Source organism: Schistocerca gregaria, chromosome 8 (assembly GCF_023897955.1).
Source record: "Schistocerca gregaria isolate iqSchGreg1 chromosome 8, iqSchGreg1.2, whole genome shotgun sequence".
NCBI lineage: Eukaryota > Metazoa > Arthropoda > Insecta > Orthoptera > Acrididae > Schistocerca > Schistocerca gregaria.
Genome location: NC_064927.1, coordinates 86,254,499 through 86,326,587, shown reverse-complemented (window position 1 = coordinate 86,326,587; position 72,089 = coordinate 86,254,499).

The following is a 72,089-nucleotide window of genomic DNA, read 5'->3' as shown; positions in this document are numbered from 1 at the left end:
ACCCCTTAATGACGATCATGTTTCCCGACTGACTGGCGTTTTTCAACGAGATAATGCCATCGTGTCACTAGGTCAGCAGTGTTATGCTGTGGTGGTTGTTCTCGGTCGCCTTATCTCTTGTTGTTGACACCTATTACTTACGTGTGTTGGGTAACCGAGACTGCGCTTCGTGAACTACGTTCCTACACTGACCAGACAGAACGTTATTGCCACCGATGTAATCCCGTTCACGCGACAGCAACGCAGCCTGGTGACAAATGACTGCTGGTCAGACACACGCACGGTGCATGTGCTATCAGTGAGGGTGCTGTGCGTCTGTAGAATGAGAAAGGCGCGCGGACCATCTGACTTTGGTCGAGGTGATTATCTGCAGGCTCCATTTGAGAATTTTCGGAATCTGCATGACTTGTAGAGTCTTCGAGGAGTGCTGTGATGAGTGCAACACATGGTGAAATCGAGGTGAAACCACGTCCAGAAGTGACGGGGTTGGCCGGTCAACCGTCATTACAAGTATCAGACATTGCAGGCTGGGAACACAGGTAAGACTGGGAGCAAACTTTGACGAATCTAACATCAAACTTTGATGCTGGGTAGACAACACAGTGAGGTGTTCGCATTGATGTGCTGCCTCGACAACTGGTCAGATATGAACCCGATCGCACACATCTGGGATGTGATTTCTTCCAGGAAATTATGGGAACTATGTTACTTGTGTGTGCAGATGTGGTGCCAACTGCCCCCAGCCGTCTACCGAGGCCTCATTGCTTCCGTGCCAGGACACGTCGCCGTTATAATCGGGGACAAAATTGGACGTAACTGCTATTAGGCAGGAGGTAATAATTTTCTGCCTGATGACCCTACATAGTTGGTAGAGGTCTAAACTTTGAAATTAGGAAACGTAATTCCATTTATCCTTGTAAGTCTGACTGCAGTTTCCTTTATTGCTCAGTCTTTGAGAAAAACACTGCAGTTTTACTGTGATGGCTGATCAGGACTGTCTTTATGGACTGTGAGAAAATTCTAGCTTTTGAGCAACATTGTATCAATAAGTGTGTGCATTTGATTTCTTTGTTATTGTAATTATAATTATGATTTTTTTTTCAAATCTGTATTGGCTAGTGCCTAAAACGATTTGTAAATTTTTTTGTGGGGAGCATGGGGGCTATGTAAATAGGCTGTTTAGGTTTTCTTATTGGGAACGCCACATAGCGTTCTGTATGAAAAATCACTGGCTGTGCTGTGTGCAGTCAGTGGCTGGTTGGCATTGTTGTCATACTCGCCATTGTAGTGTTGGGCAGCTGGATGTGAACAGCGCGTAGCGTTGCGCAGTTGGAGGTGAGCTGACAGCAGTGGTGGATGTGAGGAGAGAGATGGCGGAGTTTTGAAATTTGTAAGACTGGATATCATGAACTGCTATATATGTTATGACTTTTGATGATATTAAGGTAAATACATTGTTTGTTCTCTATCAAAATCTTTCATTTGCTAACTATGCCTGTCAGTAGTTAGTGCCTTCAGTAGTTTGAATCCTTTATTTAGCTGGTAGTAGTGGCGCTCGCTGTATTGCAGTAGTTCGAGTAACCAAGATTTTTGTGAGGTAAGTGATTTGTGAAACGTATAGGTTAACGTTAGTCAGGGCCATTCTTTTGTGGGGATTTTTGAAAGTCAGACTGCGTTGCGCTAAAAATATTGTGTGTCAGTTTAAGCACAGACAGGTATAATTTTTCTAAGGGGACGTTTCAACCTAACTAACTAAATGGATCGTTTTCTGCATTAATTCTTTGTAATAAATTGTATAAAACGTTTTTAATTTGTCTTATTATACCGTTACGATGCAGACAAATAAATGGAACATACTAATGCTGAAAAACAACTTTAGATTTAATAATTTGAAGCATTTAACATTATTTTTGTCTAATGGGGAAAACGCAAAGAAAGCAATTCCACATGGGACAGCCTTGTTAGCAGCTCTATCCAACGAGCACTAATCTCTAATCCTGTTGGTTGACTGACGGCAGGGAAGTACCTCCGAATTAACGTCCGGTCAACGCCGTAAGTCTGTCCAGCAAGCTGTTCTTTTCTATTTTCTGCTCAGCGGTCTTGTAACGTAATCTCAGTCTTTGTACAATTCTGTGCGTGTGGTTAGTATTATTACTTTTATATACGATATAGCTATCATCTCCTATTACTTCGATACCATAGCTATTACATATGAAACGTGCCTCCTTAGAGCATATCCTTGCAGGGTTACAGCTATCCATAGTCTTCTGGTGTTACGTCTTTCTGTCTCCTGATCTGGGAGCAGTTAACCGTCACATCGTCAGTTTTTAATGTGATGTGTGCCCAAATTTGCGTCTCATTCGTCACTCATTAATTGTGATTTGTCAGGGTCTGCATTTTCGCTCTGTTCCGTGTCGGATAGTTCCCGTGGGTCAGGTTCATCTCGAGTGACTGCCTGTGTGGTTCGGCTGTGCGCTCGTCTCTCTGTGTTTGGTGTGTACTCTACCTGATGTAGTGTCTGCTGCTCGCTTCTTATCTTTCCACTTGTCTGAGTCTCTTATTGATTTTTGGATACCGTCATGCGTGGAATCTGTTTGTCAGGTACGCACTGTAGGGAGCAATGTAGAAGTATAGGCTCATGGGTTGCAGGTTGCTTGTTCCCCACAGGATCACACTGTTCCGTAAACGAGACCCACCACACCACCTGGTCTGTAAGCTTACGCTCACCCTGGTGACGCCACACCGAGTCTGTATGAGGACTGTGCATGCCACAGGTATAGGAACTTGAAGAGATCCTGATCTGAAACTGTTTCGATTTTTCCGGGTTTTCTATTTCCTACATAGCCTTTCAATAAAACTACAGAAATTTTTACCGTCACGTAATGTAGCTCAACACAACTCCTCTACGATTTTTGAGCATGTATTTCTTCCTACACTGCAGGGACCGATCGATCTCTCAGCTTTTCACATTCCAGATATCGGAAAATATGCACCTTTTTTTCCTCTTTTGGGTTTATAATTTCGCCCGCAATAGGAAATACACCACATGTATTCCATACTATAAGCAAGAATTACAGGCGTATACTGTAAGAGGTGTACCGCTTTGGAGTGGGACAAACACTCAATGAAACACAACCTCGAAGTGAAGCTGCATATAACAAACTGTCACCGCGGGTGAAGCCGCGTGGTCTGTGGCGCCTTGCCATGGTTCGCACGGCTCTTATTCGTGGAAAGAAAAGACAGGCGCATTGCACTTGTGTACAAGAAAATATAAGTGCTTCTTCTCTTGCTGCTGGAATTCTACAAATTTGTCATCGTTTCTTGAACAAGTTAGTTATTATTATTATTGTTTTCGATTATTACCATTTAAGAGAGCGTTTGAACTTGAATTCCTTTATGATGATTGTTTATGTTTTTTCTGAACCAAAATTTTCTTCATGTGTTCACTGTGTTGTTTCTTTCGCTCCGCTGTCCATTTGCATCCTGGTCTCTTCTGTGTTGTGGTGTCAAATTCATGTTTTTTGATGATGTTCCTGAATTCAGTTCTATTTTCTGCAACGTTTACTATTACGTGTGCTTGTCTGAGGTCATCTTCAACTTCTTTTATCCATTTTGTTTTACCCCTGCCTGAGTTGATGACTTTAAGAATTGGCTTTGAAGTTCTGTTCTCATTCATCCTGTGGATATGTCCGTAGAACTGCATTCTTCTTTTCCTTATTGTATCCGTAATCTTGTCTGTGTATTTATATAATTCTGATGTTGGTTTCTTCTTCCAGATTCCTTGGTCTTGCATTGGGCCAAAAATTTTCCTGAGAATTTTCCTTTCTTGTTTCTCTATTCATTTGATTTTAGTTTAGTAGTTTAGTAGTAGTTTCAGATGCATACAGTGTCTCCGGAAGTACGACAGTGTTGCAGTGCCTCAATTTTGCGTTAATGGATATGTTTTTTTTTTGTTATAATAGCTCCACGTGAGTTTATATTCTTTCTGTAGTTTTTTTATTCTTTCCTCATTGGCCTATAGGTTGATCCCTGATGGCTGGTTGATTTCTCCCAGGTACTTAAAATGTGGTACTTGTACGATTTTCCCATAGGTTGTCAAGTTAGTTATTATTATTATTGTTAGTATTTGGCTGTGGTAGAAGTGGTAGTAGCTGTTGTTTTATTTGAGGCATTTTGCGTCATTTGTTTAAATTATTGTTTATTGTACTATGTTGTCTCCCTATAATTAACTGCAGAGTCTCCCCAACTTCGAACGTATCTCGTCATTCCTTAGAACTTCCGTATCCCACTTCTTAGCGTATTGATTCTTCCTGACTAATGTCTTGAACTTCAGCCTACTCTTCATCACTACTATATTGTGATCTGAGTCTATATCTGCTCCTGGGTAGCCTTACAATCCAGTATCTGATTTCGGAATTTCTGTCTGATCATGATGTAATGTAACTGAAATCTTCCCGTATCTCCCGGCCTTTTCCAGGTATACCTCCTCCTCTTGTGATTCCTGAACAGGGTATTCGCTATTACTAGCTGAAACTTGTTACAGAACTCAATTAGTCTTTCTCCTCTTTCATTCCTTGTCCCAAGCCCTTATTCTCCTGTAACCTTTTCTTCTACTCCTTCCCCTACAACTGCATTCCAGTCGCCCATGGCTATTAGATTTTCGTCCCCCTTTACATAATGCATTACCCTTTCAATATCCTCATACACTTTCTCTATCTGTTCATCTTCAGCTTGCGACGTTGGCATGTATACCTGAACTATCGTTGTCGGTGTTGGTCTGTTGTCGATTCTGATTAGAACTGTTCACAGTAACACATCCTCTGCCCTACCTTCCTATTCATAACGAATCCTACACATGTTATACCATTTTCTGCTGCTGTTGATATTACCCGATACTCATCTGACCAGAAATCCTTGTCTTCCTTCCACTTCACTTAACTGACTCCTACTATATCTAGATTTAGCCTTTGCATTTCCCTTTTCAGATTTTCTAGTTTCCCTACCACGTTCAAGCTTCTGACACTCCACGCCCCGACTCGTAGAACATTATCCTTTCGTTGATTATTCAATCTTTTTCTCATGGAACCTCCCCCTTGGCAGTCCCCTCCCGGAGATCCGAATGGGGGACTATTCCGGAATCTTTTGCCAATGGAGAGATCATCAGGGCACCCCTTAGTTTTAATAATTCCAGTCCAATTCACGTATCATATCTGTGGCCTTATCTCCACTATTTCGCTTTAATACAAAACGAGCTGCTCTTGTTTGTATTTTTTCGATGTCATCCGTCAGTTCCACCTGATGCAGATACCGCACCGCACAGCAATACTGCAGAATAGGGCGGACAAGAATGATGTAAACAGTGTCTTTAGTAGACCTGCTGCACGTTCTAAGGGTTCTGCCAATGAATCGCAGTCTTTGGTCTGCTCTATCTGTTGTAAACTATTGTAACCGCAGCTGGACCAAACGGAGAGCAGCCCGTGCACAAACAACTAACGGAAGTGACGGACACGAAACAACGACGGACGATCGACAGAGACCTTACGACAACACGCAAGAAGCAACAGGGTGACAGAGAGGAGAGGAGCAACCAGGGGGTGAGGAGGATCAAGGCGGCGGGAGGTGTAGAGTATGCGGATATGTTCGAGGAATAGGAGCAGATGGGGGAAAGGAATGAGATTGAGGTCATAGAGGATCCGCATGGGGGAGCTAGCTGAGCTTTTTTTCTTTTTCTTTATTGATTTTCAATTACCCCCGAAGGGGATGGGCTGGCAGCAGCTTCGTACGCTGCCCTACAGCCTACAGACTTTTTTAAAAAACGGAGGAAGAAAAGAAACAAGAAAAACAGGCCATAAAACGCTGACTTAAAGTGTAAAATGGCGGAAAAATGCGGAAAGTTAAAACAGAAAGCAAAAGGGGTTGGCAATGTTAGTAAAATACGCAGGAATCAGACAAGTAACATAGTAGACACACAATTAAAAAGCATGGTGACAATCTGGTTTCTGTTCGCAAGAGATAAAAAATCTCACCCACCAACAGTATGATGGCCGTTCGCAACACTTTCCAAAAGACACAACATGGAACACTCACTGTAAACACACTCACTGCAAAACACTGCACGAAAACGGCGGCACAAAGATGACACTCTCGACCCAAAGGCAGATTTGTGGAAGGGGGGGAGGGGGATGCTAGCTCAGCGAGAGGCAGGCGCTTAATTACTTTGTCGTGGGCCCCGCTAGTGGCCATTGGAGCCACGTGTTCCACTGTTGTTGCGCCCTCAGACTAAATGCGAGGCAGGATGTGTGCGCCGCCACAGCTTGCGGTACCATGGTGCAGAGACGTCTAGGGGTCTTGTACGTTCATGACGTCTGGCGGGGATTCAAATTCCGCGGCCCGCGATACCAGACTACTCACATTTTCCATCTGACCGTTCCAATTTAGGTTATTTGTAATTGTAATCCCTAAGTATTTAATTCAATTTACAACTTTCAGATTTGTGTGACTTATCGCGTAATCGAAATTTAGCTGATTTCGTTTAGTACTCATGTGAATAATTTCACACTTTTCTTTATTGAGGGTCAACTGCCACTTTTCACACCATACAGATATCTTACCTAAATAATTTTGCAATTCTTTTTCGTCGTCTAATGACTTTACAAGACGGTAAATGACAGCATCATCTGCAAATAATATAAGACGACTACTAAGATGGTCTTTTGTATCGTTAATATAGATCAGGAATAACAGAGAGCCTATAACACTTCCCTGGGGAACGCCAGATATTAGTTCCGTTTTACTCGATGACTTTCCGTCTATTACTACGAACTGTGACGTTTCTGACGGGAAATCACGAATCCAGTAGCACAACTCTGGCGATATTCCATAGCCACGCAGTTTGCTTAAAAGACGCTTTTGAGGAACGGTGTCGAATGCCTTCTGGAAATCTAAAAATATGGAATTAATTTGACATCCCCTGTCGATAGCACTCATTGCTCCATGAATATAAAGAGCTAGTTGTGTTCCGCAAGAACGATATTTTTTGAATCCGTGTTGACTATGTGTCATAAATCATTTTCTGCGAGGTACTTGTTCGAATAGAGTATATGTTCCAAAACCCTACTGCAATTCGAAGTTAATGATATGCGCCTGTAATTCAACGGATTACTCCTACTTCCCTTTTTGGGTATTGGTGTGACATGAGCAATTTTCCAGTCTTTAGGTACTGATGTTTCTGTGAGCGAGCGGTTGTATATAACTGCTAAATATGCAACCATTGTCCTTGCCTCCATTAAGTGATTTAAGCTGATTTGCGACACCGAGAATATCTACTTCTGTGTTTCTCATATTTGCGGTTGTTCTTGATTGAAATTTAGGAATATTTACTACGTCTCCTTTGATGAAGGAGTTTCGGAAAACCGTGTTTAATAACTCTGCTTTAGTGGCATGGTCACCAGTGACTGCCCCGTTGTTATTGCGCAGTGAAGGTATTGATTTCGTCTTGCCATTGGTGTGCTTTACTTATGACCAGAATCTCATTGGGTTTTCTGTCAGATTTTCAGACAGAGTTTCGTTATGGAAATTATTAAAAGCAACTCGCTATATTTCGAACTTCTGTAAAACTTTTCCAATGTTGGGAATTTTGCGTTCTTTTTAATTTGGATTGCTTTTATCGCTCCATTACAACAGAGATCTGCTCCGTTTTGCCACGGGGTATACGAACCATCGCTTATTAATTTATGTGGTATATATCTCTCAACTACTGTTGATACTATCATTCCACAACTCTTCTACGCTTACATGACCAGATCGGAAGGAGTGAAGACTGTCTCTTAAAACGGCGTTAAAAGCATTTTTATGAGCAGTTTTCCATGGATGTACTTTGCGTTTCTCTTTGACGTTTGCACGGGTTATACATTCAGCATAGCAGCCATTGCCTTGTGGTCGCTAATTCCTGTATTGTCATGATACTATTTGTCCAGGATTATTTGTTCCTTAGATATAGAGAATGCATGCGCAATCATTTAGCTTCGAGTGGGCTCCTGAACTAATTGTACAAAGTAATTTTCTTAGAAAGCATTCAGTATAATTTCGGATGATGTCTTATGCTTGCCGCCGATTGTAAACGTATAATTTTTTCAGCATATAGAGGATAAATTGAAGTCGCCACCGACTATAACTGTATGAGTGGTGTAACTATTCGAAATGAGACCTAGCCTTTCTTTGAACTGCAGTTGGCTGCACACGTACTCTTCATGGCATCCGGAAGGACACTTTCCACACCCAGAATGACTGCCTGCGGCATGCACATGGTGTGTACACTGTCTTCCTTCCCCTCCTTGGCAGCCATGTTCCTAAGGATCCCCATTACGCGCCTAGCGGGGGAGCTCCCAACTACCAGTTTTCTTTGACATTCTTAGTCAGGGCGTCGGTAAAACTAACCAATTCATAGGTTAGTCCGATTGTCAGGTATAACCTCAACCCATAGTATTTCGCAGTAACTATCTTCTTCAACTTCACAACAAGGCAAACTACTTCTGACAGCTAAAAATACTCCACCACCAACTACATTTAAACTATATTTTCTGAACTCAGTTAGATCGTTAAAAAAAAAAAAATCCACTGAATTCAATCCCGGCTTTAGTCAGCTTTCTGTACCCATAACTATTTTAGCTTCAGTGTTTTCTCTTACGGCTTGGAGCTCTGGTTCTTTTCCAGTTCAGCTACGACAATTTACAACTACAATACCGATCGTTTCTACAACTAACTTACTGTGTTTTACCTATCCCCTTTTAGACCGACGCCCTTTGTGTGGTTCCCTGAGACCCTCTAACCTAAAAAAACCGCCCAGTCCTTTCCACACAGCGCTTGCTACCCATGTAGCCACTTCCTGTGTGTAGTGGACTCTTGATCTACGAGGGTGAGTCAAATGAAAACATTAAATTTGTAATAACAAATAGAAATTTCGCGCCGTTATCCCGTAAGTTGGTAAGCGTGCTATGAATAGCGTGCAGATTGACCTGTAGGTGGCAGCATAGTGCAGATCCACACTTACGGTCGCAGCATCGGTATAAAGATGGCCGCCCCACTTGCGACTTGCACCAGGAAAGAACAGCGTTCTGTTATTAGGTTTTTACGTAGTGAAGATGTAAAACCTATTGAAATTCATCTACGAATGAAGGCACAATACGATCATGCATGTTTGTCAGGGCAGCAAGTCTACGAATGGAGTAGGACGTTCATAAATGGACTTCACTGGAAGATGCTCCTCGTCCAGGTCAGGCACAACGAGTTGTGACTCCACAGAACATTGCAGCAGTTGAAGCCATAGTGACGGAAAACCGTCGAGTGACACTGAATGACAATGCAGCATGTTTACAGATTATTCATGGGTCAGCACATCTCATTGTACATGATGTGCTCCAGTTTCACAAACTGTCTGCAAGATGGGTGCTACGGCAGCTGACTACTGAAATGACAGAACGACGTGTTGATGCTTGTGAAGAACTTCTTCGGCGCTTTGAACGAGAAGGTGATGGCTTCCTTGCAAGAAACGTTACTGGGGACGAAACGTCTGTTCACTTCCACCAACCGGAAACGAAGAGACCGAGCAAGGAATGGCGCCATTCCTTATCACCAAAAGAAAAGAAGCTTCGAACGGAACCATCAGCAGGGAAGGTTATTCTGACTCCCCTTTGGGACGAAAAAGGCGTCGTTTTGAAGCATTACGTGCCTAGAGGGACCACTGTCACCAGTGCATCATACACAGATCTCCTAAAAAAATTATATGCGGCCTGCAGTCAAATCAAAGTGATGTGGATTGCTGTCAGCAGGTGTTCTTTGCAACATGACAATACAAAGCACCACACTGCCCGTACCATACTTGCAACAATCACAGACCTGCATTTTCAGTGTCTTCCCCATCCACCACACTCACCAGATCTTGCTCCAAGTGATTTCCATATGTATGGACCACTCAAAGAGGCAATGGGAGGAAAGAAGTTCCGTTCTGATGAAGAGGTAGGCCACGCGGTACATGAGTGGTTGCGCGGACTTCTAAAATAATTTTTTTCTAATGGAATTTTTGCACTTTGTAAGCGCAGGAGGACTTGCATTGAGCGTGGGGGAGATTATGTTGAAAAGAGATACAGCTTTGTACCACGTCTGCACAATTAATAATATTTAAAGTTTTCATTTGTCTCACCCTCGTATTAAGCGGAACCCTGAAACCCACCACCGGACAGCTCAAGGAATCTGCAGCTCGCACGGTCACAGAACCGTCTGAATCTCTGATTCAGGCCCTTCACTCGGCTCTGCACCAAAGGACAAAGGACCACAGTCGGTTCTATCGACGATCCTGCAGGTGGCGAGCTCCGCCTTAATCTCGCAGGCAAGAATGGAGGTCTTTACCATTACCCACAGTGATGCCCTTTGGCAGCAACCGAAATTGTGTGACAGTAGCCGACACAGCCTGGAGCTGTGAGCGAAGTGTCGCCAACTCAGCTCTCATCTCTACACAGCAATCACAGTTCCTATCCATTACTGCAGTCGCTCCTATTTGAAGCTCTTAAAAATATGTAACAAACGAACGGTGTACTCGGCTTAATAGCAGCAGGAATTCGAAGTGCTCTCTCACTAACGGTCTAAACGACACTGAGCTACAGTAACCAAAACAATAGAGTCATTACACTACGAGAGTCGATAACAACAGCGGTACTGTATGCTATCCTGTCATTAAAATAAAAGCTTCTGCCTAATAAGCACTCGAACACGTAAGAAATTACAAAAATAATCCAGTAACTACAGTAAATGAGTAGCTCCTGTTGGAATCTCGTAAAATATATGACAAACGAACGTTGTACTCGGCTTATTAGCAGCAGGAACACGAGGTGCTCTGTCTCTGACGGTCTATCCAATACGGGTTTCCGTGGAAAACACGTGGAAACTGTGGTAGCTATAGTAGAGTGCCAGACGATGCTACAAGTAAAGGAACTCAAATGGACTCGGCAGACAGAATAAAACAAACAAGGGAAACACACAATCGATGCTGCAGCAAGTGATATAAACAGGAACCTTCCCTCTCTGCACTAGAAGCGGATTGAGCTATCCCTACATGACTCACGATCTGCCCTTACATACTGTGGCTCTGTCTAAGCCGTGTGTGTGGAATATCCTTCCTTCGAGGAGTGCTAATCCTTCTGTGACGGTAGGAGTCCGCCTGTTTATCTGAGAGGTAACAAGCTCGCCTCCCATGCAGCGGGCCCAGGTTCGATTCCCGGCCGGTTGGAGAGTTTCTCCACTCATGGATGGTGTTGTGATGTCCTCATCATAATTTCATCCACATCACCGGCCCACTGTGGCGTCGACTGAAATAAGACTTCCACTTGGTGGCCGGATGGGCCTTCCCTGGCAGCAATGCCACACGCTCAGTTCATTTTTTTAGGAAGGTAGAAGATACTGGTGGAAGTAAAGCTATGGGGATGGATGCTGTGCCGTGTTTACAAAGCTCCGTTGATAGAGAGAATGACAAAGGTCGCGAATGTCGGTGCGGCACATAGTTTTAATCTGCCACTAAGTTTCATACTTTGTGTTAGTTCTAGCTTAAATTTTCCAACCGCCTCTTCTTTCGCGAACATTTCTTTGCCAACTTTCATTTCCCATGTACGTTTAAATCTGCATCAGGTGTTACGATCACCATGTTGAGAGAGAAGCCGGATCGATACTTCTGTCGACTGACCTTGTGCAACATTTCCTTAGTCAAGTGCGACGTCCAAGTTTCCCACTGAATAACATTTGAGGAATTGATTTAGACGTAGTTCCCTATTATGAAACACACAATAGTAAGGATAAACCCAATTGAGCCGTAGTAAAGATTGCTTTTAAAAGCGCGCCGCAGCGCGTAGCGTCAAGCAGTCGCACTCCGTTTTCTGGCGGTGGCGCCGTTGTCGCAATTGAAGGCCTCGGTGTCTCCCTCTAGCGGGAAAGGGGCAAAGTGGGCGGTTCGCGTAAGAAGTGGCTTTAAGGGACTCTGGTGACTCTTCAAGGTCTAAACCTTCGCCCTTCCCATTAACTACGTCCATCTGATCGGCTCCTTCCTCTCCCACCGTCCTTCCTACATCACCATGCCTAACACGGATTCCTACACCTTTTTTCCCTCCGCCGGTGTGCCCCAAGGCTCCATCCTCTCACCCCTTCTGTACCTTTCGTATACGGCGGACATACCGCCGCCGTCACCCCCTCCAACCCCCCCCCCCCCCCCCGTCCACCTTCTGCAGTTTGCCGATGACACCGCCTTCCTTGCCCTTGCGCCCACCCTGCAGCGCTCCCAACACCTTCTCCAATCCCATCTTGACCGGTTCACCAGTGGTTGCTCAAGGTCAATCCCTCCAAAACCCAGGCGATCATTGGATCATTGTAGGCAAAACCACCCCTTCCTTCCGCCTCCTTGATTTCTATCTCACTATCTATGGCCGTCCTATCGCCCTCACCCCCTCCCTTAAGTACCTTGGCGTCACCCTCGACCGTCTCCTCTCCTGGATCCCCCCATCTCCAGACAATCCAAGCCAAGGCACACTCTTCAAGACCCTTTCCGGCTGTACGTAGGGTATGGACCCCTCTACCATACTCCACACCTATAAATCCCTCATTTGCCCTATCCTTTTTACACCCATCCTCTCCCACCCGCTGCCACGCCTGTATTCCCATGTCCCACCTGGTCTCCATCTGTCCACCCACCTTACCCTCTCCCAAGGTGGATTCCGCCAGCTCTCCCTCCGTGATGATGTCCTCCTCCCCTCCATCTACCTCTCCTATCAACTCTGATCCTCCCCCCTCACTTGCTGTGCCTTTTCCTTTCGGCACACTCCCTCCCTTCTCTCTCCTTTTCTCTCCATCCCCCTTCCCTCTTCCCCCGGGCTTCTCCTCCCCCTTCCTCACTTCCCCCTATCTCCCACGCCCGTAGCATCTCTGCTCTCCCCTCTACCACCCCGCCCCCTCCTCCACCTTTGGCAGGTCCCCAGACTCGTACACACTCAGTGAACACTCGCGCGCCCGAGATCAACGCCTCGTGTTTCTGTGTCTACCGTCGTTTGTGCTTAAGTGGTTCAGTGTTATTCGTTTTGTGCACCTACTTTCGCAAGTGACAATTTTCGTCTATGTATGTGTCCAAGTATGTGAACAAATTTTATCTTGGACTGTACGCCCGTGAACGGCTCAATGTATTTTAAAAAGTGTTTGTCTCCGTTTATATGTCCACCATGTTTTTCTCTAATTGTCTTCATTTGTCTCTTTTGTGTTTCTCTATGGCCAAAGAGCGGCGCAGTATGCTGCTGTTGGCCTCCCTGTAAACAGGTTTAAAAATAACAATAAAGGAAAAAAAAGACTCTGGTGAGAGTTGGCAGCCGGGGTATCAAGAAGTGACTTCTCCGGTGCTAGAAGGACAGCACGCAGACTGCGGCATCAGCGTAAGCGACGCGAGCAGCGGCTCCGTGGTATGTGGCGTTAACTGCTCGTCGCGAAAGGAATCTTCCTGAGCGTTGCATGCTGTCGACTGGCGAGGAGGTTCTGAAAATCGGCGCGCCTTCCTGCGTCCGTTGAAACGGCTGGCAGCGGGCGGCTCGGCTGAGCATTTGGAGGTGCTGCGTTGGTTCAGTCCTGGGAGTCGTAACGCACCAGAAGTTGAGTAATGATTGTTACCAGATTTTATGAAGTTTAATTGAGTTCAATTTACTCATTCTTGTTAATTATACTAGCCGTATTTTTAGAGGGGTTTCCCGCCATTCATTCTCGTCTGCTCACCAGCGGGAAGGTGGTAATATTAGAAAGGGTGGTCTGTTTGTCCCCTTTTGAGGACGAAAGGGGGGCGGGGGGAGGCAGAGTAAATCTGTGGTTCGGATTGCTTCTTTCCCCTCCCAGCTTACCTACGTGTTTATTCGACTATTAACCTCTACCATGTCTGTGAAAGTCTAAGGCACCATTGGCTGTACTGTTTAAAATGCAAGACACTAAGACCTGATCCATTCTCTCGCCTGCCATAACTATTATTACTAGACTCACGAGTAAAAGGTACTCCAAGGAAGAAGAAAAAATCATTTTGCCTCAGTGGTAAGAACTAGTCAACTGCATAACGAATTCCTGCTCATCTGCAAGCTGTAACGAACGTCAACTTGGGTTTATGTACATTTGGCTATAATCAAGCAAGGTTGTTAATGTGGGCTGTAGTGGACATTTTTTTATATTTTTTCTAGTTAGCAAAAACTGTTGTCTGTCTTTCCAATTCAATACCTTTTAATGCTTTTACTCAAAGTGCTTATGTGTTTTATACAGGTAGTTTTTATTAGTGTGTTTTATTGCCATGCAAAAGTTTGCCATTTCATTACGGGTAGAAATTGTTGCCTTGAAAGGACAGTGTTGAAAAGCTTCGCAAGTCCTACCTTGCAAGCGTGTGTGTTTGCAGTTAGTTAACTGGCAGAAATTTGTAAATTTTTTTATATATTTTGGAAATGTTAATGTTATGTTTGTTTGTGTGTGTGTGTGTGTGTGTGTGTGTGTGTGTCGCTACCGTGTGCATGATTCATCCATTTTGGTTTTTCTATTTTGAGAACTTTTGTAAACAGGATTGGCTTTATATGTTGTAGACAAGTTTTTTTAATTTTTTTTTTTTTTTTTTTTTTTTTTTTTTGTCATCAGTCTACTGACTGGTTTCATGCGGCCCGCCACGAATTCCTTTCAAGTGCTAACCTCTTCATCTCAGAGTAGCAACCTACGTCCTCAATTGTCTTCCTCTAGAGTTTTTTCCCTCTACAGCTCCCTCTAGTACCATGGAAGTCATTCCCTCATGTCTTAGCAGATGTCCTATCATCCTGTCCCTTCTCCTTATCAGTGTTTTCCACATATTCATTTCCTCTCCGATTCTGCGTAGAACCTCCTCATTCCTTACCTTATCAGTCTACCTAATTTTCAACATTCTTCTATAGCACCACATCTCATATGCTTCGATTCTCTTCTGTTCCCGATGTCCCACAGTCCATGTTTCACTACCATGCAATGCTGTACTCCAGACGTACATCCTCAGAAATTTCTTCCTCAAATTAAGGCCGGTATTTGATATTAGTAGACTTCCCTTGGCCACAAATGCCTTTTTTGCCATAGCGAGTCTGCTTTTGATGTCCTCCTTGCTCCGTCATTGGTTATTTTACTGCCTAGGTAGCAGAATTCCTTAACTTCATTGACTTCGTGACCATCAATCCTGATGTTTAGTTTCTCGCTGTTCTCATTTCTACTACTTCCCATTACCTTCGCCTTCTCCGATTTACTCTCAAACTATACTGTGTACTCATTAGACTGTTCATTCCGTTCAGCAGATCATTTAATTCTTCTTCACTTTCACTCAGGATAGCAATGTCATCAGCGAATCGTATCATTGATATCCTTTCACCTTGTATTTTAATTCCACTCCTGAACCTTTCTTTTATTTCCATCATTGATTTCTCGATGTACAGATTGAAGAGTAGGGGCGAAAGGCTACAGCCTTGTCTTACATCCTTCTTAATACGAGCACTTCGTTCTTGATCGTCCACTCTTATTATTCCCTCTTGGCTGTTGTACATATTGTATATGACCCGTCTCTCCCTATAGCTTACCCTACTTTTTTCAGAATCTCGAACAGCTTGCACCATTTTATATTGTCGAGCGCTTTTTCCACGTCGACAAATCCTATGAACGTGTCTTGATTTTTCTTTAGCCTTGCTTCCATTATTAGCCGTAACGTCAGAATTGCCTCTCTCGTGCCTTTACTTTTCCTAAAGCCAAACTGGTCGTCACCTAGCGCATTCTCTATTTTCTTTTCGATTCTTCTGTATATTATTCTTGTAAGCAGCTTCGATGCATGAGCTGTTAAGCTGATTGTGCGATAATTCTCGCACTTGTCAGCTCTTGCCGTCTTCGGAATTGTGTGGATGATGCTTTTCCGAAAGTTAGATGGTATGTCGCCAGACCCATATATTCTACACACCAACGTGAATAGTTGTTTTGTTGCCACTTCCCCTAATGATTTTAGATATTCTGATGGAATGTTATCTGCCCCTTCTGCCTTATTTGACTGTAAGTCCTTCAAAGCTCTTGTAAATTCCGATTCTAATATTGGATCCCCTATCTCTTCTAAATCGACTCCTGTTTCTTCTTCTATCACATCACACAAATCTTCACCATCATAGAGGTTTTCAATGTAATCTTTCCACCTATCTGCTCTCTCCTCTGCATTTAACAGTGGAATTCCCGTTGCACTCTTAACGTTACCACAGTTGCTTTTAATGTCGCCAAAGGTTGTTTTGACTTTCCTATATGCTGAGTCTGTCCTTCCGACAGTCATATCTTTTTCGATGTCTTCACATTTTTCCTGCAGCCATTTCGTCTTAGCTTCCCTGTACTTCCTATTTATTTCATTCCTTAGCGACTTGTGTTTCTGTATTCCTGATTTTCCCGGAACATGTTTGTACTTCCTCCTTTCATCAATCAACTGAAGTATTTCTTCTGCTACCTATGGTTTCTTCGGAGCTACCTTCTTTGTACCTATGTTTTCCTTCCCAACTTCTGTGATGGCCCTTTTTAGAGACGTCCATTCCTCTTCAACTGTGTTGCCTACTGCGCTATTTCTTATTGATGTATCTATAGCGTTAGAGAACTTCAAACGTATCTCGTCATTCCTTAAAACTTCCGTATCCCACTTCTTAGCGTATTGATTCTTCCTGACTAATGTCTTGAACTTCAGCCTACTCTTCATCACTACTATATTGTGATCTGAGTCTATATCTGCTCCTGGGTAGCCTTTCAATCCAGTATCTGATTTCGAAATCTCTGTCTGACCATGATGTAATCTAATTGAAATCTTCCCGTATCTCCCGGCCTTTTCCAAGTATACCTCCTCCTCTTGTGATTCTTGAACAGGGTATTCGCTAGTACTAGCTGAAACTTGTTACAGAACTCAATTAGTCTTTCTCCTCTTTCATTCCTTGTCCCAAGCCCATATTCTCCTGTAACATTTTCTTCTACTCCTTGCCCTACAACTGCATTCCAGTCGCCCATGACTATTAGATTTTCGTGCCCCTTTTCATACTGCATTACCCTTTCATATCCTCCTACACTTTCTCTATCTGTTGATCTTCAGCTTGCGACGTCGGCATGTATACTTGAACTATCGTTGTCGGTGTTGGTCTGCTGTCGATTCTGATTAGAACAACCCAGCCACTGAACTGTTCACAGTAACAGACCCTCTGCCCTACCTTCCTGTTCATAACGAATCCTACACCTTTTATACCATTTTCTGCTGCTGTTGATATTACCCGATACTCATATGACCAGAAATCCTTGTCTTCCTTCCACTTCACTTCACTGACCCCTACTATATCTAGATTGAGCCTTTGCATTTCCCTTTTCAGATTTTCTAGTTTCCCTACCACGTTCAAGCTTCTGACATTCCACGCCGAGACTCGTAGAACATTATCCTTTCGTTGATTATTCAATCTTTTTACATGGTAACCGCCCGCTTGGCAGTCCCCTCCCGGAGATCCGAATGGGGGACTATTCCGGAATCTTTTGTCAATGGAGAGATCATCATGACACTTCTTCAACTACAGGCCACATGTCCTGTGGATACACGTGGTTTCCATTAATTAAAACTCATGGTGTTCACATTTGCCACTTGAAGTAAAAATCTGAAACGCGATAATTTTTCTATTTTTAGTTATTGAGAAGCCACATCAGCCACTGTAATTTACGACAAGTTAAATAAGTAATTAAAGATAATTGAGGGTCACTGTAGACCATTTTGATAGTTTTCTCTTTTGTGAAACTTAAATTTAACCTAGATTATAGATGTGATATGGCATAGGTCATCCTTCGATCGATTGCAGAACTTGGAAACCCATTCAGGGAATATTCGTTCAAATTTTTGTTGAACGCAGTTGGTTTTTACCATCCTGTATTAAAACATTTCCTTTTATCAATAGTGCAATTTATAAACGATGTTTTGTAAGTAGAATAAAATTTCCAATGGTAAACTTAACTGCTTTTTCGACGTTATTTTACCAGCTAACTAAAAATAGGAAAGCCTTGAACCCTTCCCACTAAATTTAGTTGGTATTGAGATTCTCTTACAGAGAGTGCAGTGGAGGTGACGCTGAGATCATTAAGTATTTGGTTATATCACTGCTAGTCTCACTGAACTCTTCTGAATTCTACATGTCATGTGTGGTCTGGTGTCTCCTTACCAGCAACAGGTCCCAGGTTCAAACTAGTTAATTCCCTAAAAACACGCTCAGAGCGTCGTTGCGCGAAAGTGGTAGGGAGACACGATATAGAACACTCAGACACCACCATGAATGTTTAGAACTTTTAGTGAACCAGTAGTAATTTTACGGTTCACCAATATTTAAAAAAATGTTCAAATGTCTGTGAATACCTAAAGAACAAAACTGTGGTGGTCGTCGGTCCCTGGATTTACACAACACCTAAACTGACTTATGCTGAGAACAACACAAACAATGCCCGAGGGAGAACTCGAATCTCCTGTGGGAGCGGCCGCGCAATCCGTAACATGTCGCCTCGAACCGCGTGACGAAATATTAATTCTCTCTTTCGTAAGAAACGTAAAAAAAATAAAAATCATACCATACGATCACACAGGACAGCAGGCTTCATGCGACTAAAGCATAGCACATTGCAAGTTGGAAATGTTGTGCCTCTAGCTTCGTAGCCGTCAGTTGTAAAGTATAGGTGGCTTTGAGCACCTCGAAAATAGATGTACCGACGCACTGGAAAAGGACGACATACGTGACTGCTGTGGGGAAGTGGGGAACGCACGTCACTTAGGGTATAAGGTCTGGAGGTGTGTGGAAATGCCTTTGCGATTATTGCTATGCTTTAATAGAACACAGTAGCTCCAAGTACAGACTTAGTCAACGAAAGTAAACGTCCGTTGGCATCTCTTGCTGACATTTTACTGGCAAGTTTTTCTAATACAGTGAACGCTAAGCGCTCGCTAAGCAAAATCTTTACGTAACTATATGTTCTTAGCGAAACGATATCACATAGCCGGGAGATGTGATAAAAGTGAACACGAGGTACTGACTTCTCCAATGACACGTAAATACAATATAATGGAGCTGAAAAAGAGACAGGAAATCTATACTGGAGTTAGCTACCTGAACTCCGTCAAAGTGGTCTTACAACTGATTAGGAAGTAGTTAATCACCAGCCATAGCTCTGTATTTTTGAAAGGGAAAGGAGACGAATGCAAACTTCTTGCTGTTGGCACATCACGACAGTGTGACAGCTTAAGTGATAAATTTTTTTAAAAATGTGAAACATCTTACTTCTTCGTATTTATTTACATTTTCAACAATTACGAACTGCTACGTATCAATAAAAATGCTATTTAGGTCTGTCTTAGGCTTCAGTTGCGATCTGTTTAGTTTTAAAAAGTATTTATTGAATGGAACTTAGTAAAATCTTAAAGCATTTTTCGACTGGTAACTGATTTAACGAACTTCATACTGTACCTAATATTCGTGAAATAAAATATTTCCGAAACTATTATGGAGGGAAGAACACAGCATATTTATGACAAAGCAGTCAGTACTAGGTCGTGATTTGGGTTTATATTAGACACGTCAAAATCGTAAATGATATAATCATTATTGTTAATAGAAATGAGATATTGGGTTTCAACAATTTTACGAAAGTCCACGTGTTAGTACAAGACGGCTCGAACGCGAGGGTGGAATCGCTCGGCAAAGATTTCTCCGAACACTGAATACCAACAAATGTCACACATCTCACTTCATCAGAAACTCCAGGGCGGCGACTTCCGACGAAGGGTAAAATTCTCCGAATGGGAGTTACAGAAACTGCGAACAGACGACATGCTGTTGACCAAGATGTTATTTACAGTTGAAGCAACATTTACAAACCGAGGGCACGTTAACACTCGCGATATGCTCTATCGGTTCTCTGAAAACACACACTGCAGAGAGAAGTGGACAAATAAAGACCTTGGTCAGTCAACATGTAGTGCTGTTTTCTAAATAACAGAAATATTTTTCGATATTTTTTTGACAGGAACTCAAATAGAGCGAGGTATTTCGATTTCTTAATAGAGGTACTGCCCTTACAACTGGAAGACATCCCACTGGACAAAGGACAAGTCATGTGTCACCGACAAAATGGGTGTTCTGCACGTCCTGCTAGGAGAATTACAGAGGCTGTCAGCTAAGATCATGGGATTGGTCAGTCCGGCAACGTAAAATGTCCTGCACGTTCGTCGGACCTAACGAATCTGGACTTTCATTTGTGTGGTAAATTGAAACAAGTTTACAATAAAATTCCAACCACTCGCGAAGTCGTGAAATATCGTATTACTTGAGCTTGATGTACCGGCTCGGAAGAAATTCGATGTGCAGTACTGTCCAAAACACAATCGCTTTACATAATGTATGACTGCAAATGGTCGCAATATTGTAAAGTCGTTATGTGATGCCAGTAAATTACGTAACAAATTTTTCTTCCTCGTCTCGTTATATACGTTTGCAAAAGCACTTGTGAAAGATCAACGCCATGGTTTAATGTACGATATTAATGTACAGTATAATGCACTGTACATGTGTTCAATCGTGTTAATACAGAGTAAATAATTAAACTTTCAATTCTTTTAAAATAAAGAAGTTGAGTATCATATACCCTCTACTCCTCCACCTCCGAAGAAATGATGAACATCAAACTATGTTCTCCATCAAGCTAACCAGCTTTTGTTTGAAAGATTTTCCGTAAAAATGGTTGAGTTATTCAGGTTGCCTGTCTAAAGTGCCTCACGCTGTATAGACTATGCAAAGGAACCTGTAAGTACTTTTACCCTACCATTTCCCGTAGAACCGTACCAAATATAAATTTGTTAGTACGGTTCTGCGAAAATCAACATAGATCCAGACCACAGTCCTATTGTCACCTGCACACACTTAATGCACAGGCCGCAAAAATGTAGCTTTCGAGGAGGCAGCGTCCGCTTGTTCCTTACGAAATTTGTGTCCAGGATTGCATTTCCAGAACTTAAAACAGACATCATTTTGAAGGCTAGTGGGAAATTTTTCCAAGTCCCCATAGAGTAGGTGAGGTTCAAGAAGTAAAATTTTCAGCTTTTGTAATATTGTGGACAATCAGTGGTTATTTTTCCACGATTAAAAATTGCAGTTATCCGATGACATTTTATCAATCATTAATATAAATTTCAGCTCTGTCTGATCATTAATTACAGAGAAATTTATAAATTGGCTAAAACGCAATTGCTGTGTTTTCTCTCACAAATAGTGGTAAAGCACCGCAGTGTGAACCTTTGCCTCATTTAAGATAAACATAGACAAAAATGGATGGCTATATATTACAACAATTGAAATACTCCTTTGTAACATTATTGTACTGTAGCCACTTTACCTAACAATCTACTGAACTGAAATGTCTCGTAAATCTGAAAGTAATATGGAACACTGAAGATCCGCTCGACGAGTCGTTGTTCCATACAGTTTACTGAACTGAACAGACGATTATAGTATCTATGGTCAGTGAGTGTATTAGAGAGGGTCGACAGTGGCTGTCATGCTGAATATAATGGTAGATACATGAAGTCATTATCGGTGGAAGAGCCGAGAGTTTTGAGGGTCGTTATATCAGAATGTTGAAAGGCGTATGCTTGTTCGATGCCTCAAGAAGTGTTAACATTGGAGGAACATTTTTTTCCTGTCTTATGAAGAGAATCAGTAAGGTACAGTACGATACAATTGGCACAGTAGTGCTTTAACAGCTTTAAATTGGTGGTTGTAACTTTTTGGTGCACATTCCACTTGGCGCTTGTGGAGGATTTGGATGTAATCTGTGGAAGCCAAGCAGCTCGACTATGGACCACAGAGGAGAGTCTTGGAGAAGGGATTTGGTTTTGTTCTCGGAGCGTGGGTAAAAAGGCGGAGCAGGAGGTGGCAGTCCGCCATTCAACCCAACACTGACACACACTGGGCACGCCTTCCGGAGATTTCTGCCTGCACGTTATGACCATTTGCAGAACCGGAACTAGGAATCTTCGGAGCGGTTTTCTCTTACTTCCTCGCGCTCTCACAGCGGCAGCAGTAGCAGCAGTCACTGCCAGGATTATGTGCACAGTGGCAGTTTGTTTCAGGATACAGTCCACAATCACTATATTAATTACAACGAGACTGCGTTATCCATGTTTAAAATCAGAAGTTGTCAAGTCATCACTCTTTGTTCAAATTTTGTTAATTGCCTATCAGAACACTTCACTTCATGAACATGATGAAAAATGTGGTGGGTACGTTATGTTGTCATATGTTGCATTTAATTAATTTGTTTTAGAAATAAATCTGTCGTGATACCGAATTCTGTTTGTTATTCAAGTAGACAAATTACCATGACCACCCCTAATACACTAGGAGTAGTCTCGGAATAAAAATATGATTTCCCATCCTCAGTTCAACTACACACGATCGCATTTTTGTCATTCGTGTTCAAAATCGATTGTGTATAATTTTGACTGTAGTGTCACTGAAAAGGTGGTTCTGTGTCTTAGAGATATTGAGAAACGTAACTTCGTTAGTGGTGATTACGTACCTGCTTACAGGAGATACATTTTGTAAGTGTGTGTAACACTTGTACAAAAATAATATTTTTCTCTCCAAGAAAAGAGAATTAGTAGGGTTACATAAAAGAGATCAGTTATTGAGACTAAGGTATTTAGGTACCTAGTAAATACTATATTTTCTTAGGTCGTCTGATTCTTCCTTGAAGTCCCAGGCTCATGAGTTTTTTTCTTCTTTAGATACTTCATCGCCAAGTACTAAGTCGATATCTACTTCTGAGTTACTGTCACGTTGTGAGAAGTCTGCATTTCAATCTGAGGAATAATCATCTGTTGGTTCGATCGGTTTTCTTCCTCTTTTGAATGAAATCTAGCTTACGTCCCTTTGTTTCTGTAGCACACTCTTTTTTTCCTTGTCACGTCTTTCCTTCTCAGTAGAAATCTTTTATTTTTTTCTCATGCATTCTTCTTCTAGTCGATCTTTATTAGGTTGTCGACTTCAGAAGCTCACATTTCAATGCTTTGCCAGAAATTTTCTGAAAAATCTTTATTTTAGATAGGGGGATTACATCTTCAGGTGAGTTTTATCACGCAGTGTTTGTTGATCGTCGTATTTTGCGGGGGTTATCATTGAAGAATTGTCATCACATTGTTGGAGCTGCAGCGATCTACCTCAAAACATCTGCCGGGATTTGTCCTTTTCGCCATTTTCTGACAAACGTGACAACTGTTGAATTTGGGGATCAACTGAAACAATTATTTCCACGTCAATGGAAGCTTAAACGCAATAGTATCAACGATTAATTTGTCGATTTTCGTTCTAAGACACTGAATTATACAATGCTTACGTACAACATCGGGAAAGCTACATATAAGTAGAAAAAGCACTTTCCTCGTGTTCTCACCTCTCCAGTGACCTGCCGGCACGACCATTCATGGAACAATAAATTACAATAAGATAAACCTGCCACCTGGTGGGAAACACATGAATCGATGGCCTTCAATGCATTAACTCGGTGCAGGTTTCTCTCCACGTGGGGATTCAGCCCCTCTTATTCTACTCAGATTCATGTTTGTTGTTGAGGATGGACGTTATGGCAGAAGAAGACTCTACGCTACTGTAATATTCTACGATAGTCCTGCAGATCACTTCTTAATTGAAATCATACTTTTGTGTAAGTATATTTTGCAATTGACATACCTGTCGTCCCGAACTGAAGAAAGCCCCGTACATACAGCCTCTAAAAAATTTAAAATATTGCTAACTCGTTATACTGGTCTTTCTGAGACCTCCCATGCTTTTCCCGTCAATTTTAATGCTTGGGAAAAGTTCGGGTTCCGTCTTAATTCTTTACTGTGAGTAAGTTTACTTTGCCGGAAATTAGATTATATGTAGGGAAAGTTCCGCTAAAATGACATCTTGTTTTTAAGTTGTTGTTGCATCTTAAATCATGATGTTAAATAAAACTCGTAACAGAACCGTACCTCACTCACGTGTAGGTTCCGCTATCTTGGTATCGTGTTTTAAAATTAATATAAACTATATGTTTTTGGCATTCTTGTAAAAAGGGAAAAATATGTTACTGTAAACCGATGTCAGGGTAAAACGACTTAGGAGTAAGGAAACGTAAGAAATTCAGACAAAGAATAGGTATTTGACATATTTAATATATTTGTTAATAAAAGACTATAACTGAAACAATTATTCAACAATATCAATCAAGTTTCCTCTGTTCAGTCGTACGAAAAATGAGGATTAAAAGTCGAATGATGAATGGTAATCCATGAAACAACAAAATTAATTCGGTTTTTGAGAAACAATTGTCACAAATGCTATCTTGTTGCAGACATCACAAATAAGGTTTTTTGTTCCGTGTGTTACTCCAGAACATTCCGGACGTTCCCATAAATTACACTGTTGAGATCTTAACCAGTGTTCTCCGGGTTTTCAATGTGAGTATTGTTCCAAGCAGTACGAACAGTGAAAATATTCGAAGCATTACTGTTGTCACCAAAAATGTTTTTTTGTACGATATTTCTTTTCCTAGACTAAGCTTCCTCTTTACTTACCTCGGATATTTGAAGCACAAGTTGTATCACCTCATTCATAGTAACACGAAACATGCGCAACTCCAAGAATTTCAGATGTTGTACAAGTTCACACCCCAATGCACTGTCGAAAGTTGGATAGATTCTACCCATTCCTTTCTGCACACAATTAAAGATTTAGTCCGTATTCCTAGTTCGTGTTCTAAGCGTAGCGTATGCCTTCGACGCCTGCAGCCATCCTATCTCGTCTCTGGTAACAGCATATACGGCCTGCCACATCTCCACCCCCATCCCAAGACTTATCTATTCCCTTACTTTTATTTCTCCCATCTGAAAGGGGAAACACACGTACTTATAACTGGACCACGTAAAGTCATTGTATTGCTGACCTACTGCTATACAGATTAACAGATACGTAAAATAAATAGGTTAATTAAAATCACACAGAATAGAACTAAATTCCACAGCGGGGAGCCTGACACATGGTATGTCATTGCAGCCTGAAACGCCTTCTTTGATTCAATGGAGAAACGTTCAACTACTGCGTGGTCTATCAGAACTTTCTGCCTCTCAAAACGTAGCTCAAAACATGCTTTACAAAATAACGCATACTTTTCTGAAACGTCAAAATTACCTACAGTACTAATGGACGAATATATGTGTACAAAATTGAAAAGTTGTAAGCGTACCCATTAGTTTTTCGTTCACAGTACCGAGACGTAAGCTGGCAGTTTGTCGCCACATACTTAGGGACAGAGCAGCCGATCGACCTTTCTGTACAGCTTACTGCAGGTGGCGCCCCTCTTCTGGTTTCGTCCGTACCGTGACTTCCCGTATTTACAATGTGGGATTGTGGATCCGACTTGGTGCAAACACCTCGTGTCTATTCACATCTCAAAACTAGTTTCAGAGAAATACGGCAATCATCAGTGGTTTCTTTATTCTTTTTAGCTTAAAGTAACTGCAAAAGTTCTATTTGTTTCTATTTTTTCGGCCTACAGTATGTCATGTTCGCTGGTAGGCTTTTAGTTTGCTCTCAAATCACTGAAAAATCATAACTTTTTACCTAGGCAGTAATTCAAATATTACGCTCTTTTTACGAACACGTAAAAACGGAACAGTTATACGACCAATTTTTTGTCCGGCTGCTAAGAATCTTATTCCTTCAGGAAGGGATAGGTGTATCAAGGTGAAATTCACGTCAAATACTGAGATTAGTGAGATGAGAAATTTAAGGATCAAGTCAGTGTAATGGAGAGATACAAAAAGCTGTTCATGTCACATCTTTTGGTATTCGTAAACTCACTCATCAAAACCTACAGATGACCTGTCTTATATACATAATTAAGTTTGTACGGAAGCCTCAGTGTGCGAATTCTACTAGCAGTCATCCGTTTTTTTTCTCTTTTCTTTTTTCATATTTATAGTACGCGAAGATCAGAAATCAAATATCAATTAGCGAAGGCAGTTCAATGCAACTCTCAAAAATTCGCGATAAAGTAGTCTTTGATTTTTTTCTTAGCGACTTAAATATAATGAAGTAAGGTCGGCATTTCAACAGGCTGTGCGGCTCTGTGGCAGAACGATCGCTTGGCCTGCAAGGGGCCTGCGTTTGATTTCTAACCGTGGTAAGTTCTTAAAAAAACGGTGCACCTTCTACGAGCACTTCTGTGACGCGTTAAATACGTTAAGACTGAAAAAGTATAATTTTTAATGTTTTCTTTAATTTATACAGTGTATATTAATAATTATTTATGAAAAACAGGTAATTAGTATTTTACATTTACAATTAACTATCGTTTTCTTTGTGCAATGTGTGGCTAGAAATAGGGAGCAGTGGAATTTTATTCTCGAACGCTACCGATTTTTTCCCTTTTTATGTACAGAGTGGTTATAAGTAAACCCTCGCATCTTTAGGCAGTGAGACGTAAAACTACGCGGTATGAGTACCCAAATATGATTATTATTATGATTATGGCACTGTGCAATGCAGGATTTGCGTTGTGCCGTGACCTCCGTACAGCTGGGCGCCGGTGCTCGTACGGCGAGGTACGGCGAGAAAACTAGCGCCAGTGCGTATTACAGCTGCAGACAGTCAACACGGTCTGGCCAAGGTGAGCGGGGCTTTCCTCGTGAAGGTGTTTTATCAAAACAACGGCAGTAGCGCAACGTCGCATTAAAGGAATACAGAGAGGTTGAAGAACGTGATTCTGAAGTTCGAATTAACTGGAGATATGCGAAGTGCTCCTGAGAGAGGATGACGTCCAATTGCGAAACGAATTGGTGGAGAAATTACTGTTGCCGTAGCTGTGAATGGTAGACGCAGTGTGCAATCCTCCAGCTGTGCCACAACAGCTGGACATTCCATGATCCACCGTTTCTTCGGACAGCAGTAGAGAAATCTCTAGTGCGATTCTAAGCTGTCTTGCATGCAGATGGCCGATACGATGAGCAACGATTGTCGACTGGAACATAACATGCACGTAATTAGCAAATGATACTCATATGGAAACTGAAATGTGTCTCTTACAGCAGTTTATCTTACTTCTCTTCTGCATGTGCTTATGCATATTTCCACAAAGTTTTATTTCGAATCGGGAATTACCAGCATCAGGAAATTACATAATTTATCCTTGGACAACAATATTTACCGTTTATATATTTTATGAGTAACAAAGTTTCCCCTTGAAAAACAGGTAGAAAAATTGCAGTTTATTTACCATTACAGACACGAAGGCGTAGAAAATGGTGAAAGAGGAAGCCGCTGAATTGCAATAATAATAGCCTCAAACAAATTCAAGAAATGAGACCTTAACAAAATTACTCTTTTGAAAATTTTAAATGAAAAATTTTTAAATTAACCAGCCAATTACAGTAATGTAAACAGTTCTTGAAACTAATTCTACTCCAAGACATTAGGCAGACCCCTGAGACATAAATGCTAATACAGATAACCATTAGCCTTTAGGGATTACCCAGAAGCTTTACACAAAAAAATTACTGTATAACTCAGAACAAGGGTACAATGTGAAGAAAAATTCGTGCACTCAGACTTCTCAGCGCGATTCCTCACGTAGTAGCACTATAAATATGTCTCTCACAGAATTTCATCCTGCACATATTTCAGGCAGTCAACGGACGTTAGTGATTAGCGACCTGGCAACACTGTAATCGCATATACGGTAACTACTGCTGCCAGCGTATAGCGATAGTTTCGTGCCATGGACAGCGGTTTGGGTTAACATGCAGGAATTCTAGGGTTCGATTCTGAGTCGAGCGACATTTGTTTCTACTTGTCAATTTCATTCTGCCGTATAATGCTGCAATATAAACCGTTTCATAACCCACAAGTATTTGACATTTGCACTGTTTCCATAACGGTACCGGCCACAATGTTTCACATTTCCATCGACTATAATAATAATAATGTTGAACGACATATTCCAGTGTTGCCAGATTACCAACCTTTAACGTCCGTTTAATCCTGGATATACGGGCAGCACGAAATTTTGTCGCATAGTGCTCAGAGCCATTTGAACCAGCCAACCCAGAAAATTTCATGCACGGAGCCAGTTAATCAAAGGCCTTGTGGCCGACTGCAAAATTTCGTTTACAGTGCAAGTCACATAACGTAAGATACACAGCTTGAGCACAGACAGCCCGGACGCAAGACACACGACTGCAAACAAACAGAAACCGCGCTAGGAAATGCCCGAGAGCCTTGCACACGGCCGCAAGTAAGCCAGGCCCAGGCAACAAGAAACCGCCGACCCGGTACACTCTCCCAGCGGCATAGTAGGTGCTGTTAACAAACAAGAAAGTTAAGTGACTGTATTATACTACAAGTATAAGTTGCGGTTAAACCACGGTTGCTCTTATAGAACCTCTGGCCTCTGAGCACTATGGGACTTAGCATCTGAGGACATCAGTCCCCTAGAACTTAGAACTACTTAAACCTAACCAACCTAAGCACATCACACACATGCATGACCGAGGCAGGATTTAGAACCTGCGACCGTAGCAGTCGCGCGGTTCCGGACTGAAGCTCCTAGAACCGCTCCGCCACCGCGGCCGGCCTATAGAACCTTTCCAATAAGTTAATCCGCCCTGGGAAATAAGCTTGCAAACAGAGAACTTCTGGAAGGGGATTGTAATTTCTTTCTAGGAAGGAATGTAAATAACAATTCGCTAGGGTCTTGCAGTTAGCTGGAGCTCACAACATGATAATAGTGATACCAGGAAGCCCTCCAGCTTCTAAGGCATAAGACCCTTTCATAGGTATCCCTGACAGATGGGCAAATTACATAACTATAACACCATTAACCATGGTAAATTCTTTGAGAGACAACGATGGCCAGACTATTAACACAAGTTACTTAAAAATCACGTAGAGCAGTCGTAGTCTAGTAACGGAGTACTTTTTGCTTGCAAAAAACTATGTAGAAGATGTTATATTTTTATGTTGTGTATATGCTTGTATGTTGAATCCCAGTTTTCGCCCTTTAAAAGCCACGAGACAACTTTCTGTGGCCAACAAACCAAGAAATTCGATTTTTCTGTTTTTCGTTTAAGTCAAAGTTATTCATGAGTTGAAATTGCCCCTGGGAATACTGCTCTCCAATGAGCACATGTGTGTCCTCTATTTATTATTTGTTTAGTTTCCTTAACTCGTGTGTATTTTTATTCGTCTCTATTAGCAATAGCGGTCTGCTAAAACGAAAACCAAGTGCATATTAATGGGTAACACTTATTTTCGTTTGAGTAAAATACAAATGTTTAGAAGTAAACAAATAAAATTAAATGTCGTGTGGCTAGGGCCTCCCGTCGGGTAGGCCGCTCGCCAAGTGCAGGTCTTTTTAGGTGGCACCACTTCGCCGACTTGTTCATCGATGACGATGAAATTATGATGATAAAGACGATACAAACACCCAGTCCCAGAAAATCTCCAACTCAGCGGGAAATCGAACCCGGGCCCCCAGGCATGACCAGTCGGTGCGCTGTCGACTCAGCAACGGGAGTGGATTAGTGACAAATAAAAAGGCACGACAACATTAAAAAACGATTTAAATATCACAGATATGCGCATTATCAAATTCAGTTTCATCTAGGTCGTTACACTGCGGCACGTCCCGGTCCAACATCCGAACTTGAGGATCCCTTGCGACAACTTCACCAACTTCCTCATCCTGGAACATATTTTCTATCCATACCTAATCCCTGTCGAGCACAATTTCTTGGGCGTTCTCCCAAGATAAGTCACAACAGCGTTTGCCCGTCGAGGGGCATTTCAGTCAAGATTTTCGACGTCCACACACTGTTATGCATCATGTTTTGCACAAACAGGTAACCATATTCAATAGCGCGTGTGGTGCCGTCTCTTCCATCATCGACACAAGAAACAAGTCTAGTAAGTTTTCCTTCCAGACTCACTGACATGGATCAGTTTTCTTCCCCAGCCAAGAATGCATCTGATGGTAGGATAGCAATGAGTGCCACTTATCTGCGTCCGATGTTGGCGGTAGCATTTCACGATTGAAAGATTTCCTCGGAGGAGTGTTCACATAAAGCTCGTACCCGAGTCACGCAGTTGGAATTCCAACACAGTACTGATGTCAGCTGTTCTCCTGTCTATCCTGTTACGTCTTGGGAGACTCAGAGTTTAACGAATTCAGCAGCCTGCACTTTCAGATGTGGTTATTGATCCGTTAGTAATTTCCCTTTTCCTTGCCAAAAAAAGAGGATGCGGTGTAACGTCCGGTAAAAGCATCGCTGAGAAGGGCAAATGCAGGATCGAAATTGAAAGAATTTCTGCGATGTCACAGCAGCGCGGTGTAGCGGCGAGATCTAAAGGTGCCTTGCCACAGTTCGCACGGCCGGCTGGAAATTATCAGACAGTATCCTATAGCCCGTACTTTTGAAACACAACATTGCGCTGCTTTTATGTTTGTCAACAATCATTACTTCTGCAACGTACTTTCGGAAGAGTCGGGTTTTTGTGGTCAGTACATCTCTCCTCCAGCCATTCCTGATTTGGTCCTTTAACTCCTGCAAAGTAAACTGTCAATCTTCTGATTCCTCGATGAAGGAAGAAATCACGTACATTGTTTCATCTACCTGTGTGGGTCCAGGACTTCATTGTCTACCTCCACCCCTGATTGGCCAGCACAAAACCATTTATGAAATCCTATGGTTTTGAGTATTTTTAACACAAGGTCTTCATTGCAGAAAAGTTCCATCACTTCTAGAACCCAGCATATCCTCGCCTTTCAGCAACACCAATAACAATATCTGTTAATTAGAGTTTAATCAATTTACGAACAACATTTTGCTTTACGTAACAAAGTCTGCTAAGTTCCTCTCAATTGCTACCAATTTTTCGCCACAGGAAAAGCAGTGTATATTAAAATAAAATACCTTACTGAATGATCGAAAATTAGTCGTTTACGGTGCAGAGTTTTTTGGCAAAGAGGATTTCACTTTTACATCATCAGCCATCGTGCCGTCTCATGTAAAACACACTTCAATACGATCTCGAGCACTCATTTTAAATACGCTGATCGCACAACGAAACTAAACTCTAACGAGGAACAAGAATTCAGCAAGACACAAAAAGCTTTGGACGCCTCTCTCGCAAAACAGAGGAAGCCTAACAATGGAATCAACGACAGAAGAACGGAACCGGTGACTGCTGTTTACAACATGTCAATCGAGAGGGACTCCTCTGTACCGGAAGTTCGGGTGGTTTTACGACTTCCTATTGGAAACTTAATTTTATTAAATAATTTTGACTTACAAAAAAACTGTAAACAACAGAGTGAAATTGAAACTCCCTTGCAGATTGAAATGGTGTGCCAGACCACGACTCGATCTCGGAGCCTTTGCCACGATGTCTCCGTCGCCGGCCGGTATGGCCGTGCGGTTCTAGGTGCGTCAGTCTGGAACCGCGAGACCGCTGCGGTCGCAGGTTCGAATCCTGCCTCGGGCATGGATGAGTGTGACGTCCTTAGGTTAGTTAGGTTTAAGTAGTTCTAAGTTCTAGGCGACTGATGACCTCAGCTGTTAAGTCCCATAGTGCTCAGAGCCATTTGAACCATTTTTGATGTCTCCGTCGCCAAATATGAACATATGGAATTGCCGTAGGAGGTTATTTGTGGTGTCACCGCCAGACACCACACTTGCTAGGTGGTAGCCTTTAAATCGGCTGCGGACCCGCGTGTCGCCACTATCAGTGATTTCAGACCGAGCGCCGCCACACGGCAGGTCTAGAGAGACTTCCTAGCACTCGCCCCAGTTGTACAGCCGACTTTGCTAGCGATGGTACACTGAGTGAATACGCTCTCCTTTGCCGAGGCGATAGTTAGCATAGCCTTCAACTACGTTATTTTCTACGACCTAGCAAGGCGCCATTATCAGTTACTATTGATATTGTGAAACATGTACCGTCCAGAGCGACGTTCATCATTAATGGATTAAAGTTAAGTATTCCACCAGTTACGTCCGTGTTTCTCAATTCTAATTCCCTTGTCATGTTCCAGACCTCACGCCAGCCTGTGTGAGCTAAAACGCGTGCATTTCGGCCTCCTCTAGTAACACGGTGTTGGCTCTCCTGCCAACCACAACATTGGCGACGAGACTAAAAGTGTTCTTATCTAAATTGCCCAGATTTACTTGTGTAATGGCTTCGCCATAATCTCCAGATGTACTGTCCGAATTTTATCGCTTACAGAATCAGCAGACGCAGGCCTTACTGGATGCCCTTGGACGGCTCATCCAGGGTCAACGTGCGATGCAAAACGATGCGGCAGCAGCCGCTCCACCGCTACTGCAACCACAACACGCTGTTGCACCAACTTTTCGTCCTTTTGATGCTGCACTGGAAAGCTGGACGGAGTAGTGACGCCAATTTGGATTCCATCTCGCCGCCTACAGAACTCAAAATAGCGAGCGGCAGCCTTTTTTGTTGTCTTCGGTCGGCGTGAATACGTACGTGTGATTATTTCCCCGACGCGACGAAGAAATTTTGTCTGCATTAGATGCATATTTGAAAGAATCAGTCAATGTAGTTGCCAAAAGGTATACCTTCTTTCGTACAAAACGTGCGGCAGGTCAGACTAATCGGCAGTGGGTTGCAACCTTGCAAGGCCTCACTAGGGATTGTGCTTTTGAGTGTCAATGTGGACTCCCTTATTCAGATACTATGGTACGTGCTGCAATTGCACAGAACGTTTCTGATGTTCGTATAAGGGAAGAGATTTTGAAACTTGTAAATCCCTCCCTTCAACAAGTGATGGACATATTGGATCGGCAGAACACACTTGACTTTGCTCAGGAATCATTTGAAACTTCTACAGCAGTGTGTCAGGTTAAGGGGCTCGCCGGGCGAGCTGCACGGAGCACTAAACAGCCCTCGCGCCCGGCCCCGCCGCTGCCGCCAGGCTCTCAGCCACGTGTGCCGCGCCGGCAAACAAATGCAGTGGTCCAATCATGCCCGCGGTGTGCTACTAAACATTCACGTGAGAATTGCCCGTAACGCCAAGCTATTTGCTCTTATTGTAATAAAAAAGGACATGTTCAGAGTGTTTGCCAGAAAAATCTCAGATCGGAAGCTCACAACCGTCCCAGGCCCTTTGCTTCGCGCCGGAATCGGAATCGAACTAAGGATACTCCGGCTCGCGAAACTTCGCCCATGGAAATTCATGTAGCTCATTCCACTCCGCGCAGTGCCACTCTCTCTAACAGTGACTGTGTTCGTCCCAAAAATAGTGTGCCGGCCATGGTGGTCTAGCGGTTCCAGGCGATCAGTCCGGAACCGCGCGACTGCTACGGTCGCAGGTTCGAATCTTTCCTCGGGCATTGATGTGTGTGATGTCGTTAGGTTAGTTAGGTTTAAGTAGTTCTAAGTTCCACAGATGATGACCACAGATGTTAAGTCCCATAGTGCTCAGAGCCATTTGAAAAATAGTGTGCGTCGACATCGCCGGAACTCCCGTAAAGTCGCAAGTGATTCTGTACCAGTGTCAGTTCACGTTGCACGAGGCAGTCGCTCTTGTCGTCAGCAGGACAATAAACGTTTTGTAGATTTGGACATTAACGGCAAAGTGATACCATTCCAGCTCGATACCGGAGCTGCAGCGTCACTGATCAATCAAGACACAAACTGCTGGGCACACCTCCGTTGCGTGCCGCAAATGTTAACTAGCTGGCGGTGACGGGGGCATAATGGAACAGTCCGTGAGTATGGCGTAGTACAACTGTATAGTACTGCGCCTCCATGCTGCAGCTTCCCTACTAAAAGTCTTCAAGGTACGTCGAAGGCTCAGCTTGGCACAGTCCAGCCACCACTATAAAGCAGATGTATACGCTCCTCGTCGCCGTCCCACTGCCGCTTGACATTCCGGTGAAGCCAGGTGAGAGGTGTTAAATTTCCCCGGGCTGCGGCTTCGTCACACTTGTTGGCGCCGAAGCGTTATGATACAGACATACGCAGTGTGGGCAGCAGAAAGGAAAAGGGGGGGGGAGGAAGGTTAGTACTTGAGTTTTGAACATCACGTACCATAAAATAATACAAGAAACTAAAAAATTCTATTTCCGTGCCGTCCCTTTGCGAGTTCACTGTGCCACGCTTTTCGTAGAGGCTTCCTGTGTATACTGGGTGTAGCTGTGGTCGAGAACGACACTCGCTTTTCCGTCTCTGCCCGCCCTAGTTCCACGACGGACTCTGACGCAACGCGCTGTTTAATCCCGCATTCCGTCCCCGCTGTCAGTATCGGGCGCCCCAGAGCTCCGCTGCAACTTTGTGCCGTCGTGCGCCGGCCGAACAATTAACAGCGGCCGAGCTGCCGTCGCGAGCACAAACACAAACACAAACGCAGAGTGCGGGCGCTCATCCATCATCCGTGCTCTCCCGGCCGTCCGGCAGCGATCGAGCAAAAACCGAAAACCGCCGGCTGCAGCGGCTCCGTCCTTTTGTCGGGAAGCCCCTGTCAGCTTGCCGCTGTCACGCGCGACCGTAATGCGAAACAACAAAACGTGAAATTAGCATTCCACATGCGGAGTGCGCAACGGTGGGGTCGGATCGGTACAGGCAGTAAGGAAACCCCGCCAGGCAGTACTAACGGCGCCATCAGTAGCTGGCTGTTGCTTCTCTGCTCCAGACAAATCTTGTAGTGTGCCGGCATCGTATATGTGCAGGATGCATCAAAATGCCTACACGCGGACGCGATAGTACTGTCCCTTGCTTGCCAACAGCCCAAAACTACACGTGACTAAATTTCGTATCATGCATGTTTTCTGCAGAAAATTAGACGTGGACAATTGACATCATTCAGTACCCTGTCGTAGTTGTGCCCACATAAGGCCAGTGAGTAGGGCCTCGCATCAGAATACTCAACTTGGAAGGTCGCGTCTGGATCTAAATGTAACTTTTTCAATTTTCTAATTTTACACCGTGAGACGTGTCATTTGTGTCCTTATTCGATATCCAGCAGTTATTATAGACACATGTGCACTCAATTATCCCTAAAACGCAAATGAGAATACCATGAAAGGCCTCCTGCCACTGATAGTGCATTAAAAATGTTACGTATTACTACACCTACCTTACTCAGAGTGATATGTATGTGGAACATTTCCTCGTCTATAAGATTTTAGTTATTTCTCTCCTATGACAAGTAATTTATTTTTAACTAATTATTACTGTCCGCGAATATTTTTGTCTACCAAATTGAAACTTCTAATCTTGTTAGCATACTTACAAATAATGAATTTGCAAGGATACGATTATTGTTTGCCTTTATTACTCAGTCATGTATCACTGCAACTGTGACATCTTCGGTGTGTTTCCCGTCTTACTGTTCCTGAAATACGTACGTAGATATTTTGTGTACGTTAGGAATATTTTAGATCATATTTTGTTGTTGCTTAAATTACAAACGAACTTCGATTTTTCCACATAGCGTGTGCGTGTGGGTGCCAACAGAAATCAGCTACACGTCTAAATTAACACACCGCCTCAACAGCGGACATACAGATCTTAGGGCAACGTATAAATTGAATTTTCTTTTAGAATACAACCATTGAAAATACACTCCTGGAAATTGAAATAAGAACACCGTGAATTCATTGTCCTAGGAAGAGGAAACTTTATTGACACATTCCTGGGGTCAGATACATCACATGATCACACTGACAAAACCACAGGCACATAGACACAGGCAAAAGAGCAAGCACAATGTCGGCACTAGTCCATTGTATATCCACCTTTCGTAGCAATGCAGGCTGCTATTCTCCCATGGAGACGATCGAAGAGATGCTGGATGTAGTCCTGTTGTAATGTCCGGAATTAAAAAAAAAAGAGGGAATGGTAGTAATTTTTTGTTTTTATTTGCCTAGGAAAGGAAAGAAAGAAAAAAGGGTGACTAAAGGTGAAGGGAAGTGGTTCTATTTTTACTGGAATGAACTTATTGCTGGACATCACAAAAATTTATTTTACCTATATTTTTTTTTTTACTCATCGAAGAAAACAACACAACACATATAAAAGAAATCATCACACTAATATTCTCCACAGAATGATCGTTTCACAAGACACTTTCTAGCTCGACTGACTCTTAAGACTGATTAAGACTCGACTGACTCTACTCTCTCTCTGGACCATAGCCTCTTCACGTCCCTCTGGACCAGAGATTTCAACTGTGATTCGCACGCCGATTATTTAATTAATCGTACAGCCGCTGGGCGCGCGCTTGGCGCGTCATTTCAATGGGGTTAAACGCACACCGCGAGAGGCGTGGGCTAGCGGTGTCTTACAGGTATCGCCACACGGCCCCCTCTACTGGTGCGTAAGTTTTTCAAACCTCGCGGCAGTACCAGATTTGAGTTGACGAACAAGGTTGTGCAGTGTTTGCACCAGCATTATACAACATTTTCAAACATATGACAAGTACATACATATATAAAGAATTATAGCCTAAAGTACAAAGTTTAAGTAAATATACATAAATTGTTGCACATTACAAAATAGCCACTTTGAAATTGATCAATGGATGATTCATTTTTTTTTAGAGAGATGCCTGCACCGTTGGCAGTCCTGTTATTAAAACAATAGCTGCTACCCTGTATTCACAGTTCTTATTGTGTCGACCAGTGAGCACTATGCTTTGCCTCAGTTCAGTGTGGTGCGTCGTGCGAAGCACAGTAAAAGTCACAGCACCACAACTTTGTTTACTTTACAGTTTGCACATCAGGACAATAGGTAATGAATCTGCTTACGACAAAAGAACACAAAAGGTCATACAATTTGGTTTTAAGTTGTCGATGACAACAAAGTTCATGTCAGTATTGTTGGTGTTTAAGAGTGGCTGTGCGTGCACGAGTGCAGTAATTTTGATAAAGTGGTCCATCCACCACGCACCGCGGCACTGCGTACAGCCTCGCGCTCGGGTCCGCTGTTCAGGTATAATAGGCGGTGACACGTCTGGCGGCACCACCCCTTACGACGGACGCGACAGTACTGGTAGCCGCATCCGAAGACCGTACAATGCAGACTTCCAAGCACTTTCCAAGGTAGGGATCACTGTGATACGCATCATTGCACTTTATGGTAGAATTTGAGATTAAACTTATCACTTTGTACGGAAAACACTTTTATATCATATTTTTACTCTTGACTGGTTGATTTCTCTTTATCAACACTATTTGATTTTTTTTTACACTGTTCAGAAGGGAGGTTCGACGTCCTGTTCCTACTGAGAACACATTTTCACAGACACTTCACTTTTGAGCAAAATTACACTTTGCATCTTTTCTCCTTTTATATTAGGTGCACATAGTAAGACTGTTTTGTGTGTAGCTTTCACAAGAGGACATTTAAGTTTTGAATAGGCAAGTTCAAAATTACATAGAAAAAATGGACATGTACATATACATAAAATGATTACCTACTATAGACATGAAATTCAATATACATAATACAAATGAACTTCTTCGTAGCTAAGTTGCTACATAGCCATTGAAATACTTTGCTAGTCATGACCTGTGAAACTCTCCCAAAATTCATATTTATATAGAGAATACTAGTTGTTTACATCTTCAAAAACTTACAATTAGACATGTTTTGCTAGTCGTGTCCTGTGAAACTTTACAAAATTCAGATTTATATTGAGATTGCTAGTTGTTCACATTTACAAAATTTTACAATTAGACATGACATGACATATTTATGTACACGAAATTCAGGTTGTGCCATCTATTTCTTGCTGTGCATGTGCACTAACGGAGTACTATCTCCTTCTTTACAGAATATTGAAATCTATGGCATCTGCCATCAAGAATTCTACAAAACTCGACGAGAGACCCTAAGTGCTGCAAATTATGAATGGACAAAATATACAAAAGAATAGTGCAAAAACCTCACTACCCCACTATCCATCGTCCAGCAGTGGGCAAGGAGGTGGGAGTAGGATCAAGATAGAAGGATTGGGTTATATTCATATTTACAAAATCTTCATCAATACAGTAGTATTTTCACACATGTGTGCGACGAATAGTGTATCTGTTTGCGTAACGTATGCATCATAAACTTTGCCATTGCGCAAGTGTCACTGACTTTAAGCCAATTCATGTTGTATTCAGTTTCATCCTTTAAAGTTGATCCGAATTGCTGTTTAAGCAAAAAGAAATTCAATGATCATTGTCAATCACTTCCTGTAAATCAGTCAAAGATTTTTGCAAGAATCAATGTGAGTACCGTATATGGTTTAATTCACTCGTTGAATCAGTCATGTTTAGGTGAATACGCGCTTAATCACACGGTAGTTTATATTCCTAAAAAAATTCGGTCAGTAAACGTACTAATAAATGACTATAGGATCCTTCCATAAGAGGTGTACTTTAGTGAGTATCACGTAGTAAAATAAATATATGAATTTCCTGTAGGTAAAGGAAAATGAATGCGCTTTAGTTTCCATAAAGACAAGAAAATCGCTGTGTCCACGAAGACAGCTGCGTCGTACTGCTTCACACACAAATCTTCAAAAACTTATCCACTTTGCTGAAAGAGAAAGAAAAATCTCATACACTAAAGTATGTTTTCTGGTAATCGTGAATTGTACGTCGTACCGGTAGTCGTGTAGTTTTTGTTTCCTGGTCGAGAACATGAGCAGAGAGCGGGAGACTTCGTATCCTAGCAATTGTTTTATGAGAGTCGCATTTTCTTAACTCTGGTCCAGACAGAACAACATAAAATTGCATAACTTATATACTATCCCACTTACACAAATACATATGTCCATGTCCTCACAGTATCAAGCAATGAGTGCTAGATTTCACCTAAATTACTTCACAGGATAAAAACATTTTTTTAAAAAAATAGTGTTAATGTTAGTGAGTTCATAAGTTCGTAACCATTAAACACGACCTTCGTAAATGTAGAATACGAATCTTACGAAGGCAGCCTGCATGCATGGTACTACACAATTAGCCTGTGTAAAGAATGAGATTCTATAACGACAGCAATTTTTATTCGCTACGTAAGCAGATTATTTATTTCGCTGTGGCTGATAAACATTTTTCCTCCACAATGACCTATGTACAAAATTTACGTTTGTTACGATGGAGAGCACACAAACTCTTTATGCCAAGCGTGAGATAATGGTTTTTTAAATAGGGCACATACCAAATAAGTTTTTCTTTCTCCTTTTTTATTGCCTACACGGCGAATCATTTCTCATTAACATCTATCAGTATTCATACACACGTATCGTTTTCATTCATACAGCTTCATATAATTAATATTCACCTTTCTTCTCATAGAACAGCTTCAATATAAATCGCAAATCATCAAATAATACTACGTGGTGGCATCATTGGCTCACACACAACCAAATCCTCATCATCATCATAAAAACTACCTTCTAAACTAAAATTCACATTCATTCTTTCACACTCATTTCAGCACAATCATTCACTCATGCTGGCGTATAGTATAGCATTCTGGTGGCTCTCAAATTCATCACAGTTATTAACATAATAAAATCTTTTTTCTTGTACATAGTTTCCTGTTCTAGAAAATGCCTGTTTAAGGAGTAAGTTTGGTCGCTAACTTCGTTGTCCTTGGCTAGTAGTCAAATTATTCGTAGCATAGTAAATATAACGTAGATTAAATAGTTCTTGGATTGCATGTAATGTTTAACGTAGATTTGCTATATTTTAATGCGTTATGATTCTTTGCATTGACTAACAATTAACACTAACATTTTAGCTGTAACTAGCACATCCTTTCTCTTTCTCTTACTTTACATACTGCTTTAAGTGGTGGTGGGCGTAAAGTCCTTTAACTTTCTGTGTTGTAGGGTATGCTAATAAATAACATCCAGGGTGAGGAATATCGACGATCCGGTATGGACCTGAGTAAACTAATTGCCATTTCTTAAGCAAACGTTTTAGCCTCGTAGATTTGGGATGGGTTGTGAGCAATACCAAATCATCAATTTCGAACACACGTGTCGGTCTGATCCGTTTATCAAATTTTTTCTTCCGGAGCTCCGCAGTGTGTGCCAGGGTAATGGCAGCTTGCCTTACCTTTTCCTGCAAAGAAATATCGTTCGAAGACAACTTAGGCAGGGGACTTGACCATGAGTTTTTTTTTTTTGGTTCGTCTGATAATAACTCGGCAGGTGAGAATCCGGTTGAACTATGTGGCAAATTGTTCACAATGTACTCGAACGGAGCGAGGTATTCTATCCATTTGGAATGTTTTGTAGAAGAATGGATGCGCATAAATTGATTAAATTCTTTAAAAATTCGCTCAACGGGGTTACCCTGTGGGTGAAATCGGGAAGTAAGAACATGTTTAATATCGGAATCTTGCAGAAATGATTTCCACTTTGCACTCGTAAAGTACGATGCATTGTCCGTTCGGACAGCGACAGGTTTTCCGACGCGGGCTAAGTAGTCGGCCGAAAAGCGTCGAATGATAGCCGCAACAGTGGCTGTGCGCAAGGCGTACAATTTCACATACTTAGTAAAAACGTCCAATATAGCCAAAATGTATTTAGCACCACCGCGGGATTGTGGATAGGGTCCGCCAATGTCTACGGAAATCAAATCAAGCGGTTGCTTTGGAAGAATGGGATGCAATTCAATTGATGCATGTTTGTTCCAATATTTTGCCTTCTGGCAAATGATACATTTGCGAATGACCTGCAGGACTCTACGTCGCATGTTAGGAAAATAGCAGAAGCGTAGGATCTCGGCGGCACATTTATTAATGCCATAATGTCCCCAGGTTTTGTGGGTGAACAAAATGAAGTCGTCAACTTAAGCTTCCGGTAAACATACCAACCAACGCTCTGACACGAGATGGGAACGATGAAACAGTACACCATTGTTGATCTTGTAGTAATTTTGAAGATTAGAATTTGAATTCTGACATAATTTTGTTTTTACTGTAGACCACCTAGGATCGGCATCTTGTAACTGTGCAAAATCCCTGCAGATTCGGTGATAGTAGCGGTTGTAGGATTCGTCATACATTAACATGACCTGAAAGTCGGAAGTTTGCTCATGCAAATCTGAAAGATTTTTCGCATCGTGCGGAAGACGAGAAAGAGCGTCCGCAACAATATTGGTTTCGCCGGAGATGTAAATAATTTCGAAATCGTATTCTTGTAACGACAAACACCAACGAGTGAGCCGGGAATGAAGTAATTTGCAAGACAGTTAAAGTGATAAAGCTTGGTGGTCTGTATAGATGCGTGTATGTTTTCCCCAGAGAAAATATTGAAATTTTCGCATAGACCAAATAATTGCAAGGGTCTCGCGTTCCGTAACTGAATACGATCTCTCGCATTCAGTTAAGGTGCGACTGGCAAAACGGATAGGTTTTACTATTGTTCGATCATGTTCAACAGACAGTTGAAACAAAAAGGCCCCAAGTCCATAAGATGACGCATCGGTCGATAGGCAGAAGTCTTTTGACATGTCCGGATGACAGAGGAGTGGTACGTGGATTAATGATTGTTTAATTTTTTCAAAATCGGCTTGACATTCTGTAGTCCATCGCCAAAGGGAATTTTTCTTTAGAAGATTTAGAAGATGTGGGCTGTTAAGAGCTTGCTGTGTCACGAACTTTCTGAAAAATGACGAAAGACCCAAAAATGCTTTAAGTTGTTTTTTGGTTCGGGGTGCAGGAAAGTTGCGAATTGCTTCAGTCTTTTTAGAGTCCGGCCTGATGCCTTCCGGCGTGATGATGTGGCCAAGGAACTTAATCTGTTGTCGGGCGAACCTTGATTTTTCCAAATTGATTGTCACGCCTGCATCGGCGAATTTAATCAAAATTTGTCTTAGAAGATCGACATGTTCTTCCCAGGTGGTAGTCGCCACAACTAAATCATCCACATAGGGAGTGATTTGTGAAAGTAAATCTGGCCCGAGGACGTCGTCAAGCGCCTCGATAAAGATTCCTGCACTTATTCGTAACCCGAATGGCAAAACACGGAATTGGTATGATCGTCCTTCGCACAAAAATGCGGTATATTTACGTGATTCAGGATGTAGAAGAACCTGGTAGTAGGACGATCGTAGGTCGATATTAGTCAGAAATTTGGCGTTGTGAAATTTCAGGAGTTGTTCGTCCAGATTTACAGGGCGAGTATTTACCGGTATAATAATTTTGTTGATTTCGCGTGCATCGAGAACAAGACGCACGCTTCCATCGGGTTTCGAAACTGACAACAAAGGGTTGCAATACGGCGAGTGCGAATTTTCTATGATTTTCCAACGTAGCATTCTGTTAATTTCCTGCATAACCGCTGGTTTTTTAGACCACGGTATATTGTAGTGTGTACGACAAAATGTTAGGTGGGGTTTGACATCCATCTTGTACACATACCCACGTATGATACCAGGTTTATCTTGAAAGACTACTGAAAATTGTTGAAGAAGGTGAAACAGATTCTGTTTTTGCAAATCAGTTAGATGGTAGGCTTCGGCACACTTTTCCCACAGAGTTTTACTATCAGCATTGTAAGAAGAATTGCAATTGTTTGTCATAGAAAAATTAGTGATGGGCACAGATTGTACTTTCAAGTGACGTACGTCCCGATAAGAATTGTTGTTATTAATTGTTTTAGATAAAGGTATCAAAATTCTTTGCTTTTCAACCGTCAATTGACAGATACCATTCCCTAAGTCAATCACTGCTCGATACTGATTTAAGAAATCGATGCCGAAAAGACATGGAACTGTTAAATTGTCCACAACAAGGAAATGATAACGAACATGCACGTTGGAAACAACAAAAGTTAGAAGAGCTTGTAATTTGACATTTTTTGATTTGTTTCCAGTGGCACCGATGATTCGGCAGTTCTGCACTGGAAACGTCGGAAGTTTAGAACCTTTATCTAGATCCAAGTACAGGGAACTAGAAATCACGCTTGCTGACGCTCCAGTGTCGAATAACACTTCTACAATGGATTTCTCTAACGATAAAACAGCAGTTGCCTGAACCGTTACCTTTACTTTGTCGTTATTACTAGACTTATTATTCTCGGCAAGAAGGTCATGTTCCATAGTGTGTACGTCTTGGAATCTCAAAAAACAATTTGCAAGATTATTTGCGCCCGTGCTCACGTTCTCGACCGGGGGTTGGGCGCTTACGCCGGTCTGCTCATGTTTTCCGCCGCGTTATTAGGCGACGCATTTTGGTCATCACTTACCTCAATAATATTTATCCTTTGTTCATGGACATGTTTGGTATTCGGTGGAGTTTGATTACCGCAGTCCTGATTATTAGCATTGTTTGTTGGTACAAAGTGTCGTGCATTCGGAAACATATAATTGTAGTTGTGTGGTGTATAGTTCGGGTTTCCCCACTGCGGGGGTGGATAACTGACTCTAGAATTTTGACAATTTGAATTATTCTGCTGATATGGCGAATTTCTCTCAAAATAACCAGGGTTGTATCTTCCATCCTGACGTCTGTTTTGATTGTTGTTGTTTCGGTTACGGTTGTTGTTGCCTCTGGAGTACTGATTGTTGTTGAAACTACCATTGCGTCTGTTGCCATTACTATTACTTTTTCGGTAAAATTGACCATTACCAAAACTGTTGTAATTGTTGGAATTTTGGAATCGGGGATCGCAAGATTGCTGCGAATATTGTGTGAAGTTGGGCTGTTGTGATTTTTGCCCCTGATTTTGAGGAAGCGGGTTTGCATTCCACATGTTACCGCTGTTGTTATTTTGATTGAAATTATGGCAATTGTTTTGGCGAGAGTTGGAATTAGCATTATAAATATGTGGAGTGTTCCCTGAATCTCCTCTAAACACAAGGTCTACTTCATCCAAATAATCTAGAAATTTCTTGATGTTAGTTTCCGGAACACCAATTAATTGTGTCCGCTAATGCAGGGGTAAATGACTTTTTAAGGTGTTAATCACATCGGCAAGATCGGCCGGTTTTGACCAATAAAGTGTTTTGTCCAGGTATCTTTCAAAATATTGACGCAAAGTTTCTTTACGAGGGTTGTATGGTTCGTGACTGTGAACTTCACGTCGAAGTTGTTTTTGCTCATGACCAGAATTCCTGCAGAAAAGCCTCTTCAAATTGCTTGAAAGTTAAATTTTGCCTTTTTATTTCAGCTCCCCATCTGGATGCTCGCCCCCTCAACAGATTACTTACAACAAAAAAAATCTTTTCCGCATCTGACCAGTTGTGCGGAAACATTCCGTCAAACGCGGTGGTCTCGCGGTTCTAGGCGCGCAGTCCGTAACCGTGCGACTGCTACGGTCGCAGGTTCGAATCCTGCCTCGGGCATGGATGTGTGTGATGTCCTTAGGTTAGTTAGGTTTAAGTAGTTCTAAGTTCTAGGGGACTAATGACCACAGCAGTTGAGTCCCATAGTGCTCAGAGCCATTTGAACCATTTGAACCATTCCGTCAAAAGACCTAATAAAAACAATCGGGTGCACCGCTTGGGTATCATCGGAACTGAACGTTGGAAAATAGGCATGTTTAATCATGTTACCGTCAACAATACCGGCAGGCACTATAGGGCCTGAACTATTGTTCCCTGGTGAAACTTCATGGCACAAGGGTGGTTGAGAATTGCTGTTTTGTGCGATCACTGAGAGCGACTCTGTTTGATGTTTTTCGCTCGCAAGTGATTCGCTGTTAGACTGTGGAACAAACTGCACAGTGAAATTAGGCGGTGAACTCGTTGTGAGTGGGGTTGTAGGCGGAACAGTAACTACGTTAGAATCGGGAGTTAACTGAGAAATTTGGTTTTTTAAAGTGTTGGTCTCGGTTTGCACCTGCGACATGGCCTGGTGTAAAATCTCTTTTGTAGCGGTTTCTACCCTTTGCTCAATGAGCTTGTTGCAAATACCACATTCGTGCACTAATTTTTCTGCAATGTTTGCGTTACACTCTAAAGAAAGCGATTCTGTTTTTTCCTCCAAATGGGAAATTTTTTCTTTCATTTCTAATTGTTGTAAGCATACTACGCTAACTTGTTGAGTAATACCTTCGATATCCATCGAAATTTTATTTTGTGAGGTGGCTTGATTTTGCACGAAATTCTGAACTAGATCATTGACCTGAGCCTGAGCGTTCGTGACCTGATCCAACTTGGTTTTACATGACTGCATTTCGGAATTTGTCACTGTTTGATATTTAACAAAGGAATTTTCGTGAGTGTTTACACGACATGACAATTCGTTGAAACTTTCGGTCAATTGTGTCGTTTTTGAATTAAGTTCTGAGATTAGGTTAGCCTGTTTTTCCAGAGTAGATGTTACCTCAGAAGACAATTGTTCGATTTTGCTGTTTAATTCTTTTGTACTCTGCTCCTGTTTATCAAATCTAGTGTCTAGTTTATTAAACCTTTCATTAAGGATGCTATCCATACTTCGCGTAAGAAGTTGTATTAAAATTCCGTACTGATTCGGATCAATGTTTGGATCATTGTTCCTTTCACTAGAGTTGTGCAAATTAGGATCGGAGTGGGAAATCCCTAGTTGGACACGTCTACTATCGTTTTCCATAGGGTCAGGATTATTGGGTGTGTCACCTGATGAATTACTTTCGTTACTTAGTATTATTTGATGTGATACACCTGCAGTAAATTCCATAGATTCTGGGCTGGAAAAGCCTAGGAAAGGGGATGCTGATGATACAGTAGCATCACCGTTATCAGTTTGCTGTTGCTGTTGTTCCATTTTTGCCGATAATTAACAAACGTGAAATATACAAATAGTACACCCAGAATGGCGATGGCTTGCAAAGTACAAAAGATAAATAAAATTTAAATAGTTAGACGGTAATAACTATTACTTGATAGAATTTCCAAAAATGTCGGAATTATTATTGTGGTTGTAACCGTATTCGCGTAGCTAATCTGAAAGTGGTGACATGACGTAACAAACAGGATTGACTCATAACAATGACTTCTGCATATCTTACTGTTGAATTTCAATGTTACAATAATAGAAATTCCATTGACAAAGGGTATGATTCTTGTTTAGGGAAAGGCATGGGAAATGGGAATAAAAGTTAGAATAGGCGGGAGGCGCACGCTGGACAATGGCATAGCAGAACAAATGCTTTTGCACTACTCACCGCGCTGCGTTGAAGCTTGCAGAAATCTTGTTAATCTTGAAACAACGTTAGCTCTCGTTTTCATATTGGGCATGAAAGAGAAAATTACAGTTTTTTAGCCCATGTACAAGACAATAAATATTACTACACGTATGATTTTACTTTAATTTGCCATTGTTAAGTTCATTCCAGTAAAATCCGAAGATTGGCGTCCTGTAAACGGTCGCCAGTGTGATGTCCGGAATTTAAAAAAAAAAGGGAATGGTGGTAATTTTTTGTTTTTATTTGCCTAGGATAGGAAAGAAAGAAAAAAGGGTGACTAAAGGTGAAGGGAAGTGGTTCTATTTTTACTGGAATGAACTTATTGCTGGACATCACAAAAATTTATTTTACCTATATTTTTTTTTTTACTCATCGAAGAAAACAACACAACACATATAAAAGAAATCATCACACTAATATTCTCCACAGAATGATCGTTTCACAAGACACTTTCTAGCTCGACTGACTCTTAAGACTGACTAAGACTCGACTGACTCTACTCTCTCTCTGGACCATAGCCTCTTCACGTCCCTCTGGACCAGAGATTTCAACTGTGATTCGCACGCCGATTATTTAATTAATCGTACAGCCGCTGGGCGTGCGCTTGGCGCGTCATCTCAATGGGGTTAAACGCACACCGCGAGAGGCGTGGGCTAGCGGTGTCTTACAGGTATCGCCACACTGTGGAACGGCTTGCCATGCCATTTCCACCTGGCGCCTCAGTTGGACCAGCGTTCGTGCTGGACGAGCAGACCGCGTGAGACGACGCTTCATCCAGTCCCAAACATGCTCAATGGGGGACAGATCCGGAGATCTTGCTGGCCAGGGTAGTTGACGTACACCTTCTAGAGCACGTTGGGTGGCACGGGATACATGCGGACGTGCATTGTCCTGCTGGAACAGCAAGTTCCCTTGCCGGTCTAGGAATGGTAGAACGATGGGTTCGATGACGGTTTGGATGTACCGTGCACTATTCTGTTTCCCCTCGAAGATCACCAGAGGTGTACGGCCAGTGTAGGAGATCGCTCCCCACACCATGATGCCGGGTGTTGGCCCTGTGTGCCTCGGTCGTATGCAGTTCTGATTGTGGCGCTCACCTGCACGGCGCCAAACACGCATACGACCATCATTGGCACCAAGGCAGAAGCGACTCTCATCGCTGAAGACGACACGTCTCCATTCGTCCCTCCATTCACGCCTGTCGCGACACCACTGGAGGCGGGCTGCACGATGTTGGGGCGTGAGCGGAAGACGGCCTAACGGTGTGCGGGACCGTAGCCCAGCTTCATGGAGACGGTTGCGAATGGTCCTCGCCGATACCCCAGGAGCAACAGTGTCCCTAATTTGCTGGGAAGTGGCGGTGCGGTCCCCTACGGCACTGCGTAGGATCCTACGGTCTTGGCGTGCATCCGTGCGTCGCTACGATCCGGTCCCAGGTCGACGGGCACGTGCACCTTCCGCCGACCACTGGCGACAACATCGATGTACTGTGGAGACCTCACGCCCCACGTGTTGAGCAATTCGGCGGTACGTCCACCCGGCCTCCCGCATGCCCACTATACGCCCTCGCTCAAAGTCCGTCAACTGCACATACGGTTCACGTCCACGCTGTCGCGGCATGCTACCAGTGTTAAAGACTGCGATGGAGCTCCGTATGCCACGGCAAACTGGATGACACTGACGGCGGCGGTGCACAAATGCTGCGCAGCTAGCGCCATTCGACGGCCAACACCGCGGTTCCTAGTGTGTCCGCTGAGCCGTGCGTGTGATCATTGCTTGTACAGCCCTCTCGCAATGTCCGGAGCAAGTATGGTGGGTCTGACACACCGGTGTCAATGTGTTCTTTTTTCCATTTCCAGGAGTGTATATGTTTCCGTAAGAGAGTGGCATAAGTCACATTTTAGGCTTAGTATTGCTATACTTGTTCTCAGCTCTGTCTGGTATTTATACCCCTTCAAACGTGTTTTTGTATTTAGAGTGACCATTGGGTATCAGTAAAACATTTTGCGAAGCTACAGTGTGGAGAACTGTTCGATGCTGTTTGTTACTTATACCACAGAAGACATAACTGTCTTGAGAGATTCAGTAACTGTTAAGATATTTATAATAATTCTCGTTTACTGTTTCGTCTGAGTTGCACATTTTTAATTATATTACATTTTTCGATCCTCTGAACCATTTTCAAATCTCAACTATTTGTGACAGAAACCCGTCTTGTCAGACATATCAGAGTACTTTCATATGTTGTTCTGAGTAGACAAGACGGGTTTCTGTGGCAACTACTTAAAATCTGAAGATAAATTAGAGAATAGAAACATATAATCTAATTAAATATGTGCACATCAAACTAGCAGTAACTGAAATGGCAAATTTCGCTACTTTACGATTTCAGACCTTGTGGTCAAGAAAGGCAGGATTCGGTAATGACTGTGGACGGGCCCGCTATTGGTTGGCTTTTCTTTTAATCACACACAATTTATTTAAAATCAACAACAAATTAAAATAATGGCAATAATTTAAGAATTGTTTCACTGCTGAAGGCCTTAATGGCAATAGATTAAGAACTTTTCCACAGCTGAAGGCCTTAATGGCAATAAAATCAAGAATTGTTTAACTTGTTGTAACCTACAAACTACAGTTATTAAAATATTGAAAACAAATCACCAAGGTCTTAAAGGTTAACTGCTAAAATACAATTGCCACATTAGAATTTTGAGACAAGTAGCGACAGTCACGGGTAAAGGCCTTTAACGCCAAGAACGGCAATTATGAAAAAAAATTTAACAAACACAAAGCAATAGCGAAAGTTAATTTAAAATACAGGGAACTGATCACTAAACAGGTGAGACAAATGATGGTAACTTAGTTATATAATAATAAAATAATAACACAGACTGTGCTCCAGAAATCAACCTCTGCGTAGGTCAGGCCAAAAACACATCCGCGAGCGATGAGAAAGGCAGCCAAGAGTTGCATTCGCTTCACAAGATGGTATTTCAGACTAGTGGCAGTATAACATGATTAATGATAATCTGCTGAAGCTACCTAACGTCCGATAACCAATGCAATGATGGAACTTAACGCCAAAGCTGGAACCGTCGGTGAGCACTACATCGTCAGAATGCTGTCGGTTGAGCGTCGGAAAGGAGAAAAGAACCACTACTACCACAGCAGAAGAAACACCAGCCGACCTACAAATCAAGGAAACTGTCAAAGCTACACGTCTTACCGGATAGCAGCGGCAATGCGAGGAAACGTACACTGCCGTTACATACACCAACATCCAAGGAAGGTCACAGGGGCGTTAGCGCCCACCAGGCAAGAAAAATAACGCTGGTTGAACTTAACATATAGTAACACATACAATGCAGCAATTAGTAACAAGAAGCCGAGGAAAGCTAATTAGATGCGCCTTCCCCAAGCACTGCACTCGCTGCTCTTCGTCTCGGCGACTCTGCGAGCAGCAACACGAACCCAAGTCACTGGAGAATTGCGAGATCTCTCGATGGTGGAGGTTTCACTGCTAGGATTAAAATCCACTCAGCTTAAAGCTGGTTGGGTCCGGTTGACGACCAGGCCGGGTGCCCCTGCGACCGCTGTCCTTTCATACGGCAGTGCATGCGTGCTGCCGGCGGTGCCGGCGTCATCTGGCACTGCCCTCTCAGCTTCTCCGCAGTGCCCAACCGAACTGCTCACTCACACGACCCGGAAGAACAATGACGTCACACCAAGATAGGGCCACACTTGCTACATATCGATAACGCCGCTGCTGCCACTAGCAGACAGGCAACGCTAGGGAAACCAAGTGGCTCTAGGCAATACAAGAAGAATACAATCAACCGCAATCATGTCAACTGAACGATACGGCCTGGCCTCCAACAGGGACGGAAACCTGCAAAAAGCACAAACGCGAGCTTCAGCACAGAGGTATCTTGGTGGGTCAACATGTTGAGTGTTCTACTGATTGATATAGGTTTCCTGTATATTGAAAACCGCAGTATGTATTTTTCTATTGTGATATCTAAAAAGGAGATTTTTTGTCTGTTTTGATTTCAAGGTTGGAGAAATAAAATAACTGAATGCAACTTAGTCAGACAAACTTTATCCCAGAAACACAGACACAAAAAGTCGCAGTTATTTTGGAGAAAAATTCCACATCCAATGGAAATGACTCTCCATTTACTGGCCATCTTACTTAATCACAATGAAAATAAGCTCCTAGAAGACTTAATAAAATCTAAACAGCAGCAAGTAAATATATTGAGGCCATAATTAGATGACGTAACTTCCTTAGCAGATGAAACTCATGACCAGATACTATAGTTACACTGAGAAATCAACACAGCCCTCCCAAACACCCACTTCATCTTGAAACCGTAACAGCCAATGAAACACGTCAAAGGTCACAAACACTGGTTCTCAAATGGTTCAAATGGTTCTGAGCACTATGGGACGTAACTGATGAGGTCATCAGTCCCCTGGAACTTACAACAACTTATACCTAACTAACCTAAGGACATCACACACATCCAGGCCCGAGGCAGGATTCGAACCTGCGACCATAGCGCCTAGAACCGCTCTGCCACTCCGCACTGGTTCTCAATACGCAGGAAACCTTCCTCAACCAGTACAGCAATACACAGCAGGTAAAACACAAACAATACACATTTGCATGACAAAATAAAACCAACGAGAGTTCAGGATTCAAATGGCTCTGAGCACTATGGGACTTAACATCTGTGGTCATCAGTCCCCTGGAACTTAGAACTACTTAAACCTAACTAACCTAAGGACATCACACACATCCATGCCCGAGGCAGGATTCGAACCTGCGACCGTAGCAGTCGCGCGGTTCCGGACTGAGCGCCTAGAACCGCGAGACCACCGCGGCCGGCTGATAGTTCAGGGCTGGTAAAGTATAGCAATGGTAAACCTGAAAGTGGCATGGACCACTTTCTTTACCGGAATATACAGGGCGCTAGAGTAACAATATTAACTCACTGAGGGAAAAAAAAGATGCACCACCGCCTCGAAGAAGAGAACCAAATGGGGTGAAAATCGATATTTGTGAAGTACATGTACATTACCTGGTCATCAGGGCTCAGTTCGTAGCGGGCCCATCACTAAAGACAGTTCTACTCCAGTATATGTGTCTTCAGGTCGGAGGCGTGTCTCTCACTGTCGCTGAAAGACATTCTCCAAGTAGCCCTGCCCATTGAGACCTTATCCTGTTGCCAAACCCACGGCCCCCTTGGCTTCGTTAGGACGAAACACCTCAATGAAATGTTGTGATATGATCATTTTAGATCTTCTGTCTTGTTGTTCCTGAGCGATACAAGAGTAGCGATAACTCTGTAAATATTGGTTTCAATGGAAAATGTTATGCTGGCTTTCATTTTGCTTTATCAATAATTGAACGTTGGTTGATTTTCCGTACTTAACGAATAGTCAACCCGTACATCAGGAATCTGTAGTTAAAAACTAGTTTAAACAGTAAAATCCGCAGCAGGGACTCTACGAGTGGGGAACAACTACATACTATATTAGGGCCGCCGGAGGGCGCCGCCGCAGAACTGCATCGAGCATTGCACTGCACTGCCAGACTGTTGCTCACCATTGACCCATCAGTGTTGTTTTGCACTGCATTGCCAGACTGTTGCTCACCATTGACCCATCAGTGTTGTTCATCTCTGATAACCCAGGATTTTGTCTTGCATGGTGGATCAGTCTCCACACGATGAGTGATGCCATATTACACTTCCATCTAACGTGAGTGTGGTAATGACTATCGTCTATATTTGTTGTACCATAAAAAATATACTAATTAACCAGAACACTATGACCACCAACCTACTAACCACAAAAATCAGTACAGGTAATAGCAGCGTCACCTGGTGAGGAATGACTGACAGTCAGGCACATGTACGGTGCATGTACAGCGAGCGGTCAGTATATAGATTGGGAAGGAGAACGCTCTCTCAGTTTGACCGATGGGAAATTGTGATCGCCATGAGGCTCGACGCGAGCATTTCGGATACTGCACGACTTGTCGGGTGTTCGAATAGTGCTGTGGTGTCATCAACACGTGGCGAAACTAAGGTGAAACCACGTCCAGACGTCATGGTGTTGGGCGGGTACTTCCCATTACACATGTCGGACGTCGTGGGCTGGGAATACTGGCAAAACAGGGCAGGCGGCGTACATTGACGAAACTAACATCGAACTTTAATGCTGCGCAGTGCACCGAATATTCCTAACGATGGTTTTCCACAGCCGACGATCCGTGCGAGAGCGAATGTTATCATGATATCGGCAGCTACAGCTGAAATGGGCACTTGACCATCGAGGTGACGTTGGTGCAGTGGCAGAGCATTGCATGGTCTGATGAATCGCGGTACCTTGTCCATCATGCCGATGGGAGGGCGCAAAATTTTTCGTCTTCCAGGAGAACAGGTCCTTGACACCTGTACTGTGGGATCATTCGCATGGGCATCCGTGGGTCCGGTGGCGCTCATGCAAGTCACTATAATTGCCAAGGCGTATCATACACTGGTTGCAAACCACGTACTCCCCTCCGTGATGATCATGTTTCCCAATGGTAGAGGCACTTTTCAAAAAGATAAGGGGCCATGTCACAGGGCCAGGAGTGCGATGGAATGGTTCGAGTAACATAGTGACGAGTTCCAGTTGATGTGCTTCCCTCCCATCCTCACCGCCCCCCAATTCACCAGATCTAAACCTGATCGAACTCATCTGAATTGTAATTGAACGTGACGTGGAGGTCATCCCCCCCCCTCTCCCCCGGAATTTACGGGAATTAGGTGACTTGTATGTGCAGATGTGGTGCCATCTTCTTCGAGCCACCTACGAAGGCCTTATTGCTTGCGGGCACGCCTCGTCACTTCTGTTACACTTGCCAGAGGTGCACATGCCGGCATTAGGCAGCTGGTCATAATGTTCAGGCTGTGTATCTTAAGTATAGAGTTATTATATGCTTATAACGTTCGTGTTATTGTTGCTTCGATTTAATTAAAATTCCATTATCTTTGCTGCGTCTTTCCGAGCATTGTTCCCATCATTCAGAGCTTATGTGGGGCGTCGGTTGTGGTCGGAGCACGCCCCTATGATCCACAAAACCAAATTATGGTGCCCAGCAGAATCAGGAACCACACCAAATTGTCATGCAAGTGAATTGAAATCAAGGATAATGTTACTTATAATCCATCTTGATTGCAAATTTTTTTTATTCATGTGACCCGTTTCGGTTCATCCAGAACCACCTTCACATCTGATATTTCGGTTACAGGAGTAACCCGTCCAAATCCAGCAACTTTCACATGCTGCATCACATAAAACACAGTGACGCAGCATGTGAAAGTTGCTGGATTTGGACGGGATACTCATGTAACCGAAATATCAGATCTGAAGATGGTTCTGGATGAACCGAAACTGGTCATATGAATAAAAATATTTTGCAATCATGACGGATTATAAGTAACATTGTACAATCACTGATTGCTGCTATTCCATCACACATTATGCCTATTTTTGCAAAATCAAAGTTGGTAATGGGAAAACGTCTTATTTCAGTGATAATTAATAACGGCCCAATTAAGCGCGCAAAAAATGGGCACCGCACCACTCACTTATGTAGGTTAATGCGAGGAGGAATCTTCTAGCTATGAATGGCATAAAATGGACGGTATAACAAATAGATTTATTGACCGCGAACATGGAATATACCCACTGAAGTCTTAAAAAGAACCACTAATAATCGGATGAAGGAATACAACTGAATTATAATCTTGGAACAGTTGGGTATGGGAGACAAAACACAGTTAAGTGAATAACTCACGGACACGGCGAGTAACTGCGTAAGTGTAGCAAATACACTAGAAGACAGGATCAGACACCATTAGATTGCCAAAACTGTGCATTTAAACGAATAAGCTGGTGGGTTACCTTAAGATAATGTCCTCGTCTCCTGAGGGGGCGAGTTAGATACGTTTCTAAACATCGATTACTAACCTCAGTTGTTTATCCTCATCAGGAGCCCGAGCAAAAGTTTACTTTATAAAAGCCTATAGCATCGCCATCACTCATCAATGACCTAAAGCAATGTGTTCTTACCAAAAGTCTAAAGCAAAATCACCACTGATCGAGGATCTAAAGCAAAGTGTACTTTATCAAAGCCTGAAGCAGAGTCATCATTGAACAAAGGCCAAGACCAACAAACTGACAGCCGGCCGCGGTGGTCTCGCGGTTCTAGGCGCGCAGTCTGGAAGCGTGCGACTGCTACGGTTGCAGGTTGGAATCTTGCATCGTGCATGGATGTGTGTGATGTCCTTAGGTTAGTTAGATTTAAGTAGTTCTACGTTCTAGGGGACTAATGACCACAGCAGTTGAGTCCCATAGTGCTCAGAGCCAATTGAACCATTTTTGAACACCTGACAGAAAGTGCGTCCTCCAAAAGCGATCTGAAACTGAGCTGTCTTGCTTCCGGAGCTGGAAATCGCTTCCCATCCACTCAGGAAATTCCGCGATCTGCAGAATGAGAATTGTGTAACAGCATTAACGAATTTCCTACTCTTACTGTTATCACACTGTACCTCAGCCAGTCGCTCAGAGGCGGGCAGCTAGCGCCACGAGGCTTCTGCCTCGCCATCACGTGGTTCTGAAATGGACGAATGAGAAGCTCTGCGAGTAGGCACAGCGTAAAATCGCCAAAATAACAGCGTGACACAAACGGGAGGCCATATTCTGAAATTTTAAACTGGACATTACTCTGAGGCACCGTAGGGAACGTTCACACTCATTGAGGGAAGCTACATCTGACTAGAGATCTCTTATGTGACTAAAAGACTGCAAGGATATCTTCTTCGACAGAGGAACGCGTATTCCGCACCCATTCTGCCGCGCGTATTGGGAGGAGGCGGGGGGGGGGGGGGGGGTGTTGAGAATGCCTGGGTCTCTAACTGCCGACTGGTCGCTGCCTAAAGCAGACTCTAAACTCGTGCGCCCGTCTAACGAGCTTTCCACTCTACGGAGACAGCACCAATTGTATAAGAAAGACAGAAGAAAAGTGGAAAAACAGCCATTGGCAGAGTTAATCTAGATCTGAAGTTACAGACCAGCGTACTGAACGTCTACTTGAATAACTGTGATTCCCGGCGGGGTCAGGGATTTTCCCTGCCTCGTGATGGCTGGGTGTTGTGTGTTGTGCTTAGGTTAGTAAGGTTTAAGTAGCTCTAAGTTCTAGGGGACTGATGACCATAGTGCTCAGAGCCATTTGAACCATTTTTGAACAAGTGTATTTGGATGTCAACTTCTGAAATACGTTAGTGGACAGTTTCAGCGAAAAACGGCCATGTTATACTGTACCGTTTTTACGTGCCGTTGTGCCGACCCGACGGCATATTATGTCCGTACTTTACAGGTTACGCAGAATAAAAGCGTCCAGAAAACATTACATAATCCTAAAATAGGCACTCCTGGTGCAGATAACGGAAGTCCGGCTTACGTATCTTAAATTATGTGCAATATTTTCTGAGCACTCATATGCATAACCTACGGACGAAAATAACTGCGTGATGTGTCACTACCGAGTAATATAGCTCGATGAAACTTGGTCGAGACAAAGAAAGAACTTCTACAGTGTAGTACAAAAGTTAATTGAAAGAAATGAGTAATGAGGGGATTAGAAAGGACTTATTTACTCAAAAACAATAATTACACTAAAGTCATCGCGATTTATGATGGTCCCTTGGACATTATAAAAGGCGGAACAGGGTTCTTTATAGAGGGTGGGCCACCACGGGCGGCAACGCAAGCTATGCACGGCGCTTCCATGGCTAGGAATTCCATCGGTAAGGAATTCTTGAGGTAGGGCGTTCCTGTCCTACACAAGCGCGGTACTGCAGCTGCTAGGCTAAGGTCATCCACGTGCGCTGTTCCATCAGGTGGCGCGTTGTCATCCTTAAAAGTGAAGTCACGGACAGATGTATTCCTGAGCAGACCCACCAGAAGAAAGACTACAGTGTCACAATGAAGTTCAATGGTGAGTGTACCGTGTTCAAAGGTTTGGAGGCGAGTACAACCGTTCAACATGATGCTTGCTCGGAACGCAACATCTGCACAAACAAAACGAACATATTCCTCAATGCTGATGGATGGTTTGTGTACACTTACACGAAAAGAGATGGTAATACACCCTATTTAAGAATCACGTCTAGTTTTTTGTAGTGCCCAGTGGATCATCATATATCATGGTGACTTCAATGTAATTTCTATCAGAATAAAAGTGTTATTTCACTTGTATCATAGGGTATTTTTTTCAGTTAGCTTTCGTGCTATACTGTATATATTCTTTGACTGTATAGTCCAAGTTTCATGGAACTACGTTACTTGGGAATGAGACAAGCGAAAGCTACGTAGTCCTTAAGTTTTGCATACCAGAGTATCTAGGCAACCCTGTATATACTAAATGTGGGCTATACGGCATATGGTTCTGAAACCAGTGAAGTGACTACAAGGAAGCTCTGTTGTGCAAACGGAACAGCGCACAAGATTTGCGGCTATACTGTGCCACAGGTTGCCTCCTTGGGTGCTGTTGCGAGTCATTCTTCTGTTGACGGCATTTACAGACTCCGTTAATTAAAATGCCTTTAGTGTGGGTATTTCCAATGTAAAGGTATCAAGATGATAACAAGCAAACTATACACGTCAACAACAACAAACACACAACATTTTGTTAATCTTGTCCGAGTTTCTTCAGATTACTTCATTTGCAGGTCAATAATTTAGCTGTACGGTTCTAGACTGGTTAGTATGTCCAGGTAGCAACAATGATCGGTCACAACTTTATGATCACCGAACCACTATTGATATAAAGCTGTCCAGCCGATAGCACAGCTATCTGTCGAAAATGAATGCTAGTAAATCACACGCACGGAGCATGTTGTATTAGTGAGTGTGCTGCCCGTGTGTAGAATGGGGGTGTGATCTATCTCAGTCTTGTCGAATGCAGACTGTGGTGGTCCGGAGGTTCGGCACGAGCATTTCGGAAACTGCACGCCCATGGTGAGTGACATTAACACGTGGCGAAAACATGTTGGGGATGGACGGCCAGCCCTCATTATGTATATCAGACGTCGTAGGCGGGGCAACCTGGTAAAAGAAGACAGGACTGGAACTGTGGCGGAACAAAATCAGACTTCAATGCTTGGGAGAATACAAGTGTGTATGAACTCGCAGTGCACGAAACACTGTTAACTATGGGGTTCCACAGACTACGACCCATGCCTCAGCCAATGTTGACACAACGACATGTACAACTACGTCTGAACTTGTGGCCATGTTAGCGCCTGGTGTCATGAATCCTGATACATTCTTCATCAACCGAGCGTTCACACCTGTACGGCGGTAGGGAGACAAGCTGGCAGTGGCTCCATTATGCTCGTGAAAGGCATAATGACGGCCAAGGAATGTCGAACACTGGTTGCAGACCACGTACACCCGTTCAAGACGGTCATGTATTCCGACGGCAGTGGCATTTTTTACAAGATAATGCGGCACGTCAAGGCTAGCCGTGAGATGGAGTGCTTCTAGGAAGAGAGTGCAAAGTTCCAATTGATGTTCTGGCTCCCATCTCACCGGATCTGAACCTCATCGAACACATCTGGGATGGGACTGAAAGCGGCGTTACAGCTCATCGCCCCCTCCTCGGAATTTATTGGAATTAGTGATTTGTCTCTGCAGATGTGGTGCCATCTCCCTCAAGCGACCTATCAAGGCTTCATTGCTTTCATGGCAAGACGCACCACCGGCTGTTATCTGTGCCAGAGATGGACACACCAGCAGTTTCGTAGGTGGTCATCATGTTCCGGATGATCAGTGTACATACGTCGAGAGCAAGCCATTAATGCTTATGTTTCCCTCGTCAGTAGGTCAAGCGTTGAAGTTTATGCCCACGGATGCGAAACGGTTTGGCTATACTGATAGGTGTAGCCCACTTAATAGTGCAGAAAAAAACAGGAAGTAAACCATGTGACCTGTTTGTGGGAAGACTGCTCGACGCAGAGAAAAACAACCAACACGCTGATGTGTGTGCCACATATATAATGATTTGCACTTTTGCCCGTTAACACAGTGTATCATTTTTTGTTGTATAGTTTCTATTTTGTATTAGTTGAAATTGCCAAGGAACAGTGGAAGTCTGAAACTCGTAGAGCTAAGCCCCTATAAACAACAAAACTTGTTGTTCTGTTCTTCATTCCGAAGATAGAGGAATTTTTTGATGCCGCTCTTCACTGTAGTCTCTCCTGTGCAAACCCACTTCGTACCTGTGTCACAAATGCCACCTATATCCAACCGGCTAACTGTATTCGAGTCTCAGTCTTGCTCTACAATTTTTACAGAGTCCCCTTACAATTTTCTGTGATTGCTGGATGCCTCATGATGTGCCCTATAATAAATCCGTTCTTTTACGTGCGTAAATAACGGACATATCAAACAAATTAAGTGGCAAAGATATCAACTTCAGTTGACTATAATGACCCTCAGACCACTGTAGCAGAGTTGTAATGTTGAAAGAAAGCATGAAGAATGAAGGGCTGCATGTGGTCCACAGCTGGCAGCATGTCGTCGATTACTGCCACAGTCCACATGCAAGCGCGGGATAGTGTCTATCAGAGCATAATACTGTTCGCGCCACCCTGCGTCCGTGGCGCGCTGCATATTTCGAGCCGCCATTTACTTCTATGACGGCGCTTATGGAGAAGACTTGTTGCCACAAGGAAGATGATCCGTCTACCAAGGCCACTAGTTTCAATTAATGCGCAGTCCGACCCCATGCTCACGGCAATCGTAATAGATGATATCGTTGGGTCAGTATATGAACACGTAGGGGTCGCTTGCTGCATAGCCACATGTGCTACAATGTACGATTACAGTGTGCTCCAAAACATTCGTGCGTACACCAGCATTGTCCTCTTACAGCAGAGATCCCATAGACCACCCTCTTTCCTACTTTAGAGAGTAAACAATCTCGTTCTGCGAAGGGTCGGGGATGTCCAACCATTTGGCACCTAGTGGTATTTTCACTGTGTTTCTCTTTCCGTAGATGCTCACAGTAGCACGTCAACATTCGGCCAGCTTCGCCGATTTCGAGATACACATTCACCGGCTCTGCGGAAGAATAACCTGTCCTTTGTCCATATGGCTTATCTCAAAGGATTTCGCCGTTGGCAGCCCGTATCTTCTCTAGGGTGATCCCTCGTCCGTGTCTGCTCCGCTTACATACTTCTGTTACCGCGTCACGTGCTCGCAAAGCCACCAGGTGGCATCCAAAGAGACCCAGTCTGTGTTTTCTTGATAGCTGTGTCATATTCTGTAAAGTAATTCCTGAGATTAGCCTTCACATGCAGACAGAGGCACGCGGCGGGAGGTTTTGCTTCGTAATATTTATTGATTCTTGTCATGCTTCACTGTTCTCTGGAGTCTCGATAGCTGTTTACTGTTTTTGTAGCCACATAGCCGCTCCTTTGTCGGTTGTCGTCTTAACTCCTGTCATTGCCATGGAAAATCTCTCCAGATGATAATTAAATACGGAACAGATAAGAGCACATACGTGTGTTAAACTGTTATCACTATAAAAGTCATAAATAATATACACAAACATACCACATGAATCAGTCTATGTATTAGAGAAAACTGTACAAAAATCCTTACAGTTGTTCTGGGAGCAACCATAACATATGGAGAGAAAAGCACTTAGTTGTACACTAGTTGATGAGGAGTATCCGGACACCTGTTAACGGACAGCAGTACGGAGCGTGTAAAGCCCTCGCCTCTACAACAGTTCGAACTCTGCTGGGGCACCTTTCAGTCAAATGTCCCAGTGTCTGTGCTGGAATCGTAGACTACTCTACGTCAGGAGACGAAATAAAAGAAAGCAGTCATTTCATACGCCGGGGTGTAGAACGAAGTCGGCCTTGTAGTTCATCCCAAAGGTGTTTTGAGTGGCGCAAGGCAGGCCATTTCAGAAATGTTATTGTCCACAAACCATGGGATGAGAAATGCTTCTTTATGAGAGACTGCATTGTAATACTAACATAAATAATTCTCGTCACCGATATATTCCCAGACTGTACACAGTACCGTTCAAATGTTCAAATGTGTGTGGGCTCCTAAGGGACGAAACTGATGAGGTCATCGATCTCTAGGCTTACACACTACTTAAATTAACGTAAAATAACTTATGCTAAGAACACACACACATCCATGCCCGAGGGAGGACTCGAACATCCAGAGGGAGGGGACGCGCAGTCCATCACATGGCGCCTCAAACCACGCGGCTACTCCGCGCGGTTACAAGCTACTCAGTGCTGTGAAATATGTTCATATCCTTCCATATTTAGCTTTCCCTCAATTATATTAAAGGAACCACACCATCTCCACAGAAAACACCAACATACCTAACACCATCTCCTACAAATTTCACTGTTGGCTCAGCACAAGATGGCATGTTAACTTCTCGCAGCACTCGCTTAACCCAAACCGTCCCGTCGGAGTGCCACAGGATACAGCGTGATTCATCACTCCAAATCATTCGTTTCCAGTCATCCACTATCAGGTGGCATCGCTCTTTACACTTTGTAAAGCGTAGCTTAGCGCCGTGTACAGGAATGAGGCAGTCCTAAGCAGGTAAACAAAGCTAACACATGTCTTTAAGACAGTTGCATCTTAAAGACATATGACTAAGTAAAGCCCTAACAGTTTACACCATTGTACTTCACACTGGCATAAAATCTGAAATCTTGATAATATAAAAGGTAAATATAGTAGTACACAGTCAAACGACGGTTTATTCTTTAAGAAAAGTAAGTGGCTTATCAGGAGCTGCTCATTCAGCGTGTTGTTGTTGTTGTTGAGGTCTTCAGTCCGGAGACTGGTTTTATGCAGCTCTCCATGCTACGCTATCCTGTGGAAGCTTCTTCATCTACAAGTGACTACTGCACCTTACACCCTCTGAATCTACTTAGTGTATTCTTCTCTTGGTCTCCCTCTACGATTTTTACCCTCCTATCTGGCCTCCAATACTAAATTGGTGATCACTTGATGTCTCAGAACATGTCCTAGTCAAGTTGTGCCACAAACTCCTCTTCTCCCCAATTCCATTGAGTTATTCCTTATTAGTTAACCATCTAACCTTCAGCATTCTTCTGTGGCACCACATTTTAAAAGCTTCTATTCTCTTCTTGTCTAAACTGTTTATCGTCCATGTTTCACTTCCATACAGGGCTACACCCCATACAAATACTTTCAGAAAAGACATCCGGACACTTAAATCTATACTTGATATTACCAATTTTCTCTTCTTCAGGAACGCTTTTCATCCCATTGCCCGTCTACATTTTATATCCACCCTACTTCAACCATCATCAGTTATTTTGCTCCCTAAATAGCAAAAATCATCTTCTACTTTAAGTGTGTGATTTCCTAATCTAATTCGCTCAGCATCACCTGATCTAATTCGACTACATTCCATTATCCTAGTTTTTCTTTTGTTGATACTCATGTTACATCCTCCTTTCAAGACACTTTCCATTCCGTTCAACTGCTCTTCCAGTTCCTTTGCTGTCTTTGACAGAATTGCAATGTCATCATACCTCAAAGTCTCTATCTCTTCTCCATGTATTTTAATTCCTACTCCAAATGTTTGTATCCTTTACTGATTTCTCAATATACAGATTGAATAACATCGTGGATGGACTATAACCTTGTCTCACTTCCTTCCCAACCACTGCTTCCCTTTCGTGTCTCTCGACTCTTTTAAAAGCCATATGGTTTCTGTACGAATTGTAAATAGCCTTTCGCTCCCTGTATTTGAGCCCTGCCACCTTCAGAATTTGATATGGAGTATTCCATTCAACGTTGACAAGTCTAAAAAGTCTAAGTCTACAAAAGCTACAAAAGTAGGTTTGCGTTTCCTTAACCTATCATAGTGCCAGTACTGCCTCACGTGTTCAGACATTTCTATGGAGTTCGATTTGAACTTCCCCAAGGTCGGCTTCTACAAGTTTTTCCATTCGCCTGTAAAGAATTCGTGTTAGTATTTTGCAGCCGTGACTATATAATCTGATAGTTCTGTAATTGTCACGTCTATCAGCACCTGCTTTCTTTGGGATTGGAATAATTATATTCTTCTTGACTCAATCAATATTTCTCATTATATTTACACTTCCTATGCTCATCCTCGCTAGTTGGATTGATGGCGGTAGTTTCCACCTCGCAAGTCATTCCTTGCATTGATTTCATGCAATATTTTAGTCACTCTCCACAATGCTCAAAGGTGCCATTCTGTCAGTACATTTATATGTTTACGTAACCAGATCAGATTAGGGCAATCAGGCCCTCTCTTGTATCGGACGAGGGTTTCACACATACAGTAGTTATTTTTCGTCATAGTTACTTAACAAATAACTATTTTAGTACCAAGCGAGGTGGTGCACTGGTTAGCACACTGGACTCGCATTAGGGAGGACGACGGTTCAATCCCGTCTCCAGCCATCCTGATTTAGGTTTTCCGTGATTTCCCTAAATCATTTCAGGCAAATGCCGGGATGGTTCCTTTGAAAGGGCACGGCCGATTTCCTTCCCACTCGTTCCCTAACCCGAGCTTGCTTTCCGTCTCTAATGACCTCATTGTCGACAGGACGTCAAACACTAACAACCACCACCACCACCACTATTTTAGTACCATAAATAGCATTAAAATTGTCTGAGTGTCTATAGTAACACTGTGAGCAAATAATAGTGACAATGAACTAGTAAAGTTAAAACTGGAAGTATGGTACTACTGCTGCTGCCACTGATAGCGATAGTAATAATAATAGTAATAGTAACAATAATAATAGTTATATAATAATGACAATAGTAAGAATAATAATAAAAATATATAGTTGTACAAAATAGATGTTCCTGAAATAGCACGTTCTTGGGAAAGGACATTTAAGGTGACTGCCCCAACTAAGAATGCTGGGAAACGTGGAAGTTCTGGTTGGAATGAAGGATGTACAAAGGTAACGAGTGCGTACAAGGACAATGGTAGCCATTATCATTTCTTTAGTAGATGTGTCATTAACTACTTTCAGAAGCTTGAGATGTTATTTAGTTCTGAGGCAGATTATTCCAGAGAGGGAATCCTGTTCTGAGGAGGACGTTAAGAAAGTGGCTGAACGATGAAGTGCAACAGAGAGTATCTTGCTCTGATTTGAAAGAGTGTTTCTTCCAAGATGTTCGGGCAGGTCCAGATGGAATCCCAATTTGATTTAACAGAGATTAATCTGCGTCAGTAGAGTAACTTAGGATGGAAGGTCAATACCTCTATAATGTTACACAACAACCAGCAATTCCAGAAATAAATTCACAATTTATTTTAGACCATATTAATCAAATAGCTAACATACAACCAACATGTGGCCATCATTAAGACAATATTAAAAATGACAGCTTGCTTCTTAAGCAAGCAGCTAATTACAATTACTTAACGAACAGTAAGTTATATTTGAAGTGATTTAAAGAAATGTTGATTGTCGCACCAAATATAAATGTATTTTTAAGCAATAACATACGTAAGACGTAACAGAATAACTGGAGGAAAAAAGTTTTTTTTTCTTTCTTTTAGAGCAATATACCAGGCACGACGCTTGATGGCAATAACCCAAAATCACACGCACTCATTCTTCCTAAAAATGACTTTTAATAGTCATCCAACCAACGTATTTTAAAGCAAATAGTAACTGCTGATTTTCATATAGTCACATAGACTCTGCCGGCTGTTTTTAAGGTACGTTTACACTGGGATACATGTATAGCGACATGCCAATTTGACATGTCGCGACACATCACCTCATACAAAAATTCAGTGATCTTGTATGCGGACCCTCGAGCTCATACATGTCGTGTATACATTTTGTATATCGCTTTTTGACCATATACGTGACATGTATGAGCGACATTTGAAGAACTCGCGCATGTGCAGTGCTATCATTTCCTGTCGTCTTGTTGCCTATTTTGACGATTAGCGCATGCGTAGTGCCAGGCTCTTTGGCGGATGTTTGAGTTTTGGAGGTGACGACTGTCGTTTTTTGTGTAGGTATTTGTGTATTGTGTCGTGTCTTGTGCCCACGTGTAATACACTCCTGGAAATGGAAAAAAGAACACATTGACACCGGTGTGTCAGACCCACCATACTTGCTCCGGACACTGCGAGAGGGCTGTACAAGCAATGATCACACGCACGGCACAGCGGAAACACCAGGAACCGCGGTGTTGGCCGTCGAATGGCGCTAGCTGCGCAGCATTTGTGCACCGCCGCTGTCAGTGCCAGCCAGTTTGCCGTGGCATACGGAGCTCCATCGCCGTCTTTAACACTGGTAGCATGCCGCGACAGCGTGGACGTGAACCGTATGTGCAGTTGATGGACTTTGAGCGAGGACGTAGAGTCGGCATGCGGGAGGCCGGGTGGACGTACCGCTGAATTGCTCAACACGTGGGGCGTAAGGTCTCCACAGTACATCGATGTTGTCGCCAGTGGTCGGTGGAAGGTGCACGTGCCCGTCGACCTGGAACCGGACCGCAGCGACGCACGGATGCACGCCAAGACCGTAGGATCCTACGCAGTGCCGTAGGGGACCGCACCGCCACTTCCCAGCAAATTAGGGACACTGTTGCTCCTGGGGTATCGGCGAGGACCATTCGCAACCGTCTCCATGAAGCTGGGCTACGGTCCCGCACACCGTTAGGCCGTCTTCCGCTCACGCCCCAACATCGTGCAGCCCGCCTCCAGTGGTGTCGCGACAGGCGTGAATGGAGGGACGAATGGAGACGTGTCGTCTTCAGCGATGAGAGTCGCTTCTGCCTTGGTGCCAATGATGGTCGTATGCGTGTTTGGCGCCGTGCGGGTGAGCGCCACAATCAGGACTGCATACGACCGAGGCACACAGGGTGTTGCACCCGGCATCATGGTGTGGGGAGCGATCTCCTACACTGGCCGTACACCTCTGGTGATGGTCGAGGGGACACTGAACAGTGCACGGTACATCCAAACCGTCATCGAACCCATCGTTCTACCATTCCTAGACCGGTAAGGGAACTCGCTGTTCCAACAGGACAATGCACGTCCGCATGTATCCTGTGCCACCCAACGTGCTCTAGAAGGTGTAAGTCAACTACCCTGGCCAGCAAGATCTCCGGATCTGTCCCCCATTGAGCATGTTTGGGACTGGATGAAGCGTCGTCTCACGCGGTCTGCCCGTCCAGCACGAACGCTGGTCCAACTGAGGCGCCAGGTGGAAATGGCATGGCAAGCCGTTCCACAGGACTATATCCAGCATCTCTACGATCGTCTCCATGGGAGAATAGCAGCCTGCATTGCTGCGAAAGATGGATATACACTGTACTAGTGCCGACATTGTGCATGCTCTGTTGCCTGTGTCTATGTGCCTGTGGTTCTGTCAGTGTGATCATGTGATGTATCTGACCCCAGGAATGTGTCCATAAATTTTCCCCTTCCTGGGACAATGAATTCACGGTGTTCTTATTTCAATTTCCAGGAGTGTAGTTTAAAATTTGCCATGACACGTTGGTCAAAACAAAATACACTGCATTTTATAGAGGCAGTGCGCAGGCATCTCTGTATATGGGATGTGAAACTATAAGAACACTCAGAAAAGGTACGACGTGGGAGGAAATTGCTAAGTCATTTAACGTGTCAAGGAAGGAATGTGAGGACAAGTGGCATAATTTAAAAAGCCAATGTAGTCGCGAGTTAGCGAAAAGGAAGAGCAGCAAGGGAACTGGAAGTGCTATAAGCAATGTGTACCACTCTACATGGTATGCTTTTGAAAGTATGCAGTTCATAAGAGACAATTACAAACCACTCTCTCATAGGAGCAAAATGGCTCTGAGCACTATGGAACTTAACATCTATGGTCATCAGTCCCCTAGAACTTAGAACAACTTAACCCTAACTAACCTAAGGACATCACACAAAACCCAGTCATCACGAGGCAGAGAAAATCCCTGATCCCGCCGGGAATCGAACCTGGGAACCCGGGCGTGGGAAGCGAGAACGCTACCGCACGACCACGAGCTGCAGACTCTCATAGGAGGACACATGAAGTAGTACCAGTAAGTAAATTTGTTTTATTATTTTATTAATCATATATTTGGCAACATTTTTTCGTGCTAATGCTTTACATAAAGTGTATATTTACTATTATTTACAATTTCACTGAAAAACATGATTCTCCCTACTGTTATGGTTTGAAGTCCTAAATACTGCTGAAGAATAGATCATATTCCTTTATGTCATTATTTAACAATGATGTGGAACTTATTTTCCATACTGCCATGCGATGGAGCCCCTATTCAGCATATTTTCTTCTGTTGTCATTCAGCAATGAAGTTCTTCGGCCTGTTATGGGCAGTGGCTCCAGCACAGTAGGAATGTCCCTCCAGGACCCAGGTATTACATTGCCATCATCTCCCTCTCTGTCGTATGTCTCTGCTGGACAATACCTTTGACATTTTCTGTTTTGAAGGAAATTATGTAAATAAACACAGGGTAGTGCCACCACTGTAGTCTTTTCCGGACTGAGAAGCATTTGCTTCCTCAGCACTCTGTAAACAGCACTTATAATCCCCGATACGTTTTCTATTACTCTTCTTGTCTGTATGGTCTATAGTTGAAAATACGTTGCCAACTATTTTTTTCATGCAGACCTGGAAATGGTTTCAATATATTTTCCTCTAGGCCAAAGGCTTCGTCAGCGGCGAAAACATATGGAACAGGCTTGCTCCTACCAGGAAGAGGAGTTGATGGTGGTATATTTAGAATTTTGGTTTCTAACATTTTGTAAAATGTATCTTTAAGGACACCACCATCTGAAATCCTCCCCTGCGTGCCAACATCAGCGTAAATTATTCTATAATTAGCATCAGTAATTGCTAGCAAAACAATGCTGAAGCGCTCTTTATAATTAAAATAAACTGTTCCACTGCTGGGTGGTGCCACAATGTCAATGTGCCTCCCATCTATAGCTCCCAAACACCTGGGGAAATACAATTTTTCTTCATATTCTTTGGCAATTTTCAGCCATTTCTCTTCAGCAGCAGGAAGCTGGAAAGAAAATTGTTACTTTTTTAATTTAATTTACGCATGGACACTCAAACAATTCTCAATACATTAAGATAGTTTGATTATAATGTATGTATAACATATAGCTCACTTTGCCTTAGAAATGTGTTATGTATTTTAAAGGTCAGGGAAGCCCCAGCCACAGGAGATGAAGGAGAAGGAAGCATTAGTTTCCCTTTCGATATAACAGAAATGGAGGTGGTGACATTTGCCACGCTCCCACAACACATTGTGGAAGTGGAAACCACTGCAGTCATCTCTGTGCCTCCACAAGAGAGTGGACCTGCAACCGTGTCACTCTGTACCATTCCAAGTCAGAGTGGAACTGGTAGGTCAAGTGCACTGGAGAGAGCCAGGAGAGACCTGGATGAAGACCGAGAAGGTCTTTTACAGACCTTAAGAAAAGTTGGCGACAATTTATCAGGCAGAAATAGGGGCTAGTTTACCCACTTGGGTGACTTTGTTGCCAACAAGCTCAGATTTTTTAATGAAAATGGCCACACTAGAATTATGGCAAGACTTGAGAACGGAATATACAGATGTTTGCAGGAAGAAAACGATGAACTAATAGATGTAAATGCAACATAGTTTATGGATTCTTTAAAAACATGTATAAATGTTTAAATATGCATGTCATGTGCTGTCAAGTACTACTTAATAAAACTAAATCCAAATTAATGTTGTTGGATATCTTTACTGTGCAGAAAGTGTCCTCAGAAATTGTGATATTGTATTACCGAGTGAAGCATGTCAGTCGTTCCAAAGAACTAAAAGCTAACCCATTTCAGCAAAATTTGAGAAATTCGTGGTGCAAAATGTATGTGCCGTAAAATTTTAGTTCCTATTCGAGCAGCTTCACGTGGTTATGTTGGCAACATCAACGACAAGGTAGAAAATTTGTGCTGCTGTTCCTGGTTGACAGTTACTTGTATGTACCCTTGTCCGCTCGTTAAAAGTAATTGTCCTCGTAAAACGAAGATTTCATGACAAAACATTTGCATTGTCGCGCGACTGCTAATGTCAACGTCTCACGCACGATTGTCGGCAGTAGCATCCGTTGTCTACATTATCACGCGAGGCCACCGGAATAACAGCAAAAAATTGATATACGTGCCAGATGCATGAAAAATTATATAATGTATTACATACTCTGATATATATATAAAACTTTTACATTTACTTCTTGGGATAAAACTTGCACAACGGCCTCGCAAACACGAAGAATATTGTTGCACATGGCACTTTTTGATATTCTATGCAGATACATTAGCGTCGAAAAGGAATCGCCAGTGGCCAAAAAAGGGAGTGCTACTGCCAACAGATCCTCGGGTGGAATCGCTTTCCGAAAGTTTGTGTTGGTTTTGGACACTAGAGGAGCCACAAGATATAACAAACCGCGGAAATCCTCCATACTCATCCTAACACAATTTCTAAAATATGCATCATCCTCTAGCGTAATTTCTGAACGAGTATTGCGTAAGCTCTTTGAGTAGCGCGTTTGCCAAGAAACTCTCTCTGCCACCATCTACGCTTTCTCCGCCTTTTCTTCCCATCATCTTCCAAAAGAGCAAGTGTACCAGCACATAAAAATTTGAAATCTTCCAAATCGTCGTCGGAAGCCATCGCACAGTGATACAAATCAACCAGTGTAAACGCAAGCTCATACATGTATGAGGTTGATACTTGTCAACTCATACAAGTCGCGATACATGTATCTCATACATGTGCCTTTAAAAATCGCAGTGTAAACGCACCTTTACTTCGACAACACATATTTTAGAACCAACCGACCAACAAATACTCTCCCAGCGAAACAAATTCACCAGAACCACTTACACGTACGACGGAGAGCGTTGTTCGAGATGGTCTCGACGGATGGGTCTCTCCGAGAAAACAGACCGAGAAGCAATGCGACCAGCAGCGCCCGAAGTTGACATCAGACAGAGCCACCAAAACTTTCGACGGTCTTGGAAAGTAGAACGGCCGCGCCACTGTTGGCCGATCCCGCGTGTTTTCCTCCTTCGTGCCCGGAAACACGTCCTAGCGTCTCATAGCGAGTCCGATGACCTACTCCCCTACCGCAAACACCCGCCGCCAGACCACAACAGGGGCGAAGATCGTAGTACAGACGGATAATCTGGTGTGCCAGAAAAGGCGCACGACTGCTCAATTGGCCACTTACTTGACCTGCATTTTATCACGATTTTATCACGGAGCGAAAAGTCCCAAGCGACTAGAAAAAAGAACAGGTGAGTCCCATTTAGAGGTTAAATAACTGACACGCATAATTACAGACCAGTATTATAGACATCCGTTTTCTACAGAATTCTTGAACATATTTTGAGGGAGAATATAATAAAATTCCTTGAAAGCCTCTATCCACAAATCAGCACCTATTTACAAAGCATCACCCTTGCGAAAGTCAGCTTGTCCTTTCCTCACGTGCACGGCCACAGATACTTTCAATATTCCTTTATTTCCAGAAACCGTGATGCGGTGCCCCAGTGCAGGCTGTTGACAAAGGTCCGTCCTTACGGTTTATGTTGCCAGATACGACATCAGATGGAAGATTTTTTAAGTAATAAAGCCCAGTGCGTTGTGCTCGATGGTGAATATTTATCAGGTACAAGGGCATTGTCAGGAGTGTCGAAGGGAAGTGTAATGGGATAGCTTTTTTCTCTATATACATAAATGACCTGACGATTTGGATGGGTAGCAATTTTACGGCCTGTTGCCGATGACGCTGTGGCGTAATGGAAGGTGTCGTCGTAAGTGACTGTCAAAGTATACAAGGTTTCTTAGAAAAAATTTCTAGTTGATGTGATGTAATGCAGTATATTACTTTAACTGCATTTAATGATTTTATAGACAAGATTAGCATATATTATTCCTATTCAAGTGGTCTATTGAAATGTTCGTGGAAACTAATCTCGCCTTGTGAGTGTTTTGCGAGTGGTGATATGTTGGTAAAGTGCTGTGGTAAGTTTCTTGTTGTGTGGCCTTGAGCCCGTCGAAAGTCGCCGTGTTTATTTGCAGGTTCGTTCGCCAAACTCCTCAGCGTCTAGTGTGTGCGTGTGTTAATTCCTAATGGACCAAACTGCTGAGGTCATCGGTCCCTAGACTTGCACTCTAGTCAAACTAACTAAGTAATGCTAAGAACAACACACACACCCATGCCCGAGGGAGGACTCGAACCGCCGCCTGCAGGGCCACGCAATCCGTGACATGGGGCCTGCGCAGTAATGCATTTGGTTCCCACACACAGTAAGTGCTATTTTGCCAAAAACTGACATTTGGATCCCGTGGCTGTGTAAATAATATGGGTTGACTCTTACACAGGAGATTGCAGCAACCAGCAACTTTTTACAATGCTATTTATTTATTTAAACAGCACAATTTTGAACCGATAGGTTCATCTTCAGATGGCAAGTTCATGTTTTACATTACATTTCGTGTTTTGTTTCCCCAATTGATGAACCTTCCTTAGGGTGGTGGTGCCCTAAAACCAAAATAAAATTTGAGACACCGTCTTTTTAATTGTAACTATGCCTCACGAACATTTTAAGCGATGTAACCAAACTATTATTATTAAATCTAAAATATTTCGATTACTTACAATGAAAAATCTGTGCTATTACGTTCCAGTGCAGGTCATTTATCATCTTGCAGCAGAGAAAACTGTTTAATGCACTTTTTGTGTATATATATGCATATGATGTAAAGCACCACTTACACACTTAGAAGTTTCACCACATGGAGGTATGCTTACAAAGATGGCAATATTACAACCATAACAATGTCAAAGACTTCCACTCTCAGAAATGGTTCATTCTATACATGTATGTGGCAGTAGAAATTTAAAAATTGCTAATGTTACGTTACTTACTATTTATCATGAAAGAGAACTGATTAAAATTAAGAAAAACAAATAAATCAGTCAATTAAGAAATGTTACTGCAGTGATATTACGTTAATATTATGGTATATATTGGAATAAAAGTAAAGGATACGGGCCAGATGTACATAAATAAATATTACAACTATGGACATGTTATGGCATACATCGAAAGCACATTAAATGGGTTGTCATGGATATGCATGTATAAACATTACAAATATTTAAGAAGTGAACTTTTTTTATTTCAGATTGGAAACAAGGTGAATGAAATTTTGAAGAACGGCTGCATTGGCTAACTCGGCTTGTTCATTGAAGAGATCTTGTGGTGATTTACTTTTATGTACATATATTTCAATCTCCTCAAGCAAATTCATAAGGCTACCTTTCTCAGCGTGGTGCAATACTAGTACCTGGTTTTCAACGCTCTTTATTTTATGGATGTTGGTAGTTGCGTGCATGGCAAATGTGTATTTTGAAATGTTGTTCAAACATTGCATCTATATGCTCTTTGAACCGTGTTTCATTGCATCTTTCAGTTCGTCCTATATGGTAAGTGGGGTATGATATCTGAGGTTGCGTATGACAGATTTTTGGTATGTGGGGTTGTTATTTCTTGTTTTGTAAACTGTAACTGCTGGAGTTTGTTTTTTGTGTGGAAGCTTATTTTAATGTTTG